This window comes from Akebia trifoliata, chromosome 3, assembly GCF_017979445.1.
Source record: "Akebia trifoliata isolate Shusen 1 chromosome 3, ASM1797944v1, whole genome shotgun sequence".
Lineage (NCBI taxonomy): Eukaryota > Viridiplantae > Streptophyta > Magnoliopsida > Ranunculales > Lardizabalaceae > Akebia > Akebia trifoliata.
The window spans coordinates 55,469,503-55,525,371 of record NC_141377.1 but is presented as its reverse complement, the minus strand read 5'-3'; the positions used below and the strand labels follow the sequence as shown (position 1 = coordinate 55,525,371).

Sequence of the window (55,869 nt, the reverse complement as noted above, 5' to 3'; positions counted from 1 at the left end):
ATTCATTTTGAAGGGTGTGCGATGATCTTAAATCTTGAAAAAATCATCTTATTCATGAGCAATACCAAGGATGATTCATGAGTCGCCTTCGTTATCTTTGACGAGACAACAATGACTTTGCAGATCTATGAACCGAGAAGAGGACAATGAAGAAGAGAAAATTTAAAAAACTTACCTCTTCTAGTTTCTGGTATCATTCATAAACGATATCACGATGCCCCATCAGCTCAATCTTAGACGATTTTTGAATCCGAAACACCAACAGTAGTTCCGAATCCAGATATACTAAAATTACTATACCCTTCACCCCACACATTTGGCTTAGGCAAATGAAATGAAAACCTAATGATTTTGCTGAGAGGTCTTAAATCTCGGTTCTAACATTTTTTGTTTTTTCTGGTTTAAAAGCCTGCTTATTTCCTCAGTATTCATCCCAACACGTAATCAATGTCATATTGCCTTCAGTCCCCAAAGCATGGAGAAAATTGGATGATTGAGATCATCCGATCATATTGAGCAGCGGGTCAACACTGATTTACTTCAAGAGAAAAACACTGATGAGATTTACTTCCAAACAAAAAAACAAAATCAAAAGAATTCTCACAATTTTGAGATGGAATTACAGTTCTCGCAATTTTCATAGACAACGATACACAAAAAGGCTGTTCCGTTCTGTAGTGGGGGAAAAGCAACTGAAGAATAAACTTTGTAGATTTTCATTTGAAGGTGGAGAGTCTAGGGAGCTTATCCCTCAAGTAGTACAACCTTGCCCTCCTAACTTTCCTATGGGCAACTACCTTTATCACTTTGATGTTTGGAGAATACCTGCAATATGACATAAGTTTAAAATGCAAATCACTTCCCATTCTCTTAACACCAAAGACAAACAAGGATTTACATAAATCATACAGTTATAGCATGCAAATATTTTCTTTTCTTTTCTTTTTAAGGTACGTGGGCAAAATGCAAATCTCAATGAGGAAATTAAACCTTCTTCTTGGAATATCATCTCTAATTTCATTCACTCATCACAATTTTCAGCCCAATTGATAATAGGACCTGCTTACAAGATTTCATAAGCCACAACGCACGCCGATCAGGTGATCCCAACTGTCCCATCATCTGTTTCTTTTGTATAGATAGATTATATTTACATTGATTTTTCTAAGTATACCCATCAGATTAATACACAAAGTGGGAGTGGGAGCAGAAAAAGGAAACAGATTTTAAAGAAGACCTAGGAAGAATATGGACTATATATAACATTACCAGCTTTTCTAAGTAGGTTTTTGGTAATTCAGAATTTCAGATATAGATTTCTCTTATGTAAAATGGAAAATACATACATGTCATGATTTAATGATTTTTAGTTGACGATAATTTCAAATTTTCATAATTTACATGTAGAGCCAAAATTGAATAAATACAATATAACTGCGACATTAAAATCTACAGATTTTCTACTAATTGGTTTAGAAGTGATCTAGAAAGTGCAGTTGCTATAGTTTTGATAGGACAAATAACAGATAAGGTATAATTTTGACAGAATTTGATCACACCATGCAGACCATAAAAGGCATGTGTCTGCCTCTTTGAAACTAAGTAACGAAATAGAACAGGTAGTGTTAGCCATGCGCAAGGAAGAAGAAAATGGTTAGTGTGTTTCACATCAGTTTTGAGGTCTACAACATCTAAACACAAGTATAGGATGTATGGAGAATGATTATATTCTATTGATCCATCTAACATATAGCCTTGTAGAGTTGTGCATTTCTTACAATTTACAACAAAATTTCCCATTATGCCTCATGAGGTTATCAAGAGGTGAAATTAGTTTCCCAATAAGTGGAGATACTTTAGGATTAGAATGTATAAATCGGGTTGTATAATACATATAAGTGGTTGACTATGGAATAAACGGTGGACACCTAAATCTATATGCAAAATTGGAATATAATAAACAAGATATGACTATTTTAAATTTCACATGCAAATATTTAGCTTCTGTTGTTCAAATTAATGGAAGGGGATGAACATGCATGCAGTAGATGACATACCGTAAGCTCTCTTTATATAAGATAGATAGATATTAATGAATACTAGCTTAAACAAAACTATATGTACAAGCAATCACAATAATAATTATGAAATATTAAAGAAAAAAAATAAAATCATATAATAGAAGGAAAATAAAATAAAATCATATAATAGAAATATATGTATGACAATTGTATCTGCTAGTTGTATAAGGACAAGTGGAAGCAAAGAAAGACACATACTGAGGTTGAAAGAGGAGATTCATAGTAGCGGATAGGTGTTTTTTAAAGAGTAGGTCGTAGCTAACAAAGGGAACCATTTGATGTAAAGTGCAAGGTTCTTTCACTTTTTTGTTTTTTTTCCTATTAAGACAATCTAGATTGTTCTCTATCAAACAAACGGTCTTGATTACGGCCTTTTCCATATGTTGCCATGTTCATCAAGAGAGCTTCCTAATTGACTAGTTTGGTCTTGCCTTGGTGTTTCGACAACCAAGATATGGACATAAATAAAGTGGAATAGTGGAACAAGATTCGTGCATACAACCCCAAAAGTTAGGATAATACCCTAAAAAAGATGACACATTTTTAGATTCATTCATCAAATACTAAATTCTCATCCATGATTTAATTTTGTTGTTTATTTCCAAATGTGCATCATATAACAACAACAACAACAACAATTCAGCATTCAAATTAATAGTATAGTTAAAGAAATACTTACAGAGGGAAAACAATCTCGACACCAATACCAGCAATTATCCTCCGAATCCGAATTGTAGTGTGGATTCCAGCATTTTGCCTTGAAATAACTATACCCTTATAGATCGAAGCCCTCCGCCTATTTTCTGGGACTTCCTGCAAATCAGTCACATAAACAAAATTGAAATTTCAAGGAAAAAAAAAACTATAAACAGAACAAACAAAGAAAGCTTAAGAACCCTAATTACCAATTTAATTTCAACAACATCTCCAGTCCTGATTTCAGGGATAGGTCTTTCCTTCTCCGAAGCTTCAATTGCTCTCTTATTCAAAATCTACCAATCCAATAACAAAATTTAGTACAAGAACACACATGTAAAACTCAAAAATAATTTAAGAATCAATAAAAATCAAAATACCCCCATTATATCTCCCATCTTGATTCGAGGTTTCCTCGGAGTAGGAGGTTTCGCTTCAGCTTCTACTGCTTCTACTTCTACTTCAACTTCTACTTCTGCTTCCGCTGCAGCTTCTGGTTCAGGTTCTGTATCTACTCCCTCTGAATTCAATTCCGCTTTCACGACAAAGGATCGTTTGGTCCTTCGAATCGCGATAGGGGAAATTGTGGAGTTAAATCTTGTGGATGAAACTCTAGAAAGTGTAATTCGGTTGGCGTTGAAGGAAGATAGGGTAGTAGGGAAGACCGTACAGAACCCTAGTTTCTTCGAAGAACATGGAGAAGTAGTTCTTGGCATTGATATGGGTACCTGTTAATCAAATTGAGACTTTTAATCACAGAGAGAGAGAGAAGGGAGAGAGAGAGAGAGAGAGGTACCTGAGCAAGTAATTTGGAACCCATGATTTCAACAGAAAAGTTAGGGTTTTTATGAGGTTTTTGTGATTGGAGAGAGTGTATTAAGTCATGGGAAGAGGCAAGTGTGTGTGGAGTTGAGTGAGCAGAGAACCTTATCTGAACTCTCAAGTCCGAAGAGAGAAGAGAAATGCGGGAGAGGGAGCTCTGTGAATATGTGACCCTTGACATCATTTTATGCTGCCCTGTCCAATCATTGGACATAGAATCCTGATAGTGGGCCAAGGTTGAATGGGTTGCCTAGAGCCATACAACTAATTAAAGCGACTCATATGAGACCTGTCCCAATCCCAACCTCACCGAGACCATCGATCCTTCTTCAGTTCTTCTAACCCCGCTTGAAGATTTTGAAAGTTCACTACTAAAATGTCAATATTTTTGGAGAAATTCTATTGCCACACCAACTTTTGCTAACGCTACCTCAATTCATATCTAAATCACTATAGAATTAGCACACATCTTTGTTTCTTTAAAGTTCTTAAAATTTTGTACCGTTGCATCCCCTATCATGTTTTGTAGACGTCCAGTGTGTGTGGGATCCTCCAAAAAGTGGGTCATCAAAAATTGCACTCCTCCAACTTGTTCTAATCCTTTCAGAGACAATTCCCATATACATTTTGAATATTTCAAAAATATCAACTCAAAATCTGGTGAGTTCTTTACTTGAGAAATGGTATTTTAGGTACTTCAAAATTTGTCTCTAGGGCAACTGCCTAGAAGTTAAGGGTATTTAGAAAAAAAGTCTATATCTCTGGGTCCATTAAGTATTTTCCCAATTAAGAAAGAAAATGAAATAATTTAAAATTTTCCATTTCTTTATATTTTTTAAACGACCTTGGTGGCAAATCAATTATCAAGGCTCGATTATTATTTAATAGCTAAACACTAGGCTATTCTTTTTATACAATTTTTTTTTTTAAAGATTAAAGGGGGTTAGGCAGATCCCCAACCAGAAAGAAACATAAAATTTCTTTAAGCTCCCTAGGTAGGTCCAATGGGTCCAACATCGAGCTGCTTGACGAGGTGAGGTAAGAGGCCAAAAAGTTTGCACCTTGGTTGCCTTCTCTGTAGCAAAAAAGAGAAGTATATGCTATTGAAGTGTGGCACTATTGTCTTCATAGTCTTGAGGGTTCTTTCTTTTGTCCACAACACTTTGGTCTCCCCATTGATGTTATCTACTGCAACTTTCGAGTCTGCTCTAATGGTAATATGTCTCTTGTTAAGGCTCATTGCTATATTCAGGCCCTTTAGAATTGCTTGTAGCTCGTGGTTGAGGACCAATTCCCTTCAGTGTTTATAGCAAGAACCCCCACCGTGTCTCCATTCCTGTTCCGATGATTGCACCTTCTCCCCCATCATTACCTCTGAGAGAACCATCTGCATTCAGCACATCGATTTCTTCTAATGAATTAGCCCACGAGCATTTCACTGGGTTTCTATGTGTATATTTGGGGTATATCTCCCAGGAATCCATGAATGCTCTGTAGAGGGTGAGTTTTCAGTGCTACCTTCCAAACTTTGAACTCTGAAGTGGACATCTTGAACTATAGTGCGCTCCAAAAGTTCTATAGGTAGGTAGTTATTATGAAATAGTCAGTTGCATCTCCCAACCACAGGTGGTGGACGAAGGCATTGAAAGCCAATCTCTTCATCAGCGAGCTTAGGGAAATCCCTCTAGCATTGTTGCATACTCATTCCATTTCCTTGGTCCATTCCTTGTTTGAGCCATGAAGTTAGATCTTCGTAATAGTTTCTGTCATAGATTGAAGCCAAAATCGCATCTAAGGAATAGGTGATCTTCATTTTCGTTGGCCTTCCTGCAGAAGCAACAACTAGATACTTGAATTATACCCATAGTCTTCATCTTATCTTGTATCTTCAACCCTTTACAAAGACTCAGCCAAGTAATTGCACTGTGCTTGTTTACGTTATTTGAGAACCAAACTAAGGAATGCCAACTAACCCGAGGATTATTTTGTTGAAGGGCCTTGTAGGCTAATTTCATGGAAAAGGTTCCCCTTGTGTCAGGCTTCCATATCACTTTATCCCTTTCTGAACTCTCTTTATCCAGCATTCTGATGTGCTCCCATCTGCTGCCCAGACTTGTTGCCAAATGCATAGGTAAGACCCAGTTGTCTTGGCTGATGAGGGAACTTGCCTTAACTTCAGTGTGCACCTTAGCTTCATAATTGTCCTCCCACAATGGGCAGTTCAGCATCACTCCATCTTGGGATACGGGTCATGCCAGATAAAGGAGTCTCTCCCATCCCCTATTATGTGAGTGATCAGCTCCTGAATTGCTCCGTTTGTCTAAAGCACCTTTCTCTACATCCAAGATGTATCTGTTGGGACAATCACGATCCAGAAGTACCCTTCCTTGATTAAGTTCATTTTGGTCATCACGATCCAGAAGTACCCTTCCTTGATTAAGTTCATTTTGGTCCAAGAAACCCATATGATATCTTTGTTAGAGGCTATGTCCTAGATTTGTCTAGCTATCCCAACGTTGTTTTGGGTCTCCAAGTCACGAAAGCCAAGATCACTTTCTCTTCTATCTCTAATAACTTTCTTCTAGTCGATGTTGTGCATTTTGTTGGTCATACTAGCCCCAACCGAGAGGAACTTGAAATAGATTCTTTCTACTCCTTTGAGGACCTTATTGGGCAGCATCAATACACTAGTCCAGTACACATGCATACTACTGAGCACTGACTTAATCAACTCCATTCTTCCAGCCAAGGATAAAAAAAATTCCCTCCATGTTTTAATTTTGTTCACGAGCTTGGAGAGCAGTGGTTGGCAGTCATTGACTTTAAGTCTAAAAAAGATTAGGGGAACTCCAGGTAAGTCACAGGGAGGGCTCCTTCAAGGATCTGCAGGGTTCGAACTATCTTCTTTTTCTCGATGGCCTTTTATCCTAGAAAAGTAGATGTTACTCTTGTTGCTATTGATTTGCAAACCAGATGCCTTGGTGAACCATGTCAGAGTTTCATTTACAGTTGTAGCCAAAGAAAGGGTACTTTTGAAGAAGATCATGACGTCATTCGCAAAGATCAGGTAGCACAACTTTGGGTCCTTGCAGTTCTTCATTAGCTCCAGGTTTCCCTTGGTAGTAAGTTCCTTAAGCTTCGCAGAGAGGAGTTTTATGACTAGGACAAAAAGGTAATGGGAGAGGTAATCCCCCTGTCGAATACCTTTTCTGCTAGCAAAGTAGTCTTTAAGACTGCCATTGATATGCAGCTCCATATCCATGCTATGAAGGGCTCGAGGAATTTCATCTTTTCTAGGCAGTGGATTATAACTTCCCAGAAGACTGAGTCGTAAGCCTTTTTGAGATCAATCTTGACAATGCATTTGGGGGGACCTTTTGTCTCTGTGGAAGCATGACATTATCCCTGATGGATCTTCTTTTTAATGAAGGCAACTTGGAATGGACTTACCAACTCATTAAGGATCGTTTTAAGTCTGTTCGCAATAATTTTCGAAATGCACTTAGAAAACATTGCAGCAGGCAATGGGCCTGAATTCTTCCTCCATAACTGAATTTTTCAACCTTGGGCACAAGGGTGATGGCAGTGGCATTGACTTCTTTTACAATTTCCCCTCTTTGGAAATACCTACTAATAGCAACTAGCATGTCTCCTTTGCTGATGTTCTAGGACTTTTGGAAGAAGCTGGTTGGGTACCCATTTGGGCACGGGGCTTTATCTCCATCCATGGAGAATAAGGCTGCTCTAATTCTTCCTCTTCCACAGGCATGGTTAACTTGTGGGTTGTTGTGCCTTCCAGTTCCTTCATCTTGACTTCCTAGATGCCATGTTCTACTTTATGGCTCCTACCATAGATATCCTTGTAGCAGGATGTGATTTCTTCCTCTACCTCCTCATTTCCAAGCCAATTCCCATTGCAGTCTTGCAAGGACACAATCCGGTTCCTAGCTTTCCTAGCCAACAAAGATTTATGGAAGAAAGGGGTAATTGAGTTACCAGATTTGGCCATTGGATTCTGGATTGTTGTATAGTGGTAGCCTCCTCTCTTTTGGCAATTTCCTGGTACACATTGGCTATTCTCTTCTCTTCATTGGATAGGCCTCTAATGAGGGGCTACTCCTGAATAGCTCGTTGCACTACCTTCAGCTTTCTAAAGGTTTGAATGGAGGTTTTCTTATCCTCTCCAAACTACTACTTGCTCCGAACATTTAAGACTAGCTTCAACCTCTTGAGCTTTAAGACCATTCTATAGTTTTCCTCCATCTTCCAATGAGGCGACACTTTCCTAGCAATACCTTCTTTATTAATTTCTCTAACTCTAATTTCCATAACCCCCATGATATCTACATGGTTCTTGTTGATAAACCTCCTAACTTCCTCTTGCTTGAGAAGGTCATTCAACCCTCTAATGTTTCAGGCAACATACTTTACTGGGACTTATCAAATATTTCTCCCCTTCTCCTCTCCCTCTCTTGGGTGTCTGAGTTCTTATTGTAGTTGTGCACGGCTCTCATAACATATTTCCTCAACACCATTGCATGCTGCATCCTATGAGTCACACGTGTTGTCCCTCCTTCCAGGTATTTCATTGGTCTTCCTTGATGGTGGGCTTACCAGTGCTGGGAACTCCTCTACATTTAAGAAATTCCGTATCTCTAGAAGTTCAGTATCTTTTTATACATTTCCTCATGATTGACAAGGGATCATTTATTATACTTTATGATAGATTTAGTGAGCTGCTATTAGCACCCAAACTTTTACTTATTACACTCCCCTTTCTTACACTATTTATCACCCCCAATAAAAGATTACCATTCAAACATTACCAAGGTTTGGCTCAAACTCGTTCAAACGATTTTAGTAGTTGTTTACAATTAAGATTAGGTTCATATAAAATCTTAATTACAAAAAATAGAAATCTAGCCAAAAACATTAAAGAAAAAAGAAAGAGAACTGCTATTAGCACCCAACTTTTACTTATTCTCAACCATTTAATTTTTTTGTTTTAACTGAGATGTAATAAGTAAAAGTTGGGGTGCCAATAGCAGCTCTCTGGAATTACTATCAAAACAAAGTAAATTTGGTTTAAATATACTTACCTCGAGAACACCTTTGAGAATCCTCACATTTTGCAAAATTTGAGCAAAAAACAATTATTTTCAATTCATTGGATCATCTATAAACCAACTTTATTGTTATTTAGTGAATGATGTGGAAAAGACTAATCATGCTTACACGTGCCAGCTAGCTTAGGTGGCAACCAAAGACCTCGGTACAAAAAGCAGTAGCAAGGAACATATATGGCAGCAAAACACACTTTCTGTACGAGGCTGATGTGGCAAGGGCACAGAACTGTTGATCTTATTCCGCATGCATCCGAAGAAAAAGATCTATGGTTCTGTGCCCTTACCACGTCAGCCACATTGATTTATCACGGCTCAATTAAAAAAGCCATTTCCTAGGACAATAAACTAAAATTCATCATCAAAAGCAGCCCCAAACAGGTATCTGTATAATTTTAAAACGAAGACCACTTTCAACTATCAAAATCAATCATCAAAGCCTCATTCCAAAATTTTGAGGTCTGATGAACAAATCTTGTTCCTCCATTCAATCCCGTACAAAGTCACATCTTTTGTCGAAGTGTTCGTACCCCTGCCAAAGCGATTCGCTCAAATGTCACAAAAACACATTCACCAAGAAATTTGATCCAAATAAACATCAAATGGCTAAGCACAATACAAACAGCAATGAATGCGATGAAACATGCCTCTCAAATATTGTTCCTACTCATATTGACACTGTTGTCCTAATTTAAATGGGCTTGATCTTGAAATGGAGTGAGATGAGAGAGAACACAAAGCACTTCAAGTCCTGCAATCATTGAGAATCCAAGAATAGAGCAGTTCATTAGACCATGGTAAATAGAAAATGTTAAAAGTTAAAACCCTGAATACTAAGCAATTTAGCTATCTTTTGTTTCCCAATATATATATAAAAATCTCATTAAACGAAAGAAGAACTTACAAAAGCAGGTTGAGCAGGCCTACCTAGAAGACCCTTTGAGATAACAATTTTATTTGGCAACGAAAAGTAATTGCATGCTTTCATGTCTTTATTGGATAGTGATCACAACAGCAATAAAATAAAATTGTTCTCTGTTATAAGATAAAATTTGACTGAAAATGGAACTTAGTAACAGCCAAGTTGGTAGAACATGTGGAGTGTTGTTCTCCACACCCTAGGTTCAAACCCTCTTGAACCCAACTTCACCTTGCTAACCACTAATCCTTTACCTAACCAAAAAAAAAAAAGTAACAGCCATTTCCACAACATAATTTGAGTCCACCTTCCACCACAAGGAGTATCCTATAACAAGAACAAAATTATTTCAAGTGTACATTTTTTTTTTTGATAAATATAAATTGTATAAATAAAAAGAAAGGGAGGCTGGGATTTCAAGTGTACATTCCTTTAACTACCTAATGTATTTCACCTTTTTTCTAAAAAAAAATTATATAGAGTTGTGACACAAGATGGAACCAGAATAACTTCGTACCCCTCCCCCCTCCTCTTTTGTTTGGGGATTAGTAGGAAAGAAAATTGTTGATTCAGTGTCATATGCATTATATTTTGTTGGCAAGCAAAGGTGGTTAGAAGTCAACATGGTGGGTTCAATGAGGTTTGAAACAACGTCGTGCGATCAACTTGGCTAAGTTGGCACTGGGCATATAAGATCAAAAAAGAAACCATTCAAGATCTCCAAGTCAAATTCACATTTCTTATTGTAATTCTTAGGGTACCAATGCCCTTATGAGAATTCACCACCTTACACTTCGTCAAATGGTATTATTCATAATAACATTCGAATCTTTCCACACTAAGTTCCTCAGCACTTTCTTTGTCAAATAGTACATTAAGCCCATCTAAAGTGTATATACTTCGCAATACCTCTTTATCTATTTTGGATTTAAAAAAAAAAAAAAAAGATTTTCCATGAAACAAGCTTTTTAATGAAATGCACACTAACAAAATCCTAACTAGCTCCAAGAGGAAGGCCCAGGTAGAAAGCATTGGCAACCTGCTGATGGACTGCCCATATTCCAGAAGTATTTGGGATAGTATTCTAGTCAGATCACTATATTTTAGAGCATCCCTTTCATGGGATAATGAAGTAAGGTGGGCAATAAACTCATTCAAGGGCAAAGACACTTCAAGTGAAGTCAAGAAGTGCGCCTTCATAGCTTACATTTACTGTATCTAGTTGGAGAGATGTCGAAGGATCTTAGAAAATGAATTTCTTGCTCCTCCTTAAGTGGAGAGGAGAAATAGTGAATGAGGTCAGATGTAGAATCTCAAACAAATGCCCCAAAGTTGAAGACTCCCCCCTCCACTAGAGCCTTCTTTGCTTCGTGGAATATTGATGTGGATTTCTTCCATAAGAGGGTGATCCTTTGCAAGTGGAAGGCTCCACCTCAAGGGGATTGGATCCTCAATACTGATGGCTCTCTCAAGGGTCTTTTAAGAGGCAAAGCTGCAATCTTAAGAGACTCTACTGGCAGCAGCCCCATTAGCTGCACCATGGCTGATTCTGTCCTTATGCATGACATGAGTTCTCAAACATTAAGCAAGGGCTTAAGGCTCCAACCTTATGGTTGCTTCTGATTCTAAAGTGGCAATTCAGATTATCCAGGGATCTTTGGGCCCCCCTTGGTTTGCAAGAAGAATCATAAGGGATAACAAGCTTATAATGGATTACATCCACCACATTATATTTACTTTGGTTTATTGGAAAACTAATAGAGTAGCAGACTACCTTGCTTCCTTGTTTCGGTCCATGACCCAAGAGGTAGTTATCCCACCTCAAGATTTTAATGTTGTGCTAAATTGCATTGTACGGAATGACACGAATGGGCGGTCCTATGTAATAAGTTTGAATTTTTTTAATTCACTTTAATATAGTCAGTGGGGGTCTGCTTAAACCTCTGAATACCTTCCCGAAAAAAAAAAACCAAGAAAAATGTTGAAATCCTCTCTACACTGCAGCCCCACTCACCTAGGTACATATACCTATCTAATGCTCTTGACACCATTCTCCACAAGGCTTCTATCACCACTTCAAAACGGGAAAAATAGGGAGGAAGGGGGAGGAACCCTGGTAGATATGGGATCATCCCCTAGTCTAATCTCCAAATCAAGGACTCCCACCCACTCAAAACCATCCACCAAAATCTAAAAAGAGGCAGAGAAGACACTTTTGAATCAAACTCTTAACCTCATACAAACCCCAATTTTTACAGCATATCATGCACAGAATTGCTATTAAAATGATCATAAACCTTCTCCATGCCAATTATACAAAATATACTACAGCTACCATCATGTCTCCTAGAATCTACAAACTTATTAGCAATCATGGCCTTGTTTGGAGATTGCTTCCAAGAAGGAGATCTTTGAGACTCAATTCTATAAAAATAATGATTACAAAATTGGCATTTGGTGACAGTGTTTAGGAAGTGTATTATGGGACTTAGAGGTGGTGTGCATTTGGTGAGCAAGCAACTTCTCTAGACATTTTGGCAATTATGCTAGAAGCTTTGGACATTTGGTCAATAGATTATTAACCTAGAGATACTCTAAAGGTACTTTTGTCATTAACAAAAAATCAAGGGCATTTACATCCAACAATACGTCAACTTTAACATTTGCCTGATTTTGGCAAAAGCTGGAAGCAGGAAGATGGTCTGAGCAATTTCTACTTTTGGCCCAATTTCAAGTTCTTCATTTTCTGGGAAGCGCAAAGTAGAGTTGTAAAGCCGTTACCAAATGCAAATTCAAACCTAAAGTGCTTTGGGGAAAAAAAGGAAACGAGACCTCAAACACATTCTCGAACTCAACTTAAAAGTCAATCCAAAATTTTGCCTCCTTCTAACAAAAGCTCCTTGCTTACAATACATGATTACTAGATGCACTACCCTAGTTCTAAAAGTTAAAGTAGCGTTTGGAAACATGTTTGGGGGCTCCTTGCCATGCTTTTGGCCCTAAAAATGCCTTGGGATTTAAATTTTTTGTATTGGAAATACCTCGAGATTTTGCTTTCCACAAAAGTAGAAGCTGTCCAGACCAACTTCCTGCTTTCAACGTTAAAAAGAGTCCAAAGAAACTTAAAGTTACATATTTTGTGACAAAAATCCCTTACCTTTTTAGTTGGTGATAATGACTAAAATGCCCCTAGAGTTTCATATGATACTAAATCAATGAAAAATAAAAAAGATCCAAAACTTTAATGTAATTACCAAAATGTCCAAAAGAAAGTTGTTACCAAAAAAAAAAAACCTTCCTAAACATTCTCACCAAATGATTTATTATGCAACTGTGATTCCACTGGGTACAATGTAGTTAAGGGCGAAAGGCGCAAAGGCCTCCTAGTGCCTAAGGCACACGCCTAAGTTAAGTAAGGCACAATAAAATTATAAAAGTTAAATAGTGAAAGGTGGGTTCTAGATATTTTATACTTATAACATGTACAAATGAGAGTTTTTACAAACAAGTTAAAGTATTCAACACTTCAAGAAGAAGAACGATCATTAGTTAAAGAAAAAGGAGAGAGGAATAAGAAGTATAAAAAGAAGGGAAGCCTCTTAATAAAATTGTTTTACCCATCAAAAAAAGAAAAAAGAAGGGAAGAACAAAAAGTAAAAGTAGAAATAGAATTAAAAGTAAGCCAACAAAATGTGTTGTTGTTGTTGCTACGATAGAACAACAACTATGGTTAGCAATGGGTGGGTTCTGGTCAAGCTTGGTTGAGCACTAACCAAACCCTAAAAAGACGGACTCAACCTTAGACTAGCCTAATACCCTAATCAGGCCTAAGTCAACTAAGTCCTACCAAGATTTGGTTAAGTAAAAATTATCAAATGTAAAATTCAATATTTTTAATGATAATTCTTTTAACTTTCCAAATAAATTTTCTTTTATATGTTAAAAGCATACAATCAAATATGAAATTAGTCTCTTAATTAAATAAATTAATTCATTTTTAGTAAGGTGCATGCCTGGTACGTCTTGCGCCTTGACTGAGGCGTAGTCAAGGCATGTGCCTTGGTGCACCTCACTAAAATTGCCTCGCCTCACATGTATTAAGGCACATTCGTTTCGGTCCACCTGACCTTGAGGCGCACTAATGGAATATATCTAATAGATGCACTTTCGACAAATGCACCCATTCCATAAATAGGGCTTTAAGGATTTGTCGCGATCCCATCAGTGCACTTACATAGGACAAGGAAAGGGTTGCTCAGACCAAGGGATCAAAATGGAACCATCCCATCTGCTAGATGAAATAGCAGGAGGAGTTGTGAGTATAGTCTCGCATCGACTAGGTAAACGTTCAAAACATGGGCTACAAGGGCAAGCTTGATTTTATCATGTAGGACGCGTTTCAAAGTCGTGGGGGGTAAAAACCCAAAGCGGACAATATATTATAAAAGTGGGGCAAGGGCACTACATGTGATATCATAGTCGAGGGCAGTTCATCTTGTTAAGTGGGGAGAATGTCACAATCTTGTCGGTGTGCCTACCTAGAACAAGGAAAGTCCACTAAGACCTAAGGGTTGAAGTAGAGCCATCCTATGTGTTGGATGGAATGGTAAGGGAGTCGTGAGTTTAGTACCATATCAACTAGGTAAATGTTCAGATCCTATGCTAAGCTTGACCTTATCGTGTAGGACTCATTTTAAAGTCGTGCGAAATAAAAACCCAAAGCGGACTATATCCTACAAGTGTCGCCTAGGGACACTATAGGATTTGATTATGAATAGGTCTAAACTTCTAGACATCATGTGTGCCTCAATTTTGGGGGACAAGGCAATGAAGGTATCGTTGGAACATTAATCAAGTAAGCACCACCTTAAAAATCCTTAACCTTCATAAATTCCTCAAAAATCACCTCCGAGAAACCTTTAAACTGTCAAAGAAAAACCATCCAAATCGAAGCCTTTTAACCATCCAACTCTGTATTTGAGGGTACAATTCCCACTTTTAAATGCATTTCAACCCAAAAGCTTTCTTTAGCACCAATGTTATCCAAACAAAGATGATTTAAAGTAGGTCTAAATGATGTAGGCTCAATATATGAATTTGAACGAAATTCATCCAAATTTAATTTTCCTCCTCCTCCCAAACACCATTTATCTTTAGAATTTTGTTGTTTCTACTCAGAGCATTCATTGTGTTATGAAAACTTGGTGTTGTTGCCCTTTTCTTCCATCATTTGACACTCAATTTTTATTTTCGATGGATTTCTCCTCGTTTCATGACCTTATCATAATCAACTTTAAATTGATCATCTTGTTTCTTTCATCAATTGAGATGGCTCTAATATTATCTTTTCTAACAATTTTTCCAATAACATATTTTTTCTAATTATAGCCATCCAAACTCATCCTTGTCCCAAATCCCGTTTTTTTATTTGAAGCTTTAACTTTCTTTTAAATATGTAACCCTCTATCTCCCATAAGAAGAAAACAATGTCCACATTTTCCTCAAGAACCTTAAGCCACAAGTTATCGAACCGAAAAGGTGATGGGTAAGTCTTGAGTCACCGTAGTTTAATTACATTGATGAATCGATGAATTAATCACCAAATCGAACAATCCACCACCCCCCACCAAATAAGGGTTTTGACTATTTTTTCTCTGCTTTTTCTAAACCCCCCCCCCCCCCGGTGAACTCCACCTTTTACCATCTACCATGTCTTCTTCTTAAGTTCCAAGGTATATTGGTCTTTCTTGCGAACTTGATTTGTCCCTAAAAACCCATCATCTTTGACCTACATTCTTATTCAAAAATCTTGTTAAACATGTTAGAAATTTTCTAACAATTTTGAATTAATAAAAAAAAAAAATACACTTATTTTAAATTTTTTGGAATAGCAAAAAGTTTGTTTAAAAAGTGGTTGTACTTTTAAAATAACTTTGTCCTTTTATAAATTCAAATGTTTTGGAGGAAAATGAAATTTTCTTTAAAGCTTTTAGTTTTATGAAAACTTTACTTTTTATCTAAAAACTTTTAGTCTCACGTGAAATAAAAGTGAGACTCGCCTCAAACTAATAAATGATTCATCATTTATTATAATTGTTATTAAATTGGAAAGATTTTGTTGTATGTGCAAAATGACGACTTACTGCACTGCAGTGTTTGGGCAAGCACGCCGTGCGATTGGGTGTTTAAGGTGCTTTAGAGGCGCACTTTGTACTTCGCATGTATGCATCGTTGCAAGGAATGTTGGAAAAATTGTATGAAAGCAACAAATAACTAAGAAGATGAAGAAAGATTGATTGTTCTTTAAGGCAAGTTGTAGGGACGTTTTCTTTAAATTTTATTTGCCCCCATTCAAGTGTTAAATGAATAATATAAGTAGGTTTTAACAAACACGTTCCCAGGACACAATGAAACCCAGTCTCTCTGTTATCTCCCATTGTTTTTGCAATAACAAGAAGAGATATGAACACCAATAATTTACACCCAAAAAGAAGAGAGATTAAAAATATAAGAAAATTTGTAATTTTCAACGAGTAAAATGTATTCTAAAAGTGTGAATTTATAGAGTGAATTATCACTTTTAGGAGAGGCACCATGATTGTTGCTTCAATAGTCATCTAAGATTCTTGTTAGATAGTCACACCCTTCTGGAATGGACACCAACAGTTACATAAACCTTCTTGACCCGCAATCAACTCTTTTTGACTCGTGATCATGCCCCTTGACAAGTCATGGCACATTCAAATCACGTTGACCCGTCCTCATGTGACAGTCAAGGTCACAACAGTCCATCCATTAACCATGCTCAATCATTCCGAACAATCTATCAACCCGATAGTCCATCGTTTACCAAACATAGAAGAGTTCTCAATGTTCTTTGCGATAATGCGTGTGTGCGAAGTGCAAAGTGTGCCTCTAAAGCGCCCAAAACACCCGATCACCATTTTGCACGACACGTGTGCGTGAATGCGGCAACGAGCCGCCGCTTTGTATATACAACAAAATCTTTCCAATTAAACAACACTTACAATAAATGAGGAATGATTTATTAACTTGACATGAGTCTCACTTCTATTCCATGTGAGACTAAAAGTTTTTAGTCAAAAAAGAAAAGCTTTCATAAAACTAAAAGCTTTAAAGAAAATTTTATTTCACTCCAAAATATTTGAATTTATAAAAGGTCAAAATTGTGTTAAAAGTAAAACCATTTTTTAAACAAACATTTTGATATTCCACAAAGACTTTAAAATAATTATAATTTCTAACAAAACATTTTTTTTTTCATTTTCAAAATAAGAACCTTGATTCCCCTCAAGGTCCCCCCTCCTAAAACGCTATCGTCTTCGACCTTCAAATCTCAAGAACAAGATAAGGAGGTTGAAATATGATGGGTTTGGGTGAAGAAACTCAAAACATCAGTTGTATAACCCCGAAAAGTCTGAAACTTCCCAATTTTTTTCCCTAAACTTTGGCTCATTCATCAATACTGTCAACTCCGAACTTGTTTAATACGCTACAGACAAAAAACCAAACCTCAAAACAATACCATAAATCACTAACTTTAAAACTAAAATTCTTCTTTGGGTTTAATTATCAACCAACCTGAACAAGATAATAAAATATTCGAAGCCCTTCGGGATCTTTGCTGCTCTGCACATCAACAAGCGATCCAATCTTCGAAGTAGTAAAGGAGATGTGTTCATTCCCCATCACAATCTCCAGCTCCTGTCGCCCAACACGATCCGGCTCTGGCCAGTTATTATCATCTTCCTTCATAATCTGGAATAAAAATCTCATAAAACCCCAAAAAACATGGTAGATTCAATAGAATTCAAGAAAGAGAACAACAATAGAACCCTAATCTGAGACAAAAACAATCAAACCTAATAAAAGCCCCAAAAACGGTAAATTCTAACAACAGAACCCTAGACACACTAGTCAGAAAAAAAAATCAATCAAATAACACAAAACCCCTAAAAACACCGTAAATTCAATAGCATTTCAAAAAAAGAAAAAGAAAAAGAAAAAATAACTATAATAGATCCATATAAATCCTAGAAAAACCCTAATCTGAGAACAAAAATCATAAAAATATCGTAGATTCAATAGAATCTCAGAAAGAGAACAATAATAAAACCCTAGAAACCCCAAAATCTGAGAGAAGAATAAATATGAAAATATCGTAGATTCAATAGAATCTCGGAAAGAGAACGACGATAAAACCCTAGAAAACGAACCTCGCTCTCAGAGATGATTCGACGGCATTCTTTGAGGACAGCGGGAGTGAGGAAGACTTCTTTACGGATCATGGTGTCGTTCTTGTAGTTGGAGTTGTTGGCGTACCGAAGCTTTCCATCGGGTCGAAACTCGAACTCTAAGAATTCGTGACCGAACTTTCCTTTGTGTCCAACGTAATATCGTAGATAAAATTCTCCATTATCTTCGCCCGCCATCTCCCTCGAGGTATGTCTTGTGTTTTCCCCCTTAAATAATGGAAGGAAAATATAACTAGTGTAGTTTGCATACTGAGTCGACTCGTCGAGTGCAACTCGACTAGCGAGAGTTAACCATGGTTTTTAAACTCGATATCTCGTCTCGTCTCGTTCAGCTCTAATACCAAGTTGACTCGTACGATACGTCTTGTCTTGTTTGAGTTGTCTCGTTCAACATTGAGACAATGGTTTTTAACCATTGGAAAAATCTGAAAAATTATGAAATAATTCCTATTAAAAAATGAACAAAAAAAATATAAAATAAAAAAAATCGATTTGGGGGTGAACGAATAGAAGGTTGAGGCTTTAACTCGTTGTCTCGATTAACTCGAACGAGATTTTAAAAATCTCATTCGATACATCTCGTTAAACTTGTAAGTTAATCATTTTATGCATTGTCTCGTTTATATTACCTGAGATATTGAAAAATATCGTCCGAGATAAATCTCTTATCTCACGATACGCGATCGTCTCAAAATACTTTGTAAGTTGGTCTCGTTCAACTCTGATATCAAGTTAACTCGAGCGATACGTCTTAGTCTCGACAAGTTTAAAAATCATAGAGTTAACCCATTAAGATTGATTTTTTTAGATATCAATTTCCTTTTTATAGAAATGAATTTGAATAAAAGGTTGAAAGCTATGTTAAAAGAAGTTAAGGAAGCCAAAGGAAAAGGTGATTCGTTTCATTGAAGAAATTCAAGTTGTTCTTTGAGCAGGTCGTATAGAGGGTTCGATGGATGCCGCCAATCTGTTAAAACCAACGCCCACTCAAAAGATGCCTAGCAAGTTTATGTCGCAAAGTCTAGCATCGTGGATATGAAAAGGACGCTTAAAGGGTTGGTTGAAAGAGAGGTATGAAGGTCATCTTGGAGTAAGGGATTCAAGATCGAGCTCGTATTATTGCTGCCTATTTATCAAATATATACATTACGCACCTACCGGATAAGGCAATCGATCTAGTTGATGAAGCTTTTGCAAATGTGAGAGCCCAGCTTGATAGCCAATCAAAAGAGATAGATAATCTTGAAAGGAAGAGAAGGGCAAAGCAAGCAAAGCTAGGCTAGCCCAAGTTTAAAAGAATTGGATGATTTGAGAGACAAATTGTAGTTGAAATGCTTTTGATAATTTTTGAAAAATTAATATTATTTGCCTTCTTCCTTTTTGTTTGAATCTTGATGTTTTCTCCATTTTCTTGAATCTCCCTTCCTTACTTCATTTCTTGTCTCCCCTTTTTTTGAAATTTCTGAGATTTGAGAGTGAGTTTTGACTGAAGAGCACTCTCATCAAATTGGTCACTATGCTTTAATTATTCGACTGATAAAGTTTAGAGGTCCTTTGTCTCTTCTATGATAGCAACAATATCATGATATTTTTCAGGCAAGCTATTTAAAATTTTCTTCACTATCTTTTGATCATTTATATTTTCACCATGATATTTCATTTGATTAACAAATTCAATGACTCTAGAAAAATAATTCTTTTTGAATTCAAAGTTCTTTGTAGAGGTGATTTTTGGGATCACCTTGAAATCTTTGTTCACTCGTGCGTAGGATTTTCCTTGGACCGTCCCTATCCCCTTATATACAAAGCTTATGATGCCTAAGTTAGATCCCACAAAAGTTTTGATAAAGTGTTTGTGAGTGAGAAATTGTGTACCTTTTGGAATGATTCTTCTCCTCTATCTATATCTATTATGTTCAGTCTAACACGAATCTACTACATGTGGGGGTTGTCGGATATACACATACTACCTTAAATAATTTGCCTTCATGCATATGAAATGCATCTCGTAGTCTAGAGCATACCTTAGAAAATTTTGTAGACCTCTCAATTTGCATAAATTTGCTAATACCACCAATATACTTTAAATTAGTTCCTTTTGTTAATTGTCCACCTCAAAAACAAACAAGGAACATCTTCTTTGTATTCATGTTTCTAACTGATAAACAAAAGCATACGAATACTTAATTAGTTGTCTATAACATAGTGAAGTGATCTAATGTACTGTTAAAGTTATTTAATACAACATAAATGAGAAAAAAAAATATTAGTCAAATGTATTGGTCTAGATTTTTAAAAAGAATTTCTACAAATTTCAGATTAATTATGTTATAATCAAAGTTTGATGATTTGTTGGATATGTATAACTTCGACGTATAATTATAAATCGTCGAACCTCAATTTCGTTTGCAACTCATCTACAACAAAAATATGAAATAAGTTAGAAAAGTTGAGTAACTAATTTCGTTTATTTCATAACACAATTAATCTTGGTGTTTTGTTTGAAAAAGTAGAAGAAAGAAAGAATTCCTATATGAAAAATCTTATAACCTACGATTGAGGGAAAATATAAGATTAGGGTTTGATTGGACGTGACAAGGAGTCGATTCCACCATCTTCTTTTTCGTTTCTTGAGCAGATGCACAACAATACAAGGTAATAAATTTCCATGCACTTCAGTTAAAAGATAGTTGCTAATGGCACGCCAACTTTTACTTATTACACCCAATCAAAATTAAAAAAACAGTCAATGGTTGAGAATAAGCAAAAGTTGGAGTGCAAATAGAAACTCTTTCTATTTTTACATTTTATCTTTTTGTTATTTCTATTCGTTAGATTTAGGAATTTATGTGGACCTCAACCATTGAAGTTGTTTCCATGTGTTAATGTTAAAATAACAACTTGACCCAAACTTTTGTAATATTTGAAGGGATTCTTCCCAAAATGTGCTCAACTTCTATCTAAATTCTGATTTTGATACATTGTTCATTTTAATTCCCAAAATCTACATTTCAAGTGAATTCATTACTTTTATAAGTAATGAATTCATTGCTATATCTATTAATTCATAAATATTAAAAGTGACGAACTCATGAGTTCATAATTTATAAAAATGACGAATGCATATTTTGGAAATTAAATTGATCAGTATACAAAAATTCAGAATTTCGCCATATTTAGTGCACTAAATGGAGATTCACCCATATTTCAATGGTGTGTTTTAATCTTTAATTACAGGGTGATAAATAATTTTAAAAATCAAATTGTAATAAGTAAAAGTTGGGGTGCCAATAACAACTCTCCAAAAACATGGTAAAGAATTATTTTTCACCATTGGATTTTAGTTTTATGTTTGGGAGTTCGAAGGCAGTCGAATTTTAAAACCTTGGATCAAGTTTAAAAAAATTATTTTTAAAATTTTTTTAATCTCAGTTTTTTCAAAATCTGGAGGCTTTGGTGTTGGATGGATTGCACATTTGATAATCCATTTTTGGCTCAACAGCACTCACAAAGATCTCAAATCTCCACGAATACATGTGGAGAATATGCCATCGAATATTCGTGGTACAAAATCCGCGCCAACAACATTTTCATATCCTCCAAATATTGCCACGTTAGCCTCTATTTAGGTTCGTGTTTACTTCTCGAGAACGATGATCCCATACTCCTTTGACGTTTGGTAACTAACCAACTCCAGATCTCTTATGGCCAATCATGTGAAACTCCTGTGACCGACCTATCCGAAAATGTTTACCATTGATCGTATCCATTAGAACTTCGAAGCATACAAATTTCCAAAATTCTTTGATTAAGTTACTAATTAAGTTGAAAAATTATTAATTAATCAATGACTTATGGATTAATTATCTAATATGGTAACATTTTTGCCTTTCAACTTCAAATTTTGACCCTTTTCTAACCTTCTAATTTAAAGAATATAAGATAAGGGTTTTGGAGAGTTTACAAATAACAAACTTTGAGATAAAAAAGACATTATTTATATAATCATTATTTTATTTTTTTAATTTTTTTGTGTTAATCAAACTCAATCTCCTTGAAAATCATAAAAGATTAATAGGTAATGCTGATGAAATCATAACAAAAAATATATTACGTATAATGATTTTGTAATTCAACATGACATAATAACTCAAAAACTCAATTATAATGTATCATGCTAGACTAATAGATGTTTTTTTCTTAGAATACACAATTGCACATCATCATAAAACATGTCCGATTGTGTATCTCGAGGGTTAAATTCTACGATTCTTGTATTTGTCATGTCAATGAGTTAGCCTATTAAATTAAGTTACAAAATCAGCACCTTATTTTAAATGTGTAAATGATTTTTTGACATCACCCTTTAACACATGTTCTTTGATGTGGTATGTACTAAAATCATAAATTATTTTTTCTTGAGATACACCATTGTATATATTTATGGAGATTTATAATTGTACATCTTGAGGGAAAAAATCTATGATTCCAAATCATGTCACATCAATGATGCATGAGTGTGTGTGGTGTCAGAGGGAGTGTGAGAAAATCACTGACTCATTTTAATTTGATAGAAAAAAATCGCCAAAATATCACGAAGAGTTTAAGTGTGAAAGAAGAAGTGCCACGAGGCTTGCCATGGAGACGTGGAGGTCGGAAACTACCCTAGTCCCTGTAGTACAGAGTTCTCCTCAAAACTGAAGAACGCGACCGACGTGCCATCTCCATTATAACTTGCAAGAGTAGCCTACAACAAAGGCACTCCACACCGTCTCTGTTGCTGACTTGCGCGAACTTCGCTCGCCCTCTCATCATTCTCTCTCTAAGATTTCTAAAAACCATCTCTCTCTTTCTCTCTCGAACAGATTCAACAAATCAACCGAAAACGCACGCAACGTCTCCATAAATTTCATCCGTTTGGGGCATTTTGTCGCTTAGTGATCACCGTCACATCAAATGACGTTGTTTAGTTACAGAGAATTTATTATTTCTTGACTATATCTGAATCTGGTACGCTTGATCTTCTTCTTATCTGATTCTACCTCGAATAATGCTTTAAGACGTGTTATTGGATGATCTTAAAGTGTTTTTGTTCATCTTCTGTGATTATTCTTCGATTTTCATTAAAAATGATGGATTTTTCGGTGGAACAATTGATGTAAGAAGGAAAATCGGCGAATAATTTAGGAAATCAGAGGTCGTTTGGATCCTAAAACTATCTCTTATCTAACTATATGTTTTAGTTGCAACAAATCTATATAAGTGGAGGAAACTGATTCAAGAACAAATTATAAAAATTTCCTTTTTTTAGAGCTTAATCGAGTTAATTTGGGTAAGATGGCTGGGGCTTTGGATGCAATGAGGGGGACTCCACCTGGAATTCAGCTTATAAGACGACTAAGAGGAGGCAAAGAATGGAGTTTTAATACGTATAGATATTTTGTTCTGTTACTTACTTTCATAGCTTATGCTTGCTACCACGCATCTCGAAAACCTAGCAGCATTGTTAAGAGTGTTTTACATCCAGAACCCGTCAGTGTTAGCTCTATCTATCCGTGGCCAATTGGCGAGGTTTTTATTCGGGACAAAGGGTTGGGTGGCAATGTAACGAAATCCCGTGGCAAGGGATGGGTTCCATTTAATGGAAAAGATGGTACCGCGAAGTTGGGGGAGATCGATGTTGCGTTCCTCGCTTGTTATTCTTTAGGAATGTATGTAGCGGGACATCTTGGAGATACGTTGGACCTCCGTCTGTTCTTGACGACAGGTATGATCGGGAGTGGAATCTTTGTCGGGCTTTTCGGAATGGGATACTTCTGGAATATTCATGTGTTCTGGTTTTATCTTGTAATGCAAATGTTAGCTGGATTGTTTCAGGCCACGGGGTGGCCTTCGGTTGTTGCGGTTATCGGTAATTGGTTTGGGAAAAGAAAGAGGGGTTTGATAATGGGTGTTTGGAATGCTCATACATCTGTTGGGAACATCAGTGGGTCACTTCTTGCGGCTAGTGTTTTACAGCACGGGTGGGGTTGGTCGTTTATACTTCCTGGTGCTTTGATCTTCGTGGGAGGTATAATTGTTTACATGTTCTTGGCTGCTTATCCCGAAGATGTTGGGATTCCTTGCCCCCATGGATGGGATTCCAATAATGTGGAGAGAATACGTAAAGATGTAGAAGCTCAGACACAAAAGGAAGGCGTCATGGACGCAGAAACGAGTGGTATCCGTCATGGGTCATTTAGTAGGAGTAATGCTGTTGGTCTTGTGGAAGCTTGTATGATACCAGGAGTGATACCGTTTGCTATGTGTCTTTTCTTCGCCAAACTTGTGGCTTACACATTCCTGTATTGGTTGCCATTTTATCTGAGCCAGACTGGTATGTTTTTCCCTCCAATTTTACTGGTTGTAGTATTTAGTTTATAAAATTTCTTTTAGCATATTTGAATTGATCATGACAAGTGGATGTTGGGCTAGGCTATTGTTTCTCCTTTACTTTTATTATATGAATTAGTTTGAATTTCAACCGAAAACCTCGGTTAGGCCATAAGGTTAGTAACTTAAAGAATAATTTTTTTTTTAAAAAAAAAAAAAATTGCAGTGAGGAGCTTTGCAGATTGCAAATAATTCTCTAAGGTGCAGTATATTTACTTGTGGATGTGTCGATAACATTTTAGAGTAGTTGAACTGAGAAGGCTCGGACCAATAACCGGCCTACGTGCCCCAACCCTTGATTCCATTATTAATACCATTAGCTTGAATCAAACCCCTGTTTTTCAGCCATTCTGTACCCAATGCTATCATAGTCAAACCCTCTAGGAAACTTGCAGATTACCCCCAATCTTCAAGTTGATGATTTTTATCTGGCGTCATTGGCAACTTTTATAAACAAAACTGTCACATACAAAGTTCTTATGTCTCAGTTCATCTATTCTTATGTCAAAGGTGATTTGGCTCAAGTAATATGGATCACAACTAATTAAACACATTTTACTGTGCTTAAACCTGTGCATTGACTTCCACTTCACCCTGAACAAACTTTAAAGAGATCCCACAGAGGTGTCTCCCTTATTGGGAAATTGACTTTGGATTATTTTCATACATAACTGTTTTCCAAAACCTTCTGAATGTGCTTTGACTTCAAGAATGGTGTACATTTTCTGTTTTTGTAATAAATCAATATTAAAACTCCATTGAAGCAAATTTTCTATTTATACAAAGGATTATTATCATTGTTGTTATTGTAGGATTCATTAATAAAAACAAGAGAACAAAAGGAAGTTGAGGAGACCTACCTAAAGTGCACAAGGTAAAGAAAAATAAATAAATAAATAAAAACAGACCTAAACAAAATGATCCTAACGTAAACGGATCTTTTGCATGTCGTCCTTACAGCTAAACTCTCACCAAAAGATAAAATCTTCAAAAAGAGGCCCTTGAACTCCTTAAAACTTTGCACCAAAAGAAAATGATGCCTAGAATGCTAATGATACACTCATGAAACAAACGGTCCCTAGAAAACACGGTTATTTCTCTTGTACCAAATACCACAACAAAACACAAAGGGAGTCAAGCTCTCTAAGATCCTTTTTATCAAAGTAAAAGCTGAGGTCTTCTCGACATCTTAGGTGTTCGTTTGTATTCAGTTCATTTTTTAATAAATTTTACACTAACAAAAAAGTAGGTTTCAGATATAAACCTTAAATTTATTTCTTGAGCATTATAAATGGAGATTATCAGCTACAGAAGTAGTTTCAAGGTGTGGTGCAGATGCTGAGGCTTTGGACCTGTTAGTAGATGGGTCTTACCTAGGATATTTTGTAGGTCAAAATCAATCTTGAATTCATAGCAGATAATTACAATTCACAGCGATCCGATCTATAGTTTTTTCAAGGACTGTTCATCAAATTTTCTTCAAACCTAGAATATGAGATGGACTAGATGGTTTCAAAATCTGATCGAGATGATTTTTGGGCAAAGAGATCCCTCCTGATGGAATGAAACTGTAATATCTATGTTTCTTATAGTCTCTTTAGATGGTTATTGCATCGTGTTATTATAATTAGAGAGCTGTTATTGGCACTCCAAATTTTACTTATTACACCGCTATTTCTTAAATTATTTATCACACCCCAACTAAATATTAAAACACACACTTCAAACATTACAAAGGTTTGGCTCAAATTAAAATCTCAACATAACAAAACATTATAACACATTCAAACAATTTCAGTAGTTGTTTACAATTATGATTAGGCTCATACAAAACCATAAAACTCAAAAAATAGAAATCTAGCAACAATCAAAAAGTGAGAGCTTCTATTGGCACCCCAACCTTTTCTTATTCTCAACCATTCTCTTATTTTCTTTATTTTTAATCGGGGTTTAACAAGTAAAATTTGGGGTGCCAATAGCAGCTATCTATTATTATCAGCTTATCGTTGAGCCTCAGATTAGTATATTATTTACTTGCTGATAGTTTTTTTTTCTTTTTTCTGATGTCCCAAGATTATTGAATTTCCTCAAGTTAGATGACACAGTGTCATATCTATTATAGTGAAAGGCAATGCAAAGTACTTTAAAGGGGCCTTAAGGTTTTTCAAACCTTCATGGTGAATGAGATTTACTCGTTTCTCATTTGATTGGTTATTATTTTTCAGAAATTGGTGGAGAGTACGTGTCTGTGAAGTCAGCTGGAAACCTTTCCACTCTGTTTGATGTAGGGGGAATTGTTGGTGGAATTCTTGCTGGCTACTTATCTGATAAACTTAATGCTCGGGCCCTTACGGCAGCCAGCTTCATGTACGCTGCTATTCCTTCGCTGCTTCTCTACCGATTATACGGAAGTGTGTCGCATTCTATGAACATTGTGTTGATGATGATTACCGGGTTATTTGTGAATGGACCCTATGCACTCATCACGACTGCTGTTTCTGCGGATCTTGGCACACACAGCTCTCTAAAGGGAAATTCTCGAGCATTGGCAACCGTGACTGCAATTATTGACGGTACTGGATCGGTTGGTGCAGCTCTTGGGCCTCTTCTTACTGGTTTTATTTCCACAAAGGGATGGGATGCAGTTTTTATGATGCTTATTATTGGGGCTTTTGTTGCTGGTCTTCTTTTGTCTCGCCTGGTTGCAGCTGAAATTCGAGAGAAAACTTCCAAACCGATGCCTACATCTGATGTCCTTGGGCAGCAAGGCATTGCAGGTAACATAGTAGGGAGTTGCATTACATGTTCAAATGCTTAAATTACTGTTAAATCACCAAGAAAAAGCAACCTTGACTTATGGTCGAAGGGGGTAAACCTAATCTTGCATTTTCCAAGGGGATAAAACTAATATCACCAATTTAACAAGTGGGTGTTTCTAAAATATCGATTTCTTTACTACTTTTTATCCTTTAAACTCTTAATATGGAGGACTAAAAAATTTGACCTGGCATTATCGAAAAAGTTCATTGTTTGTGTGCGTGCATGTTGGGGAAAGGGGGGTTGTGGGGCGACTATGAATATAAGAGGGTCATGGGGCTAACTGGGGATAGAAACACCCGAGAGTGTAGGAATATATACACTCAACAAAAGATGTGTCAACTACCTGCTATAGTGACTACAATCTAGGGGTGCAACTTGGTTCGGGTTGGTTCGGATTATAGCAAAATCAGAACCGAACCGATCAAGATCGGTTCCATCGTATGAGAACCATAATCGAACCGAATGGTTCTAGAACCGAACCAATCCAAACCGACCTTATTTCGGTTTCGTTCGGTTCAGTTCCATGGTTTGGTCGTAAATTGCAGCCGCAGCCGCAGCCGGAGAGAGAGAAAGAGAGAGAGGAACCTGTTGCAGGTCGCAGCCGCAAGAGAGAGATCAGCTGGTCGCAGAGACGATGATGAGGGTTTGATTTTAGCCGGCGGTAGTCGCTTGTAGAGACGTGAGAGATGAGGAGTTTTAGCCGATGGCAGCCGGTCGCAGAGACGACAGTGAGGGTTTGGTTTTAGTTGGTGGCAGCCGCTCGCAGAGAGAGAGAGAGAGTGATAAGGGGTTTTAGCCGGTGGCAACCGCTGGCAGCCTGTAGCAGAGATGGGAGAGAGACGAGGGTTCGAACAGTTTGGTTTTGTTAAAAATGAAAAATGAAAAATGAAAAAAAAAAAATATATATATATATATATATATATATATATATATATTTGGTTTGGTTTTTGGGTTGGTTCGGTTTTTTATATTATTTAAACCGAGTTCTCGAACCGAATTTATTGGTTTTTATTTTTAAAATCCGAAACCGAACCGATATAAGTATAAACCGAACCAAACCAATCCAAATTCCACGGTTTGGTTTGGTTCTCGGTTTGAACCGAATTAAGTTGCACCCCTACTACAATCTCTAACTGTCATCGAATTACCAGTTTGTACATTTCCTGTTTTTTACAGTGTTTGCTTATTGGTAAGATCTCTTTTGTTTTTTGGCAGGTTCTGCATCCCAACCTCTTCTGAGGGATCAAAGGTGATATCAATTATAGAGCCAAGGAATTTTCATGGAACTTGGGAAATCAAGAGCAAGGATCATGGGGGTAAACAGGAGTGAGAAATAATCAATATAAATCACTTTTTAAGTTAAGTCAAAAGTTATGATGGTTTTGGCGTCTACGTTACTTGCTGTGTATTATATGCTGTTGTCAATCTAGAATTTTATTTTGCTTTGATGGTCTGTCTATGCATTTTTGGTTGTCTTCCACAGCATACTATTACATGTTCATTATATCAATCGAATTTTAGCAATACTGATATTGAACTTTAGCTTGTTTCAAATGTCCCACTGATGAGATGTATAGTTGTACTGTGATTGTGTCCAAGAGAGATGAGTGATCACATGTCCGGATGTGTAGATGATGTGCAAATGGTTCAACACAACTGCGCCTTGTTTGGGTCATGATTGATTTAGGATGGATTAAGATCCATCAAAGTTTAATCCGAAAATGATCAGATGATCAAATGTGATCTCTAATGGATGGATGCTAATGTCCAATGTAGATTCCATCATAACGCTAAGGACTAAGATGAGCTTAGAGGATTCAAAGCCTCAAAATAGGGAGTTTCATCACTGTGGATTCACAAGCTCTTTGTGAAAATATTGCTTTGGACTATATGAGATTCATGAGAAGTGAATCTTTTTTCTTCTTCTTTTTCCTCACATGAGCAAAGGTAGGGACCAAATTTTGGGCTTTGGAGCTCGAGTTTGGGATAGATTTGGAGTAGCATTGTAATTAGGTGTATCTTGATAAATCAAATGTTTTTTTTAGACGGTCACCGTAGTAGATCATATCATTGTAATAAGATTATGTTGATGCACAATTAGGACTGTTAATGGATTGAGTTCTGATCAGATCAAGTCAATTTATGACAAATTTGATAATAATCAGATCGAACTTGGGGCAAATCTGATGGCTATTTTTGAACTGGATTCTTACTGGATCCAAATCCAAAGACAAAGCCGATCAGGTCTGAATCAGATCAAATCTGATTTGATATACAGAAATGCACCTCAATTGAGTTAATGTAGGAGGAGATAATTGCATTGAATAGAGGATGTATCTTATTTTGAGCACATCTATAAGTGGATATATCATGCGCTCAATGGTTCGGAGGGAGTGTTTTGAGGGTGAGAATGTAAAAAGCCTTAAAATTGTTTTGTTGCATCATTCCATTCTGATTATATGTATACTTAAACACACTGAAAAATAAATATCAAATTCCAACAACCAAGTCCTCAACAAATCATGTAACCAAACACTACATAAATCATACATAAAATAAAAGGAAACAAAGAGTACATGACATGACAAGCACTGCATCTTCCCTAGCCCACAAGTGCTACTATAATGGCAGCTGCAAGAACCATGAAATTCATCCTGTACAAGATATTATGTGCTGCTGCACTAGGGGACGGTGGGGAAGGGGTGGAGGAGGTAGGGGGTGGTGGGGAAGGGGAGGAGGTTGGTGGGGATGGGGTCGATGGTGAAGTTGGAGGTGGAGATGATGTTGGCGGAGATGGTGTGGGTGTTGTAGCGGAGACTGTGACTGTTACCTTCATCCCTTGCGTGCAATGATTCGAAGTTGGGCATAAGAAGTATATTGGCCCAGTTTTGTTAAGAGGGATGATCGTGTTCCCATCGCTGTAGCTCTCAAGGGGGTTGCCATTGGCACAATTGTCGTAGTCATTCTTGCCCACCACGTCAACTTTGTGTGTCCCATCGTAGCTGAACACTGATTAGGAATATCAAAATTTAGTTGGTTATTCCTTAATTACCAAAAGCACCGTGAAGCGGCTCTGTGAATTTTTTTTGCTCATAGAGAAGAACAGGATTTCATAGAAGAGTCATGATGAATGCACACAGTCGATCATACGCAGTCTGTACGCGGTTGACATGGCAAGGGCACAGAACCATAGATCTTTTTCTTCGGGATATGCAAGGAAAAAAAAGATTTGCGGTTCTGTGGCCTTGCTACATCAGCCGTGTATGATCCGCGTATGATTTACAGCGTGCATTCATCATTATTCTTCATAGAATCCCGGATCAACCAATCACATTGGCTCGAATGTGTTCAGGCATCCCCAATTTAGAAAAAATACCATCGTTAGGCTTCATGTAATTGGTCATCTGGGATTTTATGAAATTCTAGATTGACTTTTCTGTTAGCAACAAATATCTCTCTATATAGAAAGCAGAATCATTCTAAAAAATATTAGAAATTAAATTATTTTATGACCCTAAATGGGAGTAGGGGAAGATATCTGAAGTAGGAGTGGCCTGTTAGATAGAAACTGCCTATAAATTTGAAATAAATCTTGAAGCATACAATTATCTTTTTGATTACTTAACATTATGTGTAAATTTAATTTTCAGTTGCAGTTGACATTATTATAGATTATAATTATGTAGTTGATTAATGCTAATGTTATAATGGAAATAACATGAATTTACATTGTTTTAATCTGTGTTTATAATATCTTATTTCTAACATTTAAGTTACTAGACTTTTTTTTTTTTTTTAAGGTTATCATATTTTTCAAATTACCCTTTCCTTATGAATCTTTTAATGTATATATGTATATATGTATGGTAGCGTTCAACAATCATGTTAGGAGTCAAAATTTGTCTTATATGACTTAAAATTTTTGGATTGGACTGATTTTTTGTGAGTATAATCTCTGTAGTGAGGAGATCATCCTCAAAAAAAAAATCAGTCCAATTTGACTTCCAACCCCATTAAAAGTAATTTACAAATTAACGATAAGTAATTGACGGTCCACAAATCAGATCATTCTCACAAAAGATCAACCTATTCCAAAATTTCTAACCTGTACAAGAGAAAGGCGTTGGCTTTAAATTTTCCTTTCCAAGATAAATTTATTTTGCAAAAGACTTAACATCTATTATAGGAGTCATCATTGAGGTCTTATCCAAGAGATTTGAGATTTATAATGTATATGGGTTGGGATCCATTAACTCAGCAAAAGCAACCCATATAAAAAAAAAAAACACAAAATCTAAGTCGTTAAATACAAAATTCAACAGTCAAAGATAAAAACGTGTTAATCTATTTTAAAGTATTGTCATGTTAGGGATTATCCCAACTGTTAGATTTTATGTTTTAATGGTTGAGATTTCGTGTTTTCTTATGTGTCACTTTTTTTGGTTAATTATGAAAGTATTCTAATAATACATAATACATATGTAATGTTATTTTTCAAAAAATAAAGACAAATCATATTATAATTTTTAAATTCTTTAGTAAAAATAAATGGCTTCAATCAAATTGAACTAGGGTCCAACCGCAATCTGACCAATTCCATAAATTTTCAATCCAATCATCGGTTCGGTTCTTAAAACATTGTTCTCTAATACAAGATACAAAACTCAATGGAAAATAAATAAATAAATCTTACATAGCGTGTCACCAACGTTGAAGGTCTTTCCGGCGGTCCAAACTGTATAATCTACTCCTTGGGTCCAGCCAACTCCATCACCAACGGTATATTGGACAGCGTAAGCGGCGGGCATGAAAAATAAGAAAAGAAGGAAAGCAGTTGCCATGGCCATGGTTTCTAAAGCTCAGTATATGAGCAAAAAGAATTACAAAGAGAAAAACAAGAAACAAGAAGAAGAATAAGAGATACAAAGGAAGCAAAGGGTTTGATATGTCGTTATATAGAATTTTAGACAACAAATGAGTCAAAGAGACATAGGAATATATAATTAAGAGTAAGTGACCATTTCCAACCACACCTCATGATATAATCTATTTTATTGATTCCCTTAATTTACTTTCTGAAGCTCACTTGCTCCCTTTCCTTCTCTACCTAATGCATTGAGACTTACGTGGTGTTCTCATCATCGTATCTGTAACTACTATGCTGACTTTGTCCATGGCTCTGGTGGCTTAATTTTGAGCCAATGTTCGACTAAGGTGGTTATCATCTATGTTTCAAAACCCATCGAATCGACTCGATTAACTACAACTTGATTGAACCAACTCATTGAGTCAATTAAAAAAGTTACCCACATTAATATGAAACTTGGATGAGTTGTGTATTGTATTTAATGTTTTTTTATTATTAAAAAATAGAAAATAAATAAAATAATTTTTTAAAAACATTTAATGAATTTAATATGCATTCATTTGAGTTGGTTAAGTCGACCAGTCAAATTTTAAACTATAGGTTATGAGTATGATCATATTTTTAAAACTCGACAAAGTCACGTCAAAACTTAGTTGAATTGATTCATTTTGATGGAAATTCGAAGGGTCTTGACATACAAACTCGAAAGAGTTGATGCCTAGGCTTGGTTTGGAAATTCTTGAATTCAATTAAGAAACTTGGCCTAGCTAGTTAAATCTAGTTTTGGTAATCCTTTAGACATTTTTATGTTATATTTAGTGATTTTTTGTTTGTCTGTTTGTTTGTGGAGCCAAGGTATCGGGGCTTCTTAGAGAACCAGACAAATTATAAGATTTCAAATTTTATAAAAATTTAATCTATCTATCTATTTATGTAGCTAGATTCACCTAAGTTGCATAGTAAGTTATGAGTTTGCTCAATTGAGTGGATTCGAGTTTTAAAACATTGCCCATAAACTTGGTCAATCACCGTATTTGGACCTGACCAACTTGATGATTCCTTAATTGAAATCCTAAATCGAACTAGGGAAGACTGGTCCTACCGTACTTTTAAATATATATATATTTTTATTTATCCGGATTATTAGGTATATTTGGCCATTCCTCCTATTAAATAAAATTTGAATGAACTCATTGAATCTTTGACTTTGACCTAGTCATAGCCCACAATGATAATTTCGTAACCCAATGCCTAGGGATCAATCTGATTTTCATCATGTAGGGCTGCCATAGTTGGGTTAAACACTAGGTTCATTGAGTCTTAAAAATGTATGAATTTTGATAATATGATGTAGTTTGTCACCAAGGCACTATTTTCTCTTTTTTGTCCATTGTAAAATAAAGAAATCTCTCTGATTGATCACCTTGTGACATTAAAAACATGATCCGATGTAATATACTTGTAGAGGATAAAATTATATAAACTTTAAAAAATAATTATTTTTCATCATTGAATTTTATTTTTAAATTTGAGTGTTCGTTGGCTCAAAAAATAATATATATATATTTTTTAATATAAATATTTTCATGAAATCTAAAAGGTTGTGTCGTTGGATTGTGAATGTGATAATCAATTTAAGACCAACGACCTTTTTTAAGATTTGAAATCTAAAAAAATAAGTATGTGGGCAGTGGACAAGAAAGAGAATCTCTCTATTGATGATGTCAGTATGCCACATGTCAATTGTTTGTTGGGCTGTGAGCATACACGTCAAGTGCTCAGCACTCAAAATGTATTTATTCATTGATGCACTAAGGAAGGGAACTGAGGTAGCTATCCAACTCCGAGTAGTACAGAATCAGGACTTTCATATAGTTGAACTTTGACTTGGTGATGGTCAAAGGACCAGGGATACATGTCAAACATGCCCCATTGTACAGGGACTGAGTTAAACATGGAAGATAGGATCGGCTCGAACGATTTTATAGTCAGCACATGCCAACCATATTTTAATGTTTTGAGCCGGAAAATGAGCTGAGTCACTAAAGCCAGCAGCTTGTGAGCCGGGAAGCTTTTGGTTTGGTAATCACAAGGAAAGAGCAACCAGTGATTTTCTAGGCTTTGATGTGGAAGTTATAAAACAGGTTTCCTAGAGATCAATACATGTTCCTAGGGATTTGTCTGTCTTGGAATTCCAAAAATTCCCTTGGGAGAAGTATATCATATTTGAATAATGAGATAGAGATGATATATTTGATGCATGATTTGAAGACATCATAACCCTAAATTTTCCCGGCCCAATGTTTTATCTTTATTACATAAAATAATATGAGTCCTTCAATCAGCATTTTTGTTTGTAACCTCGGGGGTATCCCTGCTTTTCGGTGAGACCCCCTAGAACTGCACACACCATCCTACCTAGTCACGTGTTATGACGGTAACTAGTCACATTTTATAGAGGGGCATATAGAGACTTGAAGTCACAATCAACCAATTGCTTCTTAGCATCTCAGCTAACCCTCAATGGGTTTTACTTAGCACGTTAACGCCTAAAAGACTTGCCTAACAAAAATTAATCCAGGAGACAATTATGATGATTAAATAAAATTGATTAGTTCTAATTCATGCTATGGTCTCCAAAAATCATATTAGGGTTTATGTAATTTAGCATCCAATTCAATAAATTTTCATCTCTTTTGAAGATACATGATTATAAATAAATGAGACCCTTCTGATGATGGATGAACACACACACACACACACACATATATATATATATATATATATATATATATATATATATATATATATATATATATATATATATATATATATATATATATAATCCTTTAATTATACATGAGCTGCATGTAGCCATGGACACAAAAGCTAAGCTAAGCCAAATATAAATAAACCAAGCAAATAATTAGACTTCTTAGTAGTTGTTCTACTTTCGGGAAAGAATATAATTAAATACGTCAACTAATCCCTTAATACGAGAGGATTGCATGAACTGACTTGTTCTCTTCCCCCACGCATAAAGAAAAATAAAATAACTAATAAGACTCGCTACATTCAATAAGTTAGCTAGCTAAGGAAAATGATTGTGTTGACCATGAATTAGATATTGGGTTAACATAAAAGATATAATAGTGTCAAGCATGCAAAACCTAGCTACATGTGAAGGGATAAATCAACATCTCTGATGAGGTGAGATTTTCAACTTGAGATACAAGATCGACAAGAAGTCGAGGGATGCTGATCCTGATTCCATCCTCGGAGTTGGACAAATAGTTCTCTGGGCACAATTATTTAGTTGACATCGATCTCACGAAGAGAAGTGAGCCACACTCAGCCACTACATGTTAGTGCCACCCATCACATGACTGCTTTAGAAAAGAGTAGAAATACTTGGCATGACAAGGGACTAAATTTAAGGAATAATAGTCATGGATGATAAAAGACTTGAAGATCTGTTAAAGGAAAAAAATAAGTGAGAAGGAGTTTTACAACTTAAAAGTCTTATTGTATTTCCAATGACTTGTACGTCAGAGTGTTTTACATGTATACCTCTAACGATTAGAGAACTCAAATCTAGGTGAAATCAAGATAAAAATTTCACCGAAAATCACAAGCCACATTACATAATTTAGTCACCACATCACACATGGTACACCAATTGATCTACTTTGCTTGATTGCTTGGTGGACCGTGGACCATATCAATCAAACAATTTAGATCATCATCATCTATGCATTACTCTAGAACTTTTGGTTAGTTGAACAATCTTATTCCCCATTCATTTCTATATAAACTCAATCTTCTATTAATTCAAGTTTGATTGGTCACAAGGCTTATATTTTAACAAAAGTACACGTTTTTTACTTAAATTAATGGCAAGGTCAAAGATTCTTTGCTTCTTAGAATAATATTTCTTTTTTCTGTCACGATGAAGTGCAATGGTCGTGTTGTACCAAACCTCGTTGCTTATCATGTTTTAGTTGGCACGATATTCTAATTTATGTATAATAAGTAACCAAGAAATATTGTTTAATGTGTTCTTCTAAGATCACCTGTAGTTAAACACATAAATCTTCAAACTATCTATACGTTGACACGTAGAAATATTGTCCATCAAACGAACGGTTGAGATGCTAGGGATTCCTAAGAGAAATATTTTCCTAGAAAAACTGCACCGTAATCCTCAAAAGGTCAGTACTGATCTCTTGGAAACCTGTGTATTTACTCTTAAAGAGATACCCCAAGGAATTTTTGGCTGATGACATATCCTTTGAGTATCTCTAATTTTGACCAAAACTGGATTAATGGTTTATATAGATTCGTAGAATAGTTCAGCCGATTCGTTTTGTTAAAATCTATATAATAAAACATAATTGTAGAGCCGACTTTTGTGGGAGACAAACTTCCATCCAACTAGGATAAATAACTCATCCAACAAAAATTTTGTGGGACACATTTTATTGTCTTTCCTCTTCATCTTCTCTAACTTTACTATATTTCATCTTTTATTTTAGGGAAACAGCAATAAAATAATAAAATAAAATCAAGATGTAAAAGAACTCAAATGGAATTTTCAATTCTAAATCCTTTTTTATTCTTTTCCAACTATTTCAAATATTGAAATCAAGAAGTCAACCAATCCATAGTTGATAGTCAATGTCATGTTTAACTCTGTATTATTTTTCTTCGTTTTCTCTTTAATCTCAATATTTTTTTAATAATATCCTATAACTTTATTTATTTATTTTTCATTTTTACCCTCTTAATCCCAAAGAGGACACACATGTGAACTCTAGTAATTCTATATGACATGATTGTAATTTTTTTTTTCAAAGATGAATTTTCAAGTTACCTGTTAAAAGGATCTGCAAAATCACAAATATTTTTATTTATTTATTCTGCTATTAAGTATATGATTAAGTAACATTTACATGTAAGCAAATGTCAACATTCAACGCAGGAGACGTGACACCAATAACTATATAAATTAGATAATTAGAAGTCTTATATATCGATCTACTTAATTATTGCCCATATATATTCTTGAACGTTTGAGTTGACCTTGAAGAAGATGGGGTAATGTTCCATTAGATAAACCTTCCCCACATTTTTCTATTCTTTATCCACCAATTAGACTTATGCTACTTCAAAGTTCAAAGTTGTGTTTAATAACTTAATTAACAAATCTAACTCAACTTGATTGAATTTTTGAGTTTGTTCAATACTAAAACTCTTAAGCCATTGGTATGTTGGAGGTAAAATTAGGTGTGCCCATAGAATCTCTTTAAAAATATTTTATATACTTCTTACATAGTCATTTGACTTTCCTGAGTCGATTCACGATTCATCAAGAATAATCATTTTCATGGACATTCTAATTCGGTTTCCTTTTACATGTTTTCGAGATTGATATCTAAACAAATTTTTTTTTCTCTGGAAAGCTTTTACAGACAATAACTTAGAAAATGTAGGATTAGCTCCAATAAGCAATAAACTAAGTAAAGTCGATTGAATTGATTGAACATGTTCAACGAAGACCTATTACATTTCCAATTAGAAGGAACATATACATTGAAGATCTTAAAAGAACAAAATAACAGGATTTAGATAGAAGTGATTGGAGGAACATGATTCATTTAGTCCAATACTATTATCTTTACATGATAAGATCATGATTATTTGTAATATACTTTCTATTAATATGGTAATGTTTCATCTCACTTGGACCTCTATGCTTAAAATGGGTACTTGGTATCTTAAGAAGCCTAATTTTAGGCCCAGTCTCTATAGTCATGGGCTTTGGGCCTTATTCTCTAACTGAATTGTTGGCCTGACCATTTATTATTTCTATTGAATGAATGGACCAGGTTGGCCTAGTCTAAGTCTTATCTTCTAGCTCCAAACATAGTTTTGGACTGGGCTTGGACCTGAATATCTAGTAAACATTCCAATCCAGGCATGTAATTCACTTTTTTATTTTTATTGAGATATTCTCACCTTAGTAATTTTTGTTTCTTTAAACTCGTAAGTAAAAAGTTGGTGCCAATAGAAGTTCTTTAAAACAAAACTTCAAACAAAGGTAATGGGCATGAATATTTTACTCTTTAAATAATAATAAAAACTTGGCTTTAATACTCTAAATGACATCTGATAATATAATTTAAAAAAAAATTGGAGTGAAAGATCCTAAAATAGAGGAAAGATCAAAATAAAGTGAATTAGAAAGTAAGCTCATAATAGAAGATGTGGCTTTAAACATAATTGAATAAAAAAAATAGAATTTGTTGAACAAACCATAATACATTTTGATCAACTTTTGATAAGGATTATGAGAGATGAGATCATCGTCAAGTCAAATAAAAGAAAATTGTGGTGATAATGATAACTGTAACGATAAGTAGGAGGATTCGCTGGTCATGACACTTGTTATGAACATCATTAGACATGAATTTTATCTTCTCCTCCATTGGCAAGTCGAAGAAATCTGAAACCAATGTCAGAGCTTCCTTTATAATCGACTCACATATTCCATGATTAATAACCTACAAGAGTAAGACTTTAGAGCTAGTTGAGGCACAACAGTCTTCTAGCTACTATATTAAGAATGAGAAATAATAAGCAGAAACTTACATGAAAGAACCCTATCTGTCGACAAGCCCTCCTGATATCTTCAACAACAAATCTAAATTGATTGTAGGCAAATTTGCAAATTTTGGATTTTGGCTCCGTGAATTTGAAGTTGGAGGCATAACATTTAGGGACATGAGAGGACCTGAACTCTTGGCCATTGTTCCACAACGTGAAAAAAGCTCATATTCAACAGTTTAAGCCCGTCGAATTTTGTAAAATTTGACAGACCATGACATCAAATTTTTTCTTTCAACGAATTGAAACCATCAAATTAATGGAGGATGGGATAAATACGACGGCTCTAAGCCGTTGAATATAGGGAACATGACAAGTTACAACAGCCCTAGGGCATCAAATTTTGATTTCTAAAATTCATGGGCCTTGGCCTGTTGAATTTTCCCGTAGAAATTTCCAGTTTTCACGTAGTGTTGTTCCCTATCAAGAAATTGCTCAAGTTCTTGTTTCCTTCCATAGCTAGCAAGTAGAATAACAAAATGGATCTTGAGGATTAGATGGGAAGGGAGGATGTGTTGAGGTATGGAGGATTTGTTTACTTAGTGCTTTCTATGAGTGCCTTATGTAGTAGTAGTAGAAGTAGAAGATACTAGACTTGGGCTCCCACGTTAGTCTCTCAAATCTTGTATTTTGGATACTTTTATCACATTGTCTAGTGGGCCTATTCATCTATAACTTCAGTCTTTCTCAATCATGTACACGTGCTTGCTTTTAATTTGTATACGTTCATCTTTTCGTATCATTGGCTTGTTCATTATGTCATTTTAGTTTCTCTCGATCACGTACATGTGCTTATACTTCTAGTCGTGATAATATGACTCGTCAGGTAGTATAGTCAATCGACTCCCTAACATGACAAGTTTGGGAACCGCATATCTGTAAGTCTAAGGATACACATTGCACTTCCCCATAAAAAATGTATCTTGAGGGAGTCATGTATCCCAAGGCATACAGATCTATGATTCCCAAGCTTGTCCACATCAAAGAGTCAATTGAGTATGCCATCTGGCAAGTTATATTATCAGGAGTCTTATACTTTGTATCACTTTGAAACTTAACCAATTGCTAATTAGTCTTTCACTATTGCCCTTGTGCCCTCTTAAGCAGCTAATACAATTTCTCTTTAGAAAACCAAAATTTTATTTGGACCATAAATAAATTTTATTTATTAAAATCTTTGAAAACTTGAAAACGGAAATAAAATTTTCAATAGTGTGCAGAGAACCATTATGATTTTCAGTCATATCTCGATGAAAAGCATTTATGGTTCCATACACACCTCCACGTCACGTCGGCCAAGTGTGAATCGATGTCAATCTTGAGGTATTATTCTAATAATTAACCGGTGGACGACTATGGTATTTTAGGATGGAAAAAGAGTTGATTATAGTTTAGGTAACCAAAAGAGATAGTTGAGTTCGGATAAGAAAATGGGGAAATTATAAAATAAAATAAACTTATTAATTTTATTTTTTTTTGTAACAATTTTACAGTATTTATAAAAAAGAATCAAAATCAATCCTTTAAGGGTCGAATTTTTTATTATTATTATAAAATTAAAATTTTCAGTCCTTTAAAGGTCATTTTGTTTTTATTAATTTTTTTATATTTTAAAGTCAATAATTACGGTTGTTACTTTTTTTTTTTTTTTTTTTCTAACACGTTTAGGAATGATTTTCGACTGTTCCTAATGCTTCAGAATATTTTTGTTTTAATTTTCAAGTCATTGTTCTTGACAACCATTGACATCTTTAACTTGTTCAATTCCTTTGAATTAGTTGAGATGATTTCTCCAAAACTAGACATATTGATGTTTATTATGGAATTTTTGGACAATAATGGCCTTGTTCTGAATTCCCATTTTAGATCTCCCTCATGAATGAATCCTAAATTCTATTTCTTTTATGTCATTCTGGTGAGACTTTTGAGAACTACATGTCATTCAGGTGGGACTTTTGATTTCTTATCTTGATGAAGAAATACTTGTAAGTTTCATTCTAAACTTTATCTACATGGAGGAATTTGTAAGGTTGTTTTAAAAAAGAACAAAAATAATTTTTCACTAAATCCAAAAATAGTAGATGTGCACCCTTTTATTTGTTATCTTAATGATATTTGCTACAGCAAGGCCGAATTTATCCCAACCACACCTATTTGACCCTTAAATTTATCCTTTTAATAAGTCAACAATGATTTAAATATTATATAAATAGAAAATAATGAATGGACCTCAAACAAAACAAATCAAGTTATAAAAAATTGCTAGTATAAACTAATAAACCTACTTATAAAAAAAGAAAAAAAAAAATTTAATGATGGCCCTAAGTGTCATTGCCTTTGGTTGATCCTAGTGCCTCATGTACTAATGGGTCTCACCCACTCATCGATCTATGTTGTTCAAAAGATGTGGTGTTTATTGGATGGGAGTGACTCATTTCCAACACCGGATCAATATGTTTTTTAACTCGAAAATTAATCATCATATTTTTGCTCTTCAAGCGTACCACTTAGGAGGTGGCCATCTATTGAATAATCCACGACGGCCATCTATATTGATTTGCCCTATCAACTAAAGCCATGTTTTCTCTAGAAAAATTAACTAGAATTCAGGGGATTATATTTAACATTTTATTGGAGAAAAAAATAATAAATATATTTTTTTGAAAATTTGAAAATGGCACCACACCAAAAATTGGACATTAGGAAAAATCGAAAATCGTCCCTAAAAATGCCAGGAAAAAAAAATGACGGCCAAAAAAAATTAATGCAAAAAAAAAAAAAATTCGACCTTTAAAGGATCGAAATTTTCAATTTTTTAATTTAAAAAAAAAAATCGGCCTTTAAAGAGCTGATTTTGATTCTTTTAGATAAATATTGTAAATTTTTTCTTTTTCTTTTTTAAATATTTTTTTAATAGAGTTTTTTTGATAATTTTCCCTTAGAAAATCCATGACTTTATTAGTAAAGAGCTGTTATCATCCTCCCTCACACATAGTGAAATTTTCTCAACTCTCATATATGGATGTAGGCATAGTGAAACCATGTAAATCTTGTGCTTCTCTTTGTTTTTCTCTCATATATCGTTAGATCTAGGGAGCTATGCTCATAGTGATACTTGTGTTCTTTCCTTGAGACTCATTTCTATGACACGAACGGTTGAATGAGTGGAGTTGGTGGGCCGTTCCTAAATCTGTAGGGTTAGCTATCCTGGAACATAGTTTTGGACTGGGCTTGGGCCTGAATATATCCACCCATGTAATTCACTTTTATTATAAAATATGAAAAATTGACAATGGGAAACTGAACAAGAAAGTGTTTCCTTTTCTATAGGGGGATCCTGTACTCTCGTAGTTGGGTAGTTACTCAACTTAAAGTTTTTTTAGGGACAATTTCCGTAAAAAGACTTATTATTTGAAAATATTGACTAAAAAGTCCTTGGGAAAAAATTTCGGACTCATAATGACACAACTCATAACATGTTAGTCTAAAAAGACCTTTTGTAGTATTTTTTAATTAAAATACCTTAACTACCCTTACAATAATAATTTTAAATGTACAAGAAAATCGTATTTTTATAAAATTTATGACCTGCCCCTTGACCCTAGTCTTCTATTACAAACTAAATAATAATTATATAAATGACCCAAAATTCATTGTTTTTACTTCTCAAAACTTGTCATCTAACTCTCATAGATGATTGATCGAACTAATTTTTGGTGCATAGGTAGACTAATGTAAGATCTAAAATATTTAGAATCCTTTAAACATATATTAAATATTTAAAAATAATTTTAATATTTAAAACATTATTTTAAAACTTGACTCAAATCTCCATTGAATTGAATTAATTCGGAAATTTGTGAGTTGAATAAAATTATATTAATATTATGAATATTTTAAAAAATTATAATAAATAAAAATAATAATTTTTGTTCTCCACAAAAATCATTTTATAAACCAAATAACTCAGTTAAGTTTTTGAAGTTACTCGGTACATTTTTTAGTTGACTCAACTAGGTTAACTCGGAACTTTGGTTCCATTGAGTTTGTGTCGAATCATTACAAAATCCAATTGAGTTGATAGCGATCTATAGAACTTGGTTGTTTGAGTCGACTCGATTAGAATTTGTAGTGACTTGGGCCCAAACTCGGTGGAATTGGTTATGTATAATATTTTTTTTGTGGAGAAAAAATATATGTTAAATGTTAAAAATTTATTTTAATTTTCATAAAATTAATATAATTTTATTTGACTCATTTGAGTCCACTTTGGATTTTCAAGTTGATACGATTTGATTTGGTCTAACTACTTTAGACCTCGCATCAGTCTACCTACACATTCCAAATCAATTGGATGATAATCATCATCCCATCATTATCATCGTTGCATCATAAGAAGTTAAAGAAAAATTAATAAGGTAAAAAATGCACTTACTAAGGTCAAAAATTTGATCTAGTTATTTGGTTATGTATAATATTTTTTTTGTGGAGAAAAAATATATGTTAAATGTTAAAAATTTATTTTAATTTTCATAAAATTAATATAATTTTATTTGACTCATTTGAGTCCACTTTGGATTTTCAAGTTGATACGATTTGATGTGGTCTAACTATTTTAGACCTCGCATCAGTCTACCTACACATTCCAAATCAATTGGATGATAATCATCATCCCATCATTATCATCGTTGCATCATAAAAAGTTAAAGAAAAATTAAAGGCTCTTTTGCCATTAGATCATTTTTTTTTAAATGTATACGAGAAGACCAAAGTCAAGGGGTTTTTAATTAATTTTAAAATATATGGACACCTCAAATAATCACTCAAACATGGAAGGGCTTTAACAGAGTAGTTGAGGGATTATGTAAAATAATGCTTTGATGCGTCCTTGAGAGTCCGTATTCTTTGTAAGGGGATCTTTTCGTACATATTTTGAATAAAGTAGCCTGTTCAGTCATTTTCCCTTCTTTTTACATGCCTCAAGTCGCATTCTTTTGGGTCCATTTGACATGAGCCTACGTTTTGGTTGACTTTTACACCAAAAATCTGCCCGTTTGTTGCTTTATTGATGTTGAATTTGCTACTTAAAAACATTTTGTGCTATAAGCTGATGAACCAATAGAGTGATGACACATGTAAAGAAAAAAAGAAGTAAAATACAAAATACTTAATTGCTCAATCATACTCTCCCAGGTGTGACTCACTTTGGGATAAGTGGTGCTCGTAGATTTGCCATGTCATTTTCGTGTGGCATTATAGCACAAGATCAAGGGTGTCAATATACGTTGATCATAGTAAGAGCTAAAGAAACAAACTTTAAAACAAGAACAAAAACTAAGGTGGTGTTTGATAGCACTTCAAAAAGTAATTTTTTTATAATTTATACAGTTAATTTCGTACTGCGATTTGTGTTTGATAGCACTTTTCATTCGTATTTTTTGTAGTTTTTTACAATAATTTTGACGAACAAGTGATAAGAACTTCTCACAACTGCGTTTTAAAAAAAAATAATTCATGTGAAATGATCGTAATACCCTTCATCAAATAACAAATTTATAACTTAAATCCTATGACCTAAAACCCAAACGAAAACTCTCTCTTAGTTATTGTTTTCGTTCAACCTAAAACCCACAACAAGTCCCACTGATCAATGCCATAAACGAAGAAGGCATCTCCAATCGACGACATTGACGAAAGTAGCAAGAGATTGGGACTCGAGGGGTTTTTATCAGTAGCAGAGTACATGGATGACTCCATTGTCTCCAACTCCTACCAGTCCACCAATGGCGGCCCCACCAAAAGATCTTCCAAACGCCTAATATTTGATCGTCGTTACGATTGGGTGTAAACTCTCTCTCAAGGTTTCTTTGTGTCAATGTAGACTAGATGAATGGAAGGAACCTTCACAAGAAGCTTTAGTTGGTAGAAGAGGAATGTGTGATTCTATTTCTATTCACTTCTTTTCTTTATTTGTTTTTGTGTAATTTTTCTTTATAATTTCTATCTTTTTTTAGGTTTTGTATTTTGCCTCTCACAAATGCTTTGGTTAAGATTGCTTCTCATTTGGTACGGAAAATTTCTTCTAATCTTACCAATAGTTATGTGGTTTTAATTTTCCTGATTTTATTCGTTATTTTGATTGAATTGCTCTAAATTTCTATATTGGGTTTCTTTTTATTTGTTGGAAAAAAATATTTCATGGAAAGTCATTTGTTCTCTGTACTCTACCCGCATTGATTGGGCAAGAAAATCAGGGTCTTGTGGAAAACTAGTGGAAGTTGGATAGGGAAATTCCTTTACCAATCAAAATTGGGTTCCAACTAAAAATCAGTTTCCAAGCAAAATGCATGAGAAGAAGGTGGAAAATTATGTTTTCTTGAGAAATCAATTTTATTTGTAGTTCTACTTGGCGAACAAACATCACCTTAAAAATTACAAATTTGCTTGAACTATATAGAGTTATGAGGCATGATTGTAATACATTTCTTTGAAATAGAACAAAAAGAAAGCGTACTTCTTATTTTGCAATTGGTAGGATAGTAAACACTTTATCTTAGAAGAGCTTATTAGAGCAAAACTTGTTCTTTGTCTTGTTTTTTTAGAAGTAACAAAAAATGATACTTGTAGAGTTTTGAGGTGGTGTTTTTGAAATAGGGAAAGACATGTTGAGATTTTTTTTTCTTCAATAGAAACTGATTTCATATTGAATAAATTGCTTTTAGTTTACGTCTTGTCTTTGCTTATTTTCTCCTTGTAGTTTTGGTCATGGTTACACCTCTTATGCTTTATACGGTTGATGTAACTTATATGAGTTTGATTTATTTATGTTAAGTAGAATTTTAAAATTATCATCATCATTGAAGCCTTATCCCAAAGATTTGGGGTCAACTAAATTAATTGTGTTCCTCAATTCAATTTTGTAAAGAGCCACGCCTTATTTTATTGAAAGTGAATTCATATTCGCTTTAAATATCAACTCATGTTCTTTATAATTTTTTAATATATATAGTGTAATTATATATTTATTAGGATATTCTGATCATTTTATCAAAATACAGTAGAATCCAGTAGCTGTATCAAATAATAATTATCAAATTCTGATAAACAACACAACACTTTTATAAGACTCTATCAAACAAGCTTTTCAGTATTTCAATTTTTTACAACTGTTTCTGACAACTGTCTTTAGTTGCAGAATCTGATAGCAAAATTTGACAGCATTATCTAACGAGACCTTAACATCTTTAATTTTTAAGTGTATCAATAAATTTCCTCCCTTCAGTGATGTCATTTGTAGAGAGAAATTTGAGAAAATCTCTAAAGCTACTTTCCTTATAACCTTTGGGATTTTCTTCATCAATTAGCTCTTTAGCAGTCTCCATCTTCTCATCCATTGCGAGACTATGAAAACTAGCAATCGAGATTCTAGTCTTCTTAGAATTCAACGTTGCCCTATGAACACCACTCTTGTATAATCCATTACTTAGTACCTCAAGATGGTCCCCTACATGGACTAGTAACGCTCCTTCAAGGTTAGGGACAACTCCCCAAGTATGGTTTTCGGACGTCATGACTTCGAGACCAGGGCAACTCTGGAGAAGGATTGTCATGCAACTATAATCCGAATGTGGCGGTAACCCTAATACAAGATTGGGTTTAGGACATGGTGGGTAACAATTAACAGCCATGACTTGTATTCCATCCTCCAATTTCTCATTTAGATATGAAGGGCCCAACCTTAGGCTCTCAGTGATAGCTCCCATTATTTGTAAGGCTACTTTCCTCACCTCCACAGCATACCGTCCCATCTTTTCCCTGAGATGGAAAAAACAAAGTTTCTCTTGCTACATCAAACGATGATGATCAAATAAATGCCATCACTTTTATATTTAGATTTTTGAGTCAAAAACCCAGAAAATTGCAACCCACAAACAACCTTGAATCATGCTCATTAGTTTTTAAAATTACAAAAAATATCTTTAATGTAATCTACAAAACGTTAAAAATCCTCTAATCAATATTTTAAGTTACAAATATACCCTTTTTTTATAAATGTGTGTTTGCACGCGCCACTTTCTAGTCTTACGTAATGAGAGAATGTGGATTTGATGTCAAGGCCTCCGCCGCCAGCTTATGTGATCGGGATGTAACTCCTAGAAGTTAAGAAGTGTGTGTGTGTGTGTGTGTGTGTGTGTGTGTGTGTGTGTGAGAGAGAGAGATTATTGTTTGGTCAATTAGTAAAATATATTAAAATAAGGGATCAACTAGTTGCACATCACCCAGTACGAATTGCACTCCATCTCTTTAAAAAATCCACTTCAACTATATTGTTAGGATTTCACTCTAAAAATTAAAAGTTGCACTGTTTTTCTTCATCTTGAAAATTCATATAGTGATCACAACATCATAACTATAAATTAAATTTCCAAAGCTTTATAATTTACAAGTATAATAAAAATTTGTAGGGACTCTTGTTAAATTTATCTTTAATATTGGTGTAATTTTTGTTGTAGGACATAGCATGTAGGGATGGGATCGAATTTTTATATTTTTAGGCAAAAATAAGCAAAACTTTTTAGATTGGAGTGCAATCAGTTCTAGTTGGTGTGCAACTAGTCGTCCCCTAAAATACTCATAAAGTCCTCACATGCAAAATGAAGCACCATTTGATATTTTTATATTACAATTTAATGATGATATAATCTATGATTATTGGAATTTATAAGGTGGATCATAAGAAACATGAGAACCGCGATTATTAACCCCACTTAAATTGCTCATCTAATTAGGGCTGTCAATGGATCAGATTGGGTCGATTTGGTACCTATGCAATAAGGATTGGATCGGGTTAGGGTTAGATCAAACCCAATTTGATGTACCAAATCTAAATAAAATTCCTATATTTGAACAAATATATAATATAATTATATAATTTCTAACATTTATCGGTTCAGGTCATCATCGGATTGAGACATGGTCAATCGAAATCCAATACAGTAAGATATCAGATTGGAAACTTATTAGATCGGTTCCATATCAAAATCTAATTCATTAATTCAGACCTGAAGTTATCGGACCAGAACGGATTGGATTTGGGTCTGATCCAATCCATTGACACCACCCCTACATCTAATTGGTGGACGGACCAGAGTATATTTGGAGGCATAGATGAGGTCAATGTGAGAGAAAAGGCTTACCAAATAGCTTCAGGCTATGTGGTTTGTTTGACTACTTATCATGTGGGGATACGTGTCTGTATATGGAATTTGAGCATATGAAGATGAAATTTAATCAAATTTTAAGAAAAATCATCGAATGGGTTAATTGTTTGTATCTTTTATAATTTATAATAAAGTAATGATTGTCTAACACTCCATTAACACACACCCCCATCACAGAACCGTAGATCATTTGCCTTGGGATATACATAATCATAATTTTTTTCTTGTGTATCTCGAGAAAATTGATTTATGATTCTGTGATTTGGACATGAGTTAGTGGGAGGCATCATATCATCAAGATATAAATATGAGTCATGTTGGAGTACCATTGAAATTGACATTATTTGAGACATTAGTGTGAACGGAACTATAGATGCTTTTCACTTATATCTCAATGAAAACGTCTGTGGTTATATAGACACATCCACTTCTGCAATGTCTCAAATGATGTCAATTTCAATGTTACATCAGCATTTTTCCTATAAATATCTAATGGACTGCCAAACACAAAAATCCATTGTGTCGTATTAAAACAATGATAATGCTGAAGTAACATTAAAATGTACCTTGATTGGACATTCTAATGTATTTATGCACATATAACCATAGATTTTTTTCATCAAGAAACGATTGAAAAGCATCTATGATTACATGTGTGCACCACCACATCAAAATGTCAGAATCAATGTTACTCAAACACGACTCTTAAAACAATTGAAAAAAAAACATAAAGGGTAAATCTTTTGTTTTTTTAAAGATTCGAAAAGCTAGCCCTTAATCCTCTCAAAGACCACATATTTCAAATATCCAAATTATATAATCTTTCTTAGACAAAATCTAATCAAGAAACAGGATTTGCACAACCAACGAAAATTATTTTTCTAGATAAATATTTTCTAATGAGAATGAGATTATATTCTTTGGGGTGGTAGAAAGAATCAAAATGGAGTAATAGATATACCGATAATTAGGAGGATTGGCTGGCCATGATTCAATCCACTCTTCAAGGGGATGGGAATAATGCTTGAGAAATACCCTCCAAAATTGAACCTTATCTACTCCATCCCTGAGACTTGTTCCATATCTCACGGACTTGTTAACGTCGTTAGACAAGAATTTTGTCTTCTCCTCCATTGGCAAGTTGAAGAAATCTGAAGCTGAAGTCATGGCATCCTCCATAATCGACTCGAATATGCCATGGTTAACAACCTACAAGAGTAAGACTTCTGATTGTAATTGAGGCACAATATTCTTCTAGCTACTATAATAATAAGAATGAGAAGGAATGGGTAGAAACTTACATGAAAGAACCCTATCTGTCGACAAGCCCTCCCTATATCTTCAACAACGAGAGACCTATCAAGAGGACTCTGGCTCAACAAACTCAAATCGATAATAGGCACATTCATAATATTTGAATTTTCCCCCGGACGACTGGAAATGGGTAGAAGGAAACATTCAGGGACATGAGAGAATTCATCCTCGTGCATGTTGTTCCCAATCAAGAAATTGCTTGAATTCTTGTCTCCTTGCATTACTAATTAAGAAGTAGCATAACAAATGGAGATTGGATGATAAGATGGGAAGAGAAGGAGTATTATATCTTGCTATGTGGACCTTATGTCCAAGACACTGTAGTAGTTGGGGTCTGTTTTTTGATATTTTTGTTGTGTGGGCCGGGGCTCATTACTGCCCTCTCTTTTTACCTCTATGTCGTTACATGTGCTCTTTTGGCTTTTTCTATGACCTTTTTCATGCATCTAACCCACATATTTTCATTCCCTGTGCGGAGAACCTACGTACTTTTACCTTTTTTTTGTGGCGGAAAAAAAATGCCTTTGTTACACTTGTTTTGCATAGGTGCGCACACGGTTTGGACTGGGGGAAGTATTAGAATTCAATCGATCGAATTTGATTGGCTCTTTATATCATAGAATCAAACTAAATATACTTTAGAATTGAACCAATCCAAATCAACCTTAATTCGATTTGATAATATTCTCGGGTCACCAAAAATTACATACACATTCGAGAGAGAGAGAGAGAGAGCACACTCCTACTCACTCGTGCGTACCATCCATGCTCACATCCTCCTCACCTTATGTTTGTACAAACTTTAATGGAAGAGAAGCTCCAATCGTTTCATCCGTGCGAATTTCAATGAAGGAGGAGCATCAATCGATGGATGAGGAGCCGCAATGGAAATCATTTGAGTAGATTTTGATTTAGAGAGATGTAATTGATCCAAAATTTGATCAGTTTCTTCAACTTTAGGTTCAATATCTTCAAATTTGAAATCGAACTTCAACGGTGGATGAGTGAATGAAGAAGACGGAGGATGAATTAAAGTGATTCAAATCAAATTATTTGTTTTTAATTTGGGGGATATAGCTGTCTCAAGGAGTGTGATTAGACTTACTAACTATACGAATCTCGAGGTCATGTCGATGGTTGATGAGACTTAACAAAGTCTTTTTTCCTCACTAAGAAAGTAAGGCTAGACAGACTCTAGTAAAGCTGTCTCTCTCAATTTAACTTTTCATTTGGGATACAGTTGCTGAGTTGCGTGCCGCGTGACTGTGTCAATTAAATAAAGAAACAATTTTAAAGTTATATGTCGCTTCAAAATTTTGAAGGAACCATCTCTTTTAGATTACACGTGGCATTTCAAAAAGGAGGTATTTCAAATTTTTGGCGGAAATGTAGGTTGTGAAATAAATTCAAAATGCTACGTGTCTTTGTATAATGAGGAGGTTTCTTAAAAAATTTAAAGCGGCCTACCCGTCAGATTATAAAATCAAATCAAATTTGTTTTTGTTATGTTTTGCGTGTCCAATCGTCACCTATAGGGCTATCAACGGATAGATATCCCATCGGATAGTGCTATATCCGAATTCAAATCTGAAAAAAAATAATAATATCCGAATTCGAATTCGAATCCGAAAAATATATCGGATATCCGATTCAATAAAAAATCCTACAAAAGTTCGTCTTCCTCAATCTGTTGGAGTTCACACAGTCAAAACCCAAATTTCATTCGAAAATCATTCTAGCTGGTTCAAATCGGAGAGAGAGAAAGAGAGAGAGAGAGAGAGATAATGTATCTGAGTGCTCGTCAGGCGGACAAGATGTGTTGGAGCTTGCACAGTCGAAACCCACATTTTCTTCAAAAAATCACTCCAATAGGTTCAGATTGAAGAGAGATAGTCGTCAGCCGGAGAAGACGGTGGTTACGACAATCGAAACCACTGTTCATCTGGTTGTCTATTCTTCACGGTTGAAGGTTTGAGAGAGTCTGGTCGTCTGTTCTTCAACGAGAGAAGATAAGGTTTTAAAAAAAAAATTGTTGTATAACACGAATACATTACACGATATATATACATATATAAAAGTTTTGTTGTAAAACATAAATACATAATATATATATATATATATATATATATATATATATATATATATATATATATATATATATATATATATATATATATATATATATATTCTTATCGGAGCGGATATTATCAAATCGGATATCGCAATATCCGAATTCGTATCCGAAACTCATTCGAATGTTAAACTGACATCCGAATCCGATATTTGAAAATTTTGGATAATATCCGATTTTTCGAATTCGAATTCGGATTTCGACTATCCATTGACTCCCTTAGTCACCTATATGCATATTCGTTCGGTGTTTGATTCGTTTACAAAAATAACCTCAAAAGCCATTGTAATAACAAATTAGGGCTGCCAATAGGCCAGGCCTTGGCCCATAATGGATGGTTTTGATTCAAGGGAAAGTTTTACATTGACTTGGTTGTACAATTAGGCCCATTAATATATTTTCTGGAATAGGCCAGGTTCATCTTTAGGGCCGGTCCGTGGCTTGGCTGAATGATTTATATATTATATACTTTTAATATAAATAAAATTTATATGTGAAATTTATGGTTGGCCCAACAAATAAATAAATAGGCCGAAATACATGAGGGCCAGGTTGGACAAAGGTATTTCATTATGAGTCTGACCAGCCTTACCAAGTAAGGATTTCAACCTTACTAAGTGTCCTTGGGCTTACCTTGTGGCATCCAAAAACAATGATCCAATGGTAAAGGATTGTAGTGGACAAAATTCTATCGACTTTGAAAAAAAACATTCCAACAAAGGTTGAATTTCAATTTAAATTTTAAGTTTGAGAGTTATGTAGAAGTTCGGTAGCCGTCCATTTTCAAAACCTTGGATCAAGCTCAAAAGAAAAAAAAAAAAAAAAAAATTTTGAATCTCAGTTTTTCGATTAAACTTAGAAGGCTATGGTGGTGGATTGCTGATGTTACAATCCATTTGAGCAGAACGGCCCTTAGTAAGGGCCAAGTTTGGGATAAGACTTTTTGGCCCCATTAGGATCGGTTTGTTTAAGGCCCTGACGCCCAGTATAGCCCTAATTGTGATCGATGTTTTAAAATAGGTGACTTGAAAACTCTATCAATTCTAATCAGAACTTCACTGAGGCAATTAAAATGTCGGAAAAATTTTGTATTCTATTTAATATTTTATTTTGAAAAAATTAAATATGTATATCAAAACTAAAATATAAATATAAATAAAATTACTATTTATTTGACTTGTCCAAATCAACTCTCGATCATTTAGTTGGTTTTTCAAGTGTATAACAGATTGTGATCCAAATATAACTTTTCAGCATTTCAACATTCATTATGAGAGATTTTACTGGCACACAATCTTTCACTTGTAATATACAAATCTTTTTTATCTAAATTAAATTAGATAAAAATTAACAAATCTTTGTTTTATTATGGACTGGTCCGGTTTTTAAAACATTGGTTTGAAGAGTGTATTTTAATCTTTAATTGGGGTGCTGGAATGCGGTAGGGTGTTCAAGCCCCACGCTCTATTCTCGAGATTCATGGGCCGTCTCGCGAAGATCTTCGATCCGAACCTTCGCATCTACTCTCTCTTAGAGGATTAACCACGCCTTCGCTATCGCAAGAATATAGCGATCGAAGAGCTATTATCGCTCAGCTGCTTCGCGTATTACGAAAGCCGTATTGCGAGCGTAGGTGAGTGGTATTTTGTACTTTCACGCTGTACTGAAAATAAATGTATATAAGGGTAATTTCGTAATTTAACTCTACCAGAAAGCAATGTTTCAGACGTGATGTTGCCACGTTATCTTCCTGTGAAGAACCTTTTTGTTCTGTTCAATGCAAGTATGCAACCCTTCGTACAAACATAAAATTATACATAAATAAAATAATAAAAAATTACTTAAAGGACTACTGAAGGGATTTTTTTCTAAATAATCACCAAGTTTTGGCGGTGTCTTACAAATCCATTTAGTAAATCTCTTATTAGTCCATTTTAGTAAAATTTTCTTTTCCTAAGGGTCCATGGACCAAATCTCTCCCACATTTCTCACAATTGAATACTCTAATCGTTAGAATTAATAATTTTCATCTAAAAATAATAGTATTTTAAATTCTTAATCTAATTTCAAAAATTTCATTCCACCAGAAAAAATTTAACAAAAACGAAGAAACCATTTTCAAAGATTTTTTCAAATATTTTAAAGATGTACGTTAAAAATTAAGATTTTTTCACTTTTTTTCAAAAAATATTTGAATGAAAATCGATCAAAAATGATTCTTTCAAGTTAAAACCATTTAAGCAAGTCATTATCAAGAGATTTTAATCAATCTTACCATGTATTTTAGTATTTAAAAAAAAAAACTGCAAATTTTAAAATGGGTGGGTTTTACCAGCTTTGAGTTCATCACTTTTTATTTTAAAAGTAATGAACCCGACAATAAATAAAAAATGTCAAATTCGACAATAAATTAAAAATGGTGAACTCGATAGTAAATAGTAGTGAGTTTGATAGTAAAGGGTGTGAACTCGACAATAAATAAAAAAAAATCAACATTAAATAAAAAATCGTGAACTCAACAATAAATTAAAAAATGGTGAGTTTACTAATAATGAGAGATCATTAAGAAATAAAAAATTTAATACAGTCCTATCAAGCTACCACGCAAAACTTAGGGATAATTAAGATATAAATCCCTCTCCCAAGTGTTATACGTAATTTTTGTCATCAAAAAATCAAAAAATATATTAACAAATAAATATTGAGAGTTTCTATTGAGGCCCCAACTTTTACTTGTTACAACCCAAATTCTTAAATTATTTATCACCCTACCCAACTTTTACTTATTACACCCTCAAATTCTTAAATTAATCACTCCAATTAAGGATTAAAACACACCATACAAACATTACAACAGTTGCTGAAATTATTATCTAAACATTACAAAACATTATCACTCCTTCAAACTAGGTGTTTACAATCATGATTAGGCTAATATAAAAAATAAACTGGAGATTGCTAAGGAGGAACTTGGCCAAGAAGTGAGAACCAACCAACCCAACCAACTCCCAAACAAGGTCAAGCCAATTTGATAAACATAATTAATTTTCTTCTAATACCGGTAAAATGCAAGTTCCTTGCACGTGAATACATAAAAATAGTCAGTATTTTATTATTTACTAAAATTTGACAATTAACATTTGAATAGCCATTACAATTTAATTCTTAGATTTAGTCTTTTTCTTTTTTACTTATTTTGTTGTTAGTGATTGATTGTACTTAAAAATAATAATAATAAACAACATTGAAATTCAAATTAATCAAATCAGAAGAAAAAAAAATTATTGACCTACTTAAATTAAGAATAGAACGTAATATGCAGAGTCAAAAAAAATAATAATAATAAATGGGTGGCATATTAAACTAATTAGGAAAATTTATATGAAAATTGAATTAATCCGAACCAGATCATATTCAGTATTAAATTTTTATTGGAAAAAAATTATGTGAAACCTTTGCTATGCAAAACCCAACACAAGTATTTCACAACATTCAATGAAAAAAGGATTTTCTTTCATTACTAAATATATATTTTTCCTGGTGATGTGTGAAGACTTTATGGATTCAACCTCATTAAATAGAAGAGATATTTAAGGCTGAAGAAGAAAGATATTTTAAGACGTCCTTAAACCAGTCTTCCCCATATCTTTTGGAAACCATTGATTTTCTACCCAAATCCATCTTTATACTTTTTCTTATCTTTCTCTCGAGATTTGAAGGTTCCAAAAGAAAGAATCTCAAGTGTGAAAATGTGGAGGTCATAGATACCGAATTTCTTGGGGGAAAATCGAAGGTTTTAGACAGTGGTTAGAGGGAAAGGCAGTTGGGTCTAATTCATATTGGTCTTCTCTCATATAAAAATTGGAGGGGAAATTAGTTATAATAAAAAACCAAAATTAATAATTATTTATAATAAAAAAAGTACTATTTTTAGTGAATTTTAAATTAAAAAAACACTTTAAATGCCTTTTTCTTTTAATTTTATAATAAAATATAAAAAATAAAAAAAGTACTTAAGGTGCCGATTTTTTTAAATAAAAAAAGTTAAACGGATTTTTTAAAAACTGATAAAATGGCTAGCCATGTGGCATACTCAATCGACTCACTGACATGACAAATTCCGAACCGTAGATCTGTATGCCTCGGTATACACAATTTGCACTTCCCCATAAAAAGTGTATCTCAAGGAGGAAATATTTCACACTTAAAGATTTTTAAAAGGCATACACACCTCCAGTTCAGAAATAAGATTTCAATAATAATGATTCTTAAGTGCACCACAGATGCATAACAGCTTTCTATGGTCAAAATTAAACACAATGAGCAAGAATTACTCTGCTAAGATGCATAAAAAGCAGAATAGAGTTTCATGGTCAAAAGATTCGCATGCAAACTACTCTCATGTCTGGAAGAAAGCAACAGAAGTAAAAACACAAAAAAATATACATTTTCAAACATTTAAGTAAGTTAAAGGAATCTTTTTATACAGGAAACTCGTTAT

At 34.5% G+C, this 55,869-nt stretch overlaps 6 protein-coding genes across 7 annotated transcripts in view; 1 reads left to right on the top strand and 5 right to left on the bottom strand.

Annotated features, from left to right (window-relative positions):
- Positions 1–563: 563 nt before the first annotated feature.
- Positions 564–3,800, bottom strand: LOC147408124 (Ribosomal protein L19 family protein). The gene is made up of 5 exons (XM_086437003.1): positions 3,574–3,800; positions 3,158–3,505; positions 2,987–3,073; positions 2,761–2,894; positions 564–825 (listed from the first exon to the last, which is right to left on the bottom strand). Exons 1-5 carry the CDS (start codon positions 3,781–3,783, stop codon positions 717–719), a joined length of 888 nt encoding a protein of 295 aa, XP_086293129.1. The 5' UTR covers positions 3,784–3,800; the 3' UTR covers positions 564–716.
- A 5,276-nt stretch (positions 3,801–9,076) lies between these two features.
- On the bottom strand, positions 9,077–18,129 carry LOC147408123 (protein mago nashi homolog). Of its 2 annotated transcripts, XM_086437005.1 has the most exons (4): positions 17,879–18,129; positions 17,244–17,420; positions 9,370–9,473; positions 9,077–9,254 (listed from the first exon to the last, which is right to left on the bottom strand). In XM_086437005.1, the coding sequence occupies exons 1-3, from the start codon at positions 18,092–18,094 to the stop codon at positions 9,414–9,416; spliced, it is 453 nt and encodes a 150-aa protein (XP_086293131.1). In that variant the 5' UTR covers positions 18,095–18,129; the 3' UTR covers positions 9,077–9,254; positions 9,370–9,413. The 2 variants fall into 2 exon arrangements, with proteins under 2 accessions (XP_086293131.1, XP_086293130.1); XM_086437004.1 differs by having other exon boundaries at positions 9,077–9,473.
- Positions 18,130–22,547: 4,418 nt separating this feature from the next.
- On the top strand, positions 22,548–28,711 carry G3PP4 (Major facilitator superfamily protein). The gene is made up of 3 exons (XM_086436999.1): positions 22,548–24,293; positions 26,575–27,126; positions 28,385–28,711. The coding sequence occupies exons 1-3, from the start codon at positions 23,255–23,257 to the stop codon at positions 28,420–28,422; spliced, it is 1,629 nt and encodes a 542-aa protein (XP_086293125.1). The 5' UTR covers positions 22,548–23,254; the 3' UTR covers positions 28,423–28,711.
- A 978-nt stretch (positions 28,712–29,689) lies between these two features.
- On the bottom strand, positions 29,690–32,116 carry LOC147408121 (mavicyanin-like). Its single transcript, XM_086437000.1, has 2 exons — positions 31,863–32,116; positions 29,690–30,178 (listed from the first exon to the last, which is right to left on the bottom strand). Exons 1-2 carry the CDS (start codon positions 32,014–32,016, stop codon positions 29,772–29,774), a joined length of 561 nt encoding a protein of 186 aa, XP_086293126.1. The 5' UTR covers positions 32,017–32,116; the 3' UTR covers positions 29,690–29,771.
- Positions 32,117–45,793: 13,677 nt separating this feature from the next.
- Positions 45,794–49,828, bottom strand: LOC147408120 (flavanone 3-dioxygenase 3-like). The gene is made up of 3 exons (XM_086436998.1): positions 49,225–49,828; positions 48,885–49,132; positions 45,794–46,517 (listed from the first exon to the last, which is right to left on the bottom strand). Exons 1-3 carry the CDS (start codon positions 49,456–49,458, stop codon positions 45,947–45,949), a joined length of 1,053 nt encoding a protein of 350 aa, XP_086293124.1. The 5' UTR covers positions 49,459–49,828; the 3' UTR covers positions 45,794–45,946.
- Positions 49,829–55,712: 5,884 nt separating this feature from the next.
- The window catches only part of LOC147408119 (RGG repeats nuclear RNA binding protein A-like), a 7,203-nt gene continuing 7,046 nt past the window's right edge, over positions 55,713–55,869 (bottom strand). Inside the window, exon 7 of the mRNA XM_086436997.1 lies at positions 55,713–55,869. This exon is cut by the window's right edge and continues 291 nt beyond it. The gene's annotated coding sequence lies outside the window, so the exon portion shown is untranslated.

Coding starts and splice junctions, on each gene's coding strand:
- LOC147408124 (XM_086437003.1), bottom strand. CDS start 3,783: ATGATGTCAAGGGTCACATATTCACAGAGCTCCCTCTCCCGCATTTCT. Junction 2,895..2,986: donor ATGTTGTTGAAATTAAATTG/GTAATTAGGGTT, acceptor ACTGATTTGCAG/GAAGTCCCAGAAAATAGGCG. Junction 826..2,760: donor GTCGAGATTGTTTTCCCTCT/GTAAGTATTTCT, acceptor GTCATATTGCAG/GTATTCTCCAAACATCAAAG.
- LOC147408123 (XM_086437004.1), bottom strand. CDS start 18,094: ATGGCGGGCGAAGATAATGGAGAATTTTATCTACGATATTACGTTGGA. Junction 17,421..17,878: donor GAATCATCTCTGAGAGCGAG/GTTCGTTTTCTA, acceptor TTTTTATTCCAG/ATTATGAAGGAAGATGATAA. Junction 9,474..17,243: donor TATTTTATTATCTTGTTCAG/GTTGGTTGATAA, acceptor CAATGATTGCAG/GACTTGAAGTGCTTTGTGTT.
- G3PP4 (XM_086436999.1), top strand. CDS start 23,255: ATGGCTGGGGCTTTGGATGCAATGAGGGGGACTCCACCTGGAATTCAG. Junction 24,294..26,574: donor ATTTTATCTGAGCCAGACTG/GTATGTTTTTCC, acceptor ATTATTTTTCAG/AAATTGGTGGAGAGTACGTG. Junction 27,127..28,384: donor TGGGCAGCAAGGCATTGCAG/GTAACATAGTAG, acceptor GTTTTTTGGCAG/GTTCTGCATCCCAACCTCTT.
- LOC147408121 (XM_086437000.1), bottom strand. CDS start 32,016: ATGGCCATGGCAACTGCTTTCCTTCTTTTCTTATTTTTCATGCCCGCC. Junction 30,179..31,862: donor CAACGTTGGTGACACGCTAT/GTAAGATTTATT, acceptor ATTCCTAATCAG/TGTTCAGCTACGATGGGACA.
- LOC147408120 (XM_086436998.1), bottom strand. CDS start 49,458: ATGCAAGGAGACAAGAATTCAAGCAATTTCTTGATTGGGAACAACATG. Junction 49,133..49,224: donor GACAGATAGGGTTCTTTCAT/GTAAGTTTCTAC, acceptor TTACTCTTGTAG/GTTGTTAACCATGGCATATT. Junction 46,518..48,884: donor GCCAATCCTCCTAATTATCG/GTATATCTATTA, acceptor TTTCCATCTCAG/GGAAAAGATGGGACGGTATG.